At 43.5% G+C, this 60,948-nt stretch overlaps 2 protein-coding genes across 2 annotated transcripts; one reads left to right on the top strand and one right to left on the bottom strand.

Moving 5' to 3' along the window:
- Nucleotides 1-17,608: 17,608 nt before the first annotated feature.
- LOC138662113 (glutamine amidotransferase-like class 1 domain-containing protein 3, mitochondrial) lies at nucleotides 17,609-22,332 on the top strand. Its single transcript, XM_069747254.1, has 4 exons — nucleotides 17,609-17,861; nucleotides 20,827-20,998; nucleotides 21,091-21,292; nucleotides 22,074-22,332. The coding sequence occupies exons 1-4, from the start codon at nucleotides 17,754-17,756 to the stop codon at nucleotides 22,264-22,266; spliced, it is 675 nt and encodes a 224-aa protein (XP_069603355.1). The 5' UTR covers nucleotides 17,609-17,753; the 3' UTR covers nucleotides 22,267-22,332.
- A 13,810-nt stretch (nucleotides 22,333-36,142) lies between these two features.
- Nucleotides 36,143-44,293, bottom strand: LOC138667237 (L-threonyl-[L-threonyl-carrier protein] 4-chlorinase-like). The gene is made up of 6 exons (XM_069755503.1): nucleotides 44,107-44,293; nucleotides 43,786-44,002; nucleotides 43,612-43,703; nucleotides 43,354-43,493; nucleotides 42,608-42,712; nucleotides 36,143-36,600 (listed from the first exon to the last, which is right to left on the bottom strand). Exons 1-6 carry the CDS (start codon nucleotides 44,234-44,236, stop codon nucleotides 36,493-36,495), a joined length of 792 nt encoding a protein of 263 aa, XP_069611604.1. The 5' UTR covers nucleotides 44,237-44,293; the 3' UTR covers nucleotides 36,143-36,492.
- Nucleotides 44,294-60,948: the final 16,655 nt, after the last annotated feature.

Here is a 60,948-nt window from a genome sequence, read left to right as displayed (position 1 = left end):
ATATTAATTCCAAAATGAATCTAGCCGATTGGTAAACACCATAAATAGAAAAAAATTAAACTTGCCCAAATAGTTTTTTTATTTTTTTTGGTTTCAGCAACAAAATGCTGCTAGTGATCAAAATGTGATCATATGTATATACCAAACTGGTAAAAAAAAACACTCACCCTGCAAAAAATAAGGCCTCATACAACTCCATCAACTGAAAAATTAAAACACCACGGGTCTCGGGAAAAAGCAACACATTTAAAATATATACGGTATCTACTTTTTTTTTACAAATTTCAATTTTTTTTTATACCCTAAAATTATGAAAACTCTAGACAAGTTTGGTATCGATGTAACATGCTGGAAGAATCATATTGCCATGTCATTTTTACCACACAATGTACGCTGTATAATGCAATGCTCAAAAAATGCCTCAATTGCGGTTTTTGGTTTTTGCAATTTCACCGCACTTAGAATTTTTTTTCCTGTTTTTCATTATATTATGTAGTAAAGTGGTGTCATTCCACAGTACAACTTGTCCCGCAAAAAGAAACAAGCCCTCATACGGCTGTGTGGACAGATAAATAAAAAATTTATGGCACTTCAAGCTGAGGAAAGGTATAAATTAAATGCAAAAAATGGCATTTGGCCATGTTGGAGAGGGGTTAATAATGGAGCGAAGGGAGTGAGTTCTGTATCCAGCACTATAGAATGCTTTTCCGTGTAGCTGCAGCTTAAATATATAAGACTAGATGGAGACCCGATTCTAACGCATGGGGTATTCTAGAATATGTATGTATGTATATAGCAGCCACATAGTATATAGCAGAGGCCACGTAGTATATAGCAAATACTACGTGGCCTGTGCTATATACTATGTGGCTGCTATATACATACATATTGTAGAATTCCCGATGCGTTAATACAGGCCACGCAGAATATAACAGTGGCCACGCAGTATATAACACAGCCCAAACAGTATATAACACAGCCCACATACTATATAACACAACTCACGCAGTATATAGCAGAGACGTAGTATATAACACAGGCCACGCAGTATATAACACAGGGTACGTAGTATATAGCACAACCCACGCAGTATATCACACAGCCCACGGAGTATAGAACACAGCCCACGTACTATATAACAGAGGCCACGCAGTATATAACACAGGCGACGCAGTATATAACACAGCCCACGTAACATATAACACAGGGCACGTGGTATATAGCACAGCCCATGGAGTATATAACACTGCCCGTGTAGTATATAGCAGCCACACGGTATATAATACTGCCCACGCAGTATTTAGCAGTGTGGGCACCATATCCCTGTTTAAAAAATAATTAAAATAAAAAAGTTATATACTCACCCCCTGGGATCCAGTGAAACTCTGGCGATGCGCGCGCGGCTGCCGCCATCTTCCGTTCCCAGGATGCGTTGCGAAATTACCCAGATGACTTAGCGGTCTCGCGAGACCGCTAAGTCTTCTGGGTAATTTCGCAATGCATCTCTGGAAACGGAAGATGGCAGCCGGCGCAAGCGCATCCTCGTACGACGGAAGGTGAGAATAGCAGGTTTTGTTTTTTCATTATTTTTAACATTACATCTTTTCACTATTGATGCTGCATAGGCAGCATCAATAGTAAAAAAGTTGGGGACACACAGGGTTAAAAGCAGCGGTAACGGAGCGAGGTACCCGCGGCCCGTTACCGCTGGCACTAACCCTGTGTGAGCGGTGACTGGAGGGGATTACGGAGCGGGCGCCTGGCACTGATTGTAGGGGAGGGACTAATCGGACTGTGCCCGTCACTGATTGGTCGCGGCAGCCATGACAGGCAGCTGGCGAGACCAATCAGCGACGCGGGATTTCCGTTACGGAAGTTGCCGACAGAAAGACGGAAGTACCCCTCAGACAATTATATATATATATATATATATATATATATATATATATATATATATATATATATATATATATATATATATATATATATAGATAGATGTGGTTATCCTCGCCGACAGAAAGACGGAAGTACCCCTCAGACAATTATATATATATATATATATATATATGTGGTTATCCTCGCTATTTAGTGAGTTAATCCTATGATCCCTTAATGTTAAAAAGGGCCCATTCTGCTGTTTGCTGGATAGAGATATTAACCCCTTCATGACCGTGGGATTTCTCGTTTTTCCGTGTTCGTTTTTCACTCCCCTCCTTCCCAGAGCCATAACTTTTTTATTTTTCCGTCAATTTGGCCATTTGAGGGCTTATTTTTTGCGGGACGAGTTGTACTTTTGAATGACATCATTGGTTTTACCATGTCGTGTACTAGAAAACGGGAAAAAAATTCCAAGTGCGGTGAAATTGCAAAAAAAGTGCAATCCCACACTTGTTTGCTTGGCTTTTTTGCTAGGTTCACTAAATGCTAAAACTGACCTGCCATTATGATTCTACAGGTCATTACGAGTTGATAGACACCTAACATGACTAGGTTATTTTTTATCTAAGTGGTGAAAAAAAATTCCAAACTTTGCTATAAAAAAAAAAATTGCGCCATTTTCCGATACTCGTAGCGTCTCCATATTTCATGATCTGGGGTCGGTTGAGAGCTTATGCGTGCCGAGCTGGCGTTTTTAATGATTCCAATTTGGTGCAGATACGTGCTTTTGATCGCCCGTTATTGCATTTTAATGCAATGTCGCGGCGACCAAAAAAAGTAATTCTGGCGTTTCGATTTTTTTTCTCGTAACGCCGTTTAGCGATCATGTTAATGCTTTTTTTTATTGATAGATCGGGCGATTCTGAACGTGGCGATACCAAATATGTGTAGATTTGATTTTTTTTTTTATTGATTTATTTTGATTGGGGCGAAGGGGGGGTGATTTAAACTTTTATATTTTTTTCACATTTTTTTTTACTTTTTTTTTACTTTTGCCATGCTTCAATAGCCTCCATGGGAGGCTAGAAGCAGGCACAACACGATCGCCTCTGCTACATAGCAGCGATCTGCTGTTCGCTGCTATGTAGCAGAAAATCAGGTGTGCTGTGAGCGCCGACCACAGGGTGGCGCTCACAGCTACTGCCGATCAGTAACCATAGAGGTCTCAAGGACCTATGGTTACAATGGAGAAGCATCGCCGACCCCTGATCATGTGACGGGCGTCGGCGATGACGTCATTTCCGGCTGCCCGACCGGATGCGGTAGTTAAATGCCGCTGTCTGCGTTTGACAGCGGCATTTAACTAGTTAATAGCGGCGAGTGAATCGCGATTTCACCCGCCGCTATTGCGGGCACATGTCAGCTGTTCAAAACAGCTGACATGTCCCGGCTTTGATGCGGGCTCACCGCGGAGCCCTGCATCAAAGCAGGGGATCTGACATCGGACGTACTATACCGTCCGATGTCAGTAAGGGGTTAAAGTGTCTTTGAAAAATTGAGTGAATGATTTCCATAATTCTTGGACATAAGAACAGTCGCGTTGAATAAAGCTACTTTTTCATCTGAATATTCATTTGGACTTCTATCTTTCAAGCAGCGCGAAGTTAAACTTTTTTATCCCTTTTTTTTTTTTTTTACCATGTCTCTTTAGTGGCATTTTTATAACATGTTCAACTATTGGTAAATCAATTCTATCATAACTGCTGCACCAAGTAATCTATGTGATACATCGGTGGAATCGGGGTCTCTGTCCCTACATCATGCTGCTGTCAGATTACATAGCAAAGGCCTGCTGAACGATTCCTTTTAATTTGTACAGCCCACGCGAAACGCGCGTAGGGGCTGGGAGACTGGCGTCACACTGGGTCTGATATGGGTAAGGATCACTCATGAGATAGCCAATATACCCATGGCCTCTTAAAGGTGCAACAACACATTTTTTTTACTTGGCTCTATTTCTCAGGAGCATGATTCCTCCGGTCTTTTACTTCTTTATGGAGCGCCCCCAGACACAGGGCCACGAGTTCTCAGTACCGGGCCTCTCTGGTTCGGTTCTGAGGCTGTCATGGTGGCTAGACCCAGTCCGCGATCCTGCTAAGGGACGTCCAATAAAGGTGGTACAGTCTGTCAGGGATTCGTGGCGCCACCTGTGGTGTTCGGTCAGGGTGACCGACGCTGCTGGGGTGATGGAATGGCAGCTGGATGGTATACCTTCCCACAGGTGAAGTATGTCCCCAGGGCTTCCCAGTAAGGTGGATAGTGATGGTGTGAGGTGCAGTCAATAACGAGGACACAAGGTTGCAGTCTCTTTACCTCTTTACTGTAGACTTCAGGATCCTCAATCCAGAGCACGCTTAACAGGGCTATCTGAGACCGGCCGGTCCGATGGGCACATCCAGAGTTCCCTTTGCAGGTGGAAATCAGTGCCTACCACTAGCGCCTGTGTGTTGTAGTGCTTCCCTGCCGAGCATTCGGAATAGTCCTCACAACTGCTGTTCTCGTTCGTTCTTTCTAATTCTCTCTCGCTTGTTCCAGATGTTACTAGTTTCTCGTCCCCCAGGTATGTTATGGCTAGGACGCACCCGTATGACGGGAAGGCTTGGCGCTCTTCCGGGACCCTAGAGACGCCCCTCTCCACGCGTTGCCCCCTATGTCTTCGTAGGAAATTTAAGGTAGACAGCCAACCTATAATTAACTGTCCTGCGGAGTTCGAAGTAAGGCCTAGAGTCAGTTACTCCCTCGGTGTTCCGGCCACCGGCTACGCGCCTCAGTAGGATGTTGCCTCGGTCTCACGGCACGACTCCTACTGGTTCTCCTTTGTGCTTGATCTCGTTTCTCACTGTTCCACAATATCCTTCCCTTCGTGTCTCTCTCTTAGGATACCGCCGCGGGTAGTGCAGGCGCGGTTCCGTAACGTTCTATTCTGGTCGCTAGGTGCCTGCCAGGTTCCCACGCCTGACAGGGACCCCCTGTGTCTTCTCCCTGCAACTCCCCCTGCCACGGGATGTTGCCTGAATCCAACCCAGTCAGCTTCTGACTAACTTCCTATCCAACCCCTAGTTTTACCAGTGTGAGGAGTGGCCCAATAAATAAAGCCTTTTGCTCCCCCTAGTGGCCGGAGTGTGAAGTGTAATGTGTGCTGGTGATACCTGGTCAGTAGAACTCCTTCAGTGCCATCAGACGTACCATCACTCCCCTTAGTGGCAGAGTGTCATACTGCAACGACCAGATCTCTGGGGTGCTGCACTTATGTAGTGTTGACTTCCATTATACCGGAGTCCTTTTTCAAATCTACCTGTCATATATGTATTACTATCTCTACTGGGGAAAGACATTTTATTAAATGTTTATATCTATGTTTAATGTAAGAATAAAAATGATTTTGTATTCACTCTAAAGACAGACTTGCTGACTCCATTTTTTTCTATGAATATCCATCAGAGTTTTGTGGCAGTTTTGAGGTGGCCGCTTGGCCCTATGACATGTTACACACTTTGTATATTGCTCTGAATTATCTGTTTAGGTTAATTTATTTGTAGTGTCTGATATATCTGGTACTAGTAAAGTGGAATATTGAGTCCACCGTTTGTTCGGACCCTTGCGTGTATCTATCCAATCCATTTCTGGTTTAATGACTTCATAAATTAGACTTAAAGGGAACCTGTCGTCTGATACAATCTGCCCAATCCGTGTCTCCTGTCTTCCTGATTCTCCAGCCACTTTTAATGGCTCAAGAGTCACAAAGCTGCATTTGGGAGCAGAGTTGAGCTGAATTTTAGAAAGTCTTTTAATAACTCAGGAACCCCAAATAAGCCTGGATTGCTTCTTCAGTTGTCATTTTTCAAGAGCGTCTTAACGTTTCTCTTAATTGACGACGCTGCTCTTTAACCGCTATTTTACAGCTTGGTGTTAAAGAGTCCGCCATGTCTGATCCCTTCTGTTCCATCCTTGTGATTCGTTTGTTATGCTCCTTTACTGGTGACATCATGAGAACTAAGGAGGCCTGGATAGGCTGTGATCTAATGTCCATTGCTGGCATAAGGATGTCCGAGATTGCCTTAGCCATATTTAGAAGAGAATTGTCTAAGGGTGACAAATCTTCCCATATTGATGATGGTGGAAATTTAGCCCCCTTTGGTTTCCTTGTACTTTTCATTGCTATCTTTGATTGTGAAGTATGAATGAATATGTCCGCGTTAATACTAATTAACAAAGATCCAACCTTTAGGTTTGGCCTCTATGAGTTTTGAGGATGTCAGCACACTCGCTTTTGTTGGATTTACGTTATAGCTGTTCAACTATTGTGTCGTATCAGGTTAAACGCACAAGTTTATTGAAATCGGACCTTTTCAAATCGAAAGGCAGAACAGGAGATGAAATATACTATTTGGACACTAGATGGGCTATTGCCTTACAAATGGATATCTAAGGGCTGATATGTCAATAAGAGGATGGAATCAACCAATGACTTTTCCAAAAGTTGTACCTCCAGTAGGTAATTGGATATACGATGCTAAGAATGAGGGGGATTCAAGGTGCAGAACTGTGATGCCTCAGAAGTGGATATACTATTCCCAATGGACAACAAGAGAATCAGGACTGGCCCGATTAGGCTTTGCCTTATGAGTCTCGATCCAAGCAATACTGTTGCATAGCAGTTAAGATGATACCCAGGGAGGCAGAGGACTCTTAAATGGCCAATTTCCTGCCCTTTTAGAGAGTGTTCTATTCTTCACAACCCACATCTCCATTTATAGTGTTTTTGACACTGCGATTTTTGTCTCTTGTTGGTGTGTCACGTTTTAGCTAAAGATGCTTTGTATTTGACAAAACTTTATTGATACAATTGTGTGTTTTTTTTACCTACAGATATATACTTTCGATATGCCATATATGTCAAAAAGCAATGATAAACTTCTGGAGAGATTAGCGCAAATAGGGTCTTCTCCAATGGAGAATTAACAGTGATCCACCCGCGGCTATTAACCCATCAAATGCCGCTGTCAAACGCTGACACTGGCATTTAGCTTGCGCTTTCAGCAATTGCACCGGAAATCCGCCCATCGGTAACCCCCGTCACGTGATTGCGTGTCACCGATGGGTTGGCATGAACACCAGAGGTCTCCTGCAGACCTCTATGGTTGTCACTGCCGGATTGCTATGAGCGCCGCTCAGTGGTCAGCGCTCATAGCAAGTGAGGTATTCTACTACATACAGGCAATCTGATAATCGCCTGTATGTAGCAGAGCCGATCGAGTTGTGGCAGCTTCTAGTCTCCCATGGAGACTATTGAAGCATCGCAAGAGTAAAAAAAAGTTTTTAAAAATATAAAAAAAAAAGAAACATAAAAGTTCAAATCACCCCCCCCCCATTCAAAATAAGACAATATGAAATCAAACATACACACATTTGCTATTGCCGTGTTCAGAATCACCCGATCTATCAATTAAAAAAGGATTAACCTGATCGCTAAATGGTGTAGCAAGAAAAAAAGTAAAAACGCCAGAATTACGTTTTTTGGTCCCCGTGAAATTGCATTAAAATGCAATAATGGTTGATCAAAAGAACGTATCTGCACCACAATAGTATCATTAAAACGTCAGCTCGGCACGCAAAAAATAAGCCCTCACCCAACCCGAGGTCACGACAAATGGAGACTCTACGGGTATTGGAAAATGGCGCTTTTTTTTTTTTTTTTTCTTAAACAAAGTTTGAAATCTTTTTCCACCACTTAGACAAAAAAAGAACCTAGACATGTTTGGTATCTATGAACTCGTAATGACCTGGGGAATCATAATGACAGGTCACTTTTAGCATTTAGTGATCCCAGTAAAAAAAAAAGCCAAACAAAAAACTGTAGAGAGGCCATAATCAGAGCTGCTTAAGGCCTAATGTTAAGTTTCCACAATCACTGATGGTTTGGGGAGCCATGTCATCTGCTGGTGTAGGTCCACTGTGCTTTATCAAAACAAAAGTCAGCGCAGCCGTCTACCAGGAAATTTTAGAGCACTTCATGCTTCCCCTCTGCTGACAAGCTTTTTGGAGATAGAAATTTCATTCTCCAGCAGGACTTGGCACCTGTCCACACTGCCAAAAGTACCAATACCTGGTTTAAAAACAACAGTATCACTGTGCTTGATTGGCCAGCAAACTTGCCTGACCTTAACCCCAAAGAGAATCTATGGGGTATTGTCAAGAGGAAGATGAGACACCAGACTCAACAATGCAGACGAGCTGAAGGCTGCTATTAAAGCAACCTGGGCTTCCATAACACCTCAGCAGTGCCACAGGCTGATCGCCTCCATGCCACGCCGCATTGATGCAGTAATTGATGCAAAAGAAGCCCCGACCAAGTATTGAGTGCATTTACTGAACATACTGTACATTTCAGTAGGCCAACATTTTGGATTTTAAAATCATTTTTCAAGTTGGTATTATAAAGTATTCTAATTTACTGAAATAATGACTTTTGGGTTTTCATTGGCTGTAAGCCATAATCATCAACATTAACAGAAATAAACACTTGAAATAGATCACTCTGTTTGTAATGACTATATTAGTTTCACTGTTTGTATTGAAGAAGTGAAATACGATGGATGGAACCAAATACAGGGCAATCCTGGAGGAAAACGTGTTAGAGGCTGCAAAAGACTTGAGACTGTGGCGTAGGTTCACCTTTCAGCAGCACAACGACCCCAAACATACTGCAGAGCTACAATGAATGGTTTACATCAAAGCATAGTCATGTATTTGAATGGCGCAGGCCAGACTAAAATCCCATTGAGAAATTGTATGAAGCTGTTCGAGACAGATCCCAAAAGACTTGCAGCAATTATAGCAGCACACGGTGGTCCTACAAAGTATTGAATCAGGAGGTCACCCAAATGATCAGCCATATAATGTGTGCGGCGAGCTTTAGTGTCCAGTCTAATTACTCCTTACTTGATGATTGAAACCCTGATGTATGAAGCTTCTTTGAACTCTGAAGAATCTGTTGCTCAACAGGAGACAAAACAAGTTTTTTGGCTCATTTAAAGTCCATCTCATCTCCTAGATCAGTGTTCCCCAACTCCGGTCCTCAAGAGCCACCAACAGGTCATGTTTTGAGGATTTCCTTAGTATTGCACAGGTCATTGAACGCCTGCCTATCCAGGTGATGCAATTATCACCTGTGCAATTCTAAGGAAATCCTGAAAACATGACCTGTTGGTGGCTCTTGAGGACCGGACTTGGGGAACACTGTCCTAGATGATTCCGGCAGGGAATGACACAGCATGAACTCTTATTACATGCAGCACAATTATCAAATCACAATTAGGCCACATTCACACTATCAGTATTTAGTCAATATTTTACATTGGTATTTGTAAGCCAAAACCAAGAGTGGAACAAAGGAAAAGTATAATAGAAACACGTCACCACTTCGGCATTTTTCAACCAATCCTTTCACCAAATAAACATGTGAACGTGGCTTTAAGAATAGAAATCAAATATTATATCTGCGGAAATTATTGCCTTTAAGAAAATTGTCCATTTCTTTATGTATTTGGGAATTCTAAGTCATAGTAAGGTGCAAGATTTACATATTAATGATCCATTTGCTAAACATTAAAGGTAGAACACAGGGAGAAGACTGGTAAAATCCCTGAATGTGTCATGTCATTGACAATAATTACAGACTGTGAGGACTGGTTATACTTTAATGCTGCTAGAATTTATGAGAAAGTCCTGTATTGCATAATTGAATTAAAGATATTGGCCACTTGTTTTTTATTTTACCAAATGTGTTGAGGACATGATTTTGTGACTCTTTGGGCTTCTGCCGACAACCGTATTTTTGATCCGAGTGTGATCTAACAAAACATCGGATTGCACTTGCACTAATGTTATTCTGTGGTGCCGTGCACATGTCGATATTTTACCGCATGCCCGATTTGCATCCAATATTTGGATCTGACTCGGCCATGCAAGTCTGTGGGTCCGTGGAAAAGATCGGACCACACTCGGACACTTGGAAGACATCTCAGTGCAGCTCGATTTTCACAAACTGACAAAATGCAGAAGTAAAGATTTTTTTTTCCACTTTCAAAAGCATCAGAGAAAATCGGAGCACACTTAATTCACACTGATCAGAGTTTGATTAGCATAATCGGCCCGATTCTCTCAGATGAGAAAATATACCGTCATTTCACCGTAGCCTTACCTGTATATCAGTATGACAGGTTCTCCTCGTGTACTTGTAAGCTGCTTCTTCACAGACTGCACAGCACTCCTGTTCTCAAAATGGCATCTCATGGCTGCGGAAGCACACTAACAACGCATGTAATCCGCACATAACTGTGTCAATAAGGTTTTGTCAAAGCCAAATACCAGGAAGTATCAAAAACAAACCAGCTTTATTTAAAACATGACATACCAATAAGAGACAAAAAACGCAGCATCAAAAGCGCAAGATAAACATGTAAAAAAAAACGCACTCAAAAATGCAAAAAAAATAAACACAAGTAACGTAATCTACTCATTATGCTTCAGAAAATCTACAACATCAAAAGCTCATGGGAACGGAGCCTACGGCACTTAAAGGGTCATCTCCTGTCTCCTCCTGAGTGTCTGAGTGTTGTGCTTATCAGAACCATCTCTATAGAGTAAAGATACCTTCACACATAACGATTTCGTTAACGATATCGTTGCTTTTTGTGACGTAGCAACGATATCGTTAACGAAATCGTTATGCGTGACAGCGACCAACGATCAGGCCCCTGCTGGGAGATCGTTGGTCGCTGGGAATGATCAGGACCTTTTTTTTTGGTCGCTGGTCACCCGCTGTCATCGCTGAATTGGCGTGTGTGACGCTGATCCAGCGATGTGTTCACTGGTAACCAGGGTAAATATCGGGTTACTAAGCGCAGGGCCGCGCTTAGTAACCCGATATTTATCCTGGTTACCATTGTAAAAGTAAAAAAAACAAAGCAGTACATACTCACATTCCTGTCACGTCCCCCGGCGTCAGCTTCCCGCACTGACTGTGTCAGCGCTGGCCGGCCGTAAAGCAGAGCACAGCGGTGACGTCACCGCTCTGCTTTACGGCCGGCACTTACACAGTGCAGGGAAGCTGACGCCGGGGGACGTTACAGGAATGTATGTAGTGTTTTTTTTTTTTTTACTTTTACAATGGTAACCAGGGTAAACATTGGGTTACTAAGCGCGGCCCTGCGCTTAGTAACCCGATGTTTACCCTGGTTACCCGGGGACCTCGGCATCGTTGGTCGCTGGAGAGCTGTCTGTGTGACAGCTCTCCAGCGACCACACAACGACTTACCAACGATCACGGCCAGGTCGTATCGCTGGTCATGATCGTTGGTAAATCGTTTAGTGTAACGGTACCTTAACACCAGTCACTGTGCAATCCAATTTAGGCTGCCATCACACTAGCAGTATTTGGTCAGTATTTTACATCAGTATTTGTAAGCCAAAACCAGAGTGGAACAATTAGAGGAAAATTATAATAGAAACATATGCACCACTTCTGCATTTATCACCCACTCCTGGTTTTGGCTTACAAATACTGCTAGTATGACGGCAGCCTTACACCCAAACAACACACATCCATATAAAATGCTCGTCTGAGCTTCCCTGAGGCTAAGTTCCCACAATGAGAGTAAAAACTGCAGCGTATAAGGCTACGTTCCCACGATGAGATTTTGGAGAGTTTTTGAAGTTTCAGAATTCTGCACTTATTAGATACTTTATTGCGTTTTTGTGTGTGATTTTCGGAACCGCGGCGATTTTGTAGCTGCGTGTCCGCAGCAGTTTCCATAGCGTTTACAGTAACATGTAAACCCTATGGAAACCGCAAACCGCTGTGCACATGCTGCGGGAAAAACCGCGCGGGAACGCAGCGGTTTACAACCCGCAGCATGTCACTTCTTTGTGCAGAATCGCAGCGATTCTGCACCCATAGAAATGCATTGATCCGCTTACTTCCCGTGACGTCACGAAGGTCCTTCTCGCACAGCATCTTTGGAACCAGACCGCCGCCTGTAGCGCCGAGGAGATCAGGACGTCAGAGGGTGAGTATATCATGATTTTATTATTTTTAACATTACTATTGATGCTGCATATTGCTGCATATGCAGAATCAATAGTAGGGGTAAAATCCCGCAGCGGAACCCGCAGGACAAACCGCGATAAATCTACAGGGATAACCGCAGCGGGTTTGCCCTGCAGATTTATCAAATCCGCTGCGGGAGAACCCGCAGGGACAGGACGCTATGTGTGAACATAGCCTAAGATGCTGCGTTTGTGACACCGCAAAAATACGCAGCATCAAAAACTCACCAGAAACTCATCATGCGGATGTAGCTTTAAGCCAAGATTTTTTTTTACCTCAGTTTCTGTAAACCAGAACCAGGAGTGGGTGATAAATACAGAAGTGGTGACGTGTTTGTATTATACTTTTCCTCTGATTGTTCCACTCCTGGTTTTCGCTTACAGATTCTGAAGTAAAAAGCTGACCAAATACAGAGCGGGTGAACGTGGCCTTATTGCAGTTCCAGTAAAGTAGATGGGAGTTATAGACATCCCCAACAAGTCAATTTCTCTTGCAGTACATATGCTTTTTATTTGTGGATTTTCCCCATAGACTTGCATGAGATGAGGAAAATCCGCAGTTAAAAAAATAATTTGTGTTTTTAGCGCGTTTACGTATTGGAAGCGCACTAAAAAGTAATGTAATCCATATAAGACTTTATCAATAAAAGTTAAGTAATAAGAAGTATCCAAAACAGTTTTGTTTAAAATCCCAGCAGCTTTATTTAAAACACAACATACCAAAAAGACATAAAAACGACAGCAGAAAGAAAGCGATAAAACCGCATATAAAAAGCGCACTCAAAAACAACAAATCGTAAGTAGCCTAATAGAGTTTAAGTCCTCTTTTTCTCTGAAGAGGCAATTTGCATACTAATGCAGCTAATAATCTGCAACATCAAAAAATACACCAACACTCATTGTGAGAATTTAGGGTATGTTCACAAATTGCATTTGTGCAGTGTTTTTTTGTTCGGCTGGAGTCACACTACCGTACAATATGGTCAAGTGATATGCGATAAAACATCACCTAGCGCTCAGCGCAGTGTTACTCTGTGGGGCAGCTCAAATCTGCGATTATTTTCTCATGCCAAATCGGCATGCGAGCAAAATGGCATCATGCTGTGATTGGCACAGAGATTCGGCCGAGGCTCTGCTCACTCGCACCCATGAAAGGCCGGGGTCACACTTGCAAGTGCAATGCGAGAAACTCGCATCAATACCTGGCACTCAGGACCATAGTGTGTGGCTGCATGTATTTCTATGCCGCTGAACGCTCCGTGGCGGTGTGCCGGGTATTGATGCGCGAGTTTCTCGCATTGCACTTGCAAGTGTGACCCCGACCTAAGTCTGAACATAACCTTTACGGCCGGTTTCACACGTCAGTGGCTCCGGTACGTGAGGTGACAGTTTCCTCACGTACCGGAGCCACTGACACACGTATATATATGTGTATATATATATATATATATATAAATAAATAAAAATTTACTTACTCTTAAAGGATGTGTACCCACAACGAGTTTTTGACACTTGGTGTTTTTGGTGCATCAAAAACGCTGCGTCTCAGTTCCAGACAAGTGGATGGGATTTATAGAAATCTCCTGCCCACTGGGCTTCTTTTTAACGCAGCATAAACTGACCTGCGGTGCGGGTTTCAAATTTGCAGCATGTCAATCAGGGCCGGCGTCAGCACCCGGCACAGCGGGCAAATGCCGGGGCCTTGGGAAGAAAGGGGGGCCCACTAGCAGCTGGGAGAGCAGAGCAGGAGATAACATGCTCTCTCCGCCCACAAAGTCACTGCTGGCTGCGTTCTCTTAACCCCTATGTGCCAGCTCTGACACAAGCATCTTCTCACTCAGTCAGTGCAGCCAGGCAGGCACACATAGGGGTTAAGAGAAGGCAGCCAGCGACTGTTTGTGGGCGGAGAGAGCAGTTCTCTGCTCTGGCCCCTGGCTGGCTGCAGACAGTGCTGCTGAGCTGAACTTATCAGGAAGATTCCGGAGGAGCTCGTCCTACCAGAGTGCAAAGGTATCCAGCAATAATTGCAGTTGGTCCTGTGGCTCAGTCTGCTGCTGTCTGTCTCTGCTGCCTAAAAATGTGGGTGATGTCTGGAGGAGCAGCTGGTGGGGTGCAGCCTGCAGCCACCCAGCTCTCCCAGCTCACCCAGAATACATGCATGCTGCACCAAACCTGCAACAGTGGGGTAGGAAGAAGCTTAACCCCTTCCCATCTGTATGAAGGTTATTGCTAAACCTTAAATATAACAATCTGACCCGCATAAATGGGGTTAACCAGATGCCAGGAGGAAGGGGAGCTGCTGCCATGTGGGCTGTAGGTTGGGGCCCCGTGGCCCCATGCTGGTGACTGGAGGGACTCTGCCTAGTGCTGGCATGTGGGTGATTTCTGCTCCGGAGTCTCAGCTTCTCTCCTCCAGGTCACACTGTGCAGTCACAGCAACATTGTTTGTGTCTGTCCAGGTCCCAGCAGCTGCCACTGCTCCCACCAAGGACATGGCATCACTTAACCCTTCCCCTGCAGCCACCGGCAACAAATCCACATTATTCCTTGATTAAATCAGGTTCCAACCCAATAGAGGAGCAGACATTTCCTGCTGCCATTAGGGTCCGGGAGGGGGTGACATTGGCTGCCCTGCTACTCTGTAGTGGGGTAACGATGAAGGAGAAATGCACAGGATAATAGTGAGAGCGACAGAGGGCAGTGTATGGTATGGAGCAGTCACGGGTGGGCTGCAGGATCCCCCCATACTGTACATGATTGCTCGGGACAGGGAGGCGTTTAATGAGCTTCTAATGACGGGGCACTAATTGGGTCATTAGGGTTTGTGGAAAGGATTCAGCATCAGGTCCCTCATTAATGCCCGAGCGATGTTACTTTGTAGCACAGATCTGTTAGGGCCGCAAAACCAAACAACGTTGTTTATGTAGAAAAGTCTTTGTTTCATAGAAAAACTCAAAACAGAAAAGATTTTCTGATACAACAACGCCCTGCACACGACACTGCACAGCACCTCTCCTGTATATATACACTGCACAGCACCTTTCCCCCTGTATATATACACTGCACAGCACCTTTCCTCCTGTATGTATACATTGCACAGCACCTCTCCTGTATATATACACTGCACAGCACCTTTCCTCCTGTATATATACACTGCACAGTACCACTCCTCCTGTCCTGTATATATACACTGCAGAATTTACAATAGCTGTCACTCATGTAAGAAGTGAAATCTGGCATTGTACTATACATTTCTCTGCCATATCTGTGCATCATAAATCGGGTATGTGTTAAAGGGGGGGGGCCCACTGAGACTCTTTCGCCCGGGGCCCTCAAAAACCTGGAGCCGGCCCTGATGTCAATTTATCTTGCGAGTACACTGAGTTTTCTGTGTGGATTTTCCCCATAGACTTGCATTAAATGCGGAAAATCCACAGGTAAAAAACACATATGTACTTTCAGTGCATGTCTGCAGTGGAAAAGCATAAAAAATACACGTAATCCAGACATGAGTGAATCAATAAAGTGTTGTCAAAGCCAAATACTAGGACGTATCAAGAAAAGCAAAGCAATGTTAATTATAACATGACACACCAAGAAGAGACAGAGAGCGCAGTGTCAAAAATGCAACAAAAAATGCTCTCAAAACGCAATTAAAAAATACAAGTAGTTTATTTTTCTTAAGGAGTAACTGTCGTTTTGATTTTTGTCATAAATCTTATCAGAGAAATCTCTGCCAAAGTCGATCGGTCATTAACAAAATTCTCAATTTGGAGATAAAAGCTTTTGTCTCTTGTACTCTGCTATTGTATTCGATGCGCTGCTTTCAGTAATATTTTATAATCTTAAGTTTTTCTTCTGTGAACTGACAACTGACGAGAGCGGTGCCGAATACCACACACTTGTAAGTTTATCATCATGATTAAGGGTGCGTAGCCACCTCAAACACGTCAATGTTGCATATCATGTTACTAACAACTTGCTGTTTTACCCTCTGCTCAGCACTTTTGGTGAATAAAGAAAGAAGTTTGTTCACAAGTTTGTTGAGCTGGATTTTCTTGTTTTGTGATTGCTTTGCGCATTGACGCAGCGGCTCCTGTGCTACAAACACCGGCTAGGTTCACATTGCGTTAGCGCAATCCGCTAGCGCTATGCGCTTAACGGATTGCCCTAACACAATGTTTGTTTAGGGCCGGTGTTCGGCGTTGGTGTTGTGAATTCTGTGGCAGAGCTCCCTCCTGTGGTCACAAGTGGTACTTCGGCTGATTCTCTTTGTGAGCTTCCGTTGGTGGAGGAGAGTGGTACTGCGGCTTCTGAGTTTCCTTCCTCAGGTGATGTGGTGAAGTCATTAGGTGCTGCTCTATTTAACTCCACCTAGTGCTTTGATCCTGGCCTCCAGTCAATGTTCTAGTATTGGACCTGTTTCCTCCTGGATCGTTCCTGTGGCCTGCTGCTCTGCATAGCTAAGTTCCGCTTTTGCTATTTGTTTGCTGTTTTTTTCTGTCCAGCTTGCTTATTTGTTTTTTCTTGCTTGCTGGAAGCTCTGGGACGCAGAGGGTGTACCTCCGTGCCGTTAGTTCGGTACGGAGGGTCTTTTTGCCCCCTTTGCGTGGTTGTTTGTAGGGTTTTGTGTTGACCGCAAAGTTATCTTTCCTATCCTCGCTCTGTTCAGTAAGTCGGGCCTCACTTTGCTAAATCTATTTCATCTCTACGTTTGTCTTTTCATCTTAACTCACAGTCATTATATGTGGGGGCTGCCTTTTCCTTTGGGGTATTTCTCTGAGGCAAGGTAGGCTTATTTTCTATCTTCAGGCTAGCTAGTTTCTCAGGCTGTGCCGAGTTGCATAGGGAGCGTTAGGCGCAATCCACGGCTGCCTCTAGTGTGGTTGGAGAGGATTAGGGATTGCGGTCAGCAGAGTTCCCACGTCTCAGAGCTCGTTCTATGTTTTTGCGTTATTGTCAGGTCACTGTATGTGCTCTGACTTCTATGTCTATTGTGGTACTGAATTACCAGATCATAACAGGACGGACCTCGGACGCTGCAAGCAGCGTCCGAGGTCCGTCACAAAAGAATGGCACATCGCTAGCGCGTGCCTAAAAATGGCATGCGCTAGAGATGCGCTACAGACAGAAATCACATTGCTGTCAATGGGTGCGCTAACGGACCCGTTGCACGGCGTTAATTGCGACATTTTCGCCGTGCAACGCAGTCCGTTAGTGTTAACCCATTAACGCAATGTGAACCTAGCTTAAGGATGTCTATTACGGTGAGCTGGACATATCTCTAGTTCAATATTTTTTAACCTCGTCTGCAGATTTTCCTTATATTTATAAAGGTACCGGTGCTTTTTTTACTGGAGAAACAAAATCAGAAACAAGTTTTTGACTTTACATTAATGTGGTGGGGTGTACATATAATGCTTACAGCAGAGCAGAGAGATCAGTGTACATTGCCCGTACTACTGTGCTTATGAGACTGGAGCAACCTGTGTGTCCAGTCCTCCTCCCCTGGATCTTCCTCCTCCTCCCCCAGGTCTTACTCATCCTGGGAACTTCCTCCACCTTCCCTTATGTAAATCACACAGTGGCAGGTCCCATTTCCTCCTCTGACACCTTCTCTGCGCCTATAAAAGCCCAGGAGCAGCAGTTCTCCCTTATTATCTGGACTCTTCTGCTCCTGAGGTCTCCATTCCCCTGTATTCACCATGAGCAGGCAGGTGGCCGTGATCCTCTGTGGCTGTGGGGTGTATGATGGCAGTGAGATCCACGAGTCCTCTGCAGTGTTTGTCCACCTGAGCAGAGATGGGGCACAGGTAAGGTGGAGGAGGGGTGAAGCCTTATGTGGGGGTCACATGCAAAACGCAGATTCTTAGCAAATACTGAGCTTTGTTACAGTTTTTTTTCTGGTGATGTAACTTTACACAACAGTCACAGGAAAGTCTCTGTAGTTACATTTCCGAACTTCTCCAAATCTTACAGGAGAAGCCATGTGCCAACACTCAGTGAGGGCAGGAAGAGGCTTACATTGTATCTAATGGTCAATGAATGGATTATTCTAGATGGAAAGCAGTAAATGTGATATATCCAGAATAGCTACACTGAATCTAACTTTATAGTACTGTTCCAGCATGTTCTTTCACCATCTGTTAGCTATTAGTAATATACAGTGGGGCAAAAAAGTATTTAGTCAGTCAGCAATAGTGCAAGTTCCACCACTTAAAAAGATGAGAGGCGTCTGTAATTTACATCATAGGTAGACCTCAACTATGGGAGACAAACTGAGAAAAAAAAATCCAGAAAATCACATTGACTGTTTTTTTAACATTTTATTTGCATATTATGGTGGAAAATAAGTATTTGGTCAGAAACAAAATTTCATCTCAATACTTTGTAATATATCCTTTGTTGGCAATGACAGAGGTCAAACGTTTTCTGTAAGTCTTCACAAGGTTGCCACACACTGTTGTTGGTATGTTGGCCCATTCCTCCATGCAGATCTCCTCTAGAGCAGTGATGTTTTTGGCTTTTCGCTTGGCAACACGGACTTTCAACTCCCTCCAAAGGTTTTCTATAGGGTTGAGATCTGGAGACTGGCTAGGCCACTCCAGGACCTTGAAATGCTTCTTACGAAGCCACTCCTTCGTTGCCCTGGCGGTGTGCTTTGGATCATTGTCATGTTGAAAGACCCAGCCACGTTTCATCTTCAATGCCCTTGCTGATGGAAGGAGGTTTGCACTCAAAATCTCACTATACATGGCCCCATTCATTCTTTCATGTACCCGGATCAGTCGTCCAGGCCCCTTTGCAGAGAAACAGCCCCAAAACATGATGTTTCCACCACCATGCTTTACAGTAGGTATGGTGTTTGATGGATGCAACTCAGTATTCTTTTTCCTCCAAACACGACAAGTTGTGTTTCTACCAAACAGTTCCAGTTTGGTTTCATCAGACCATAGGACATTCTCCCAAAACTCCTCTGGATCATCCAAATGCTCTCTAGCAAACTTCAGACGGGCCCGGACATGTACTGGCTTAAGCAGTGGGACACGTCTGGCACTGCAGGATCTGAGTCCATGGTGGCGTAGTGTGTTACTTATGGTAGGCCTTGTTACATTGGTCCCAACTCTCTGCAGTTCATTCACTAGGTCCCCCCGCGTGGTTCTGGGATTTTTGCTCACCGTTCTTGTGATCATTCTGACCCCACGGGGTGGGATTTTGCGTGGAGCCCCAGATCGAGGGAGATTATCAGTGGTCTTGTATGTCTTCCATTTTCTAATTATTGCTCCCATTGTTGATTTCTTCACTCCAAGCTGGTTGGCTATTTCAGATTCAGTCTTCCCAGCCTGGTGCAGGGCTACAATTTTGTTTCTGGTGTCCTTTGACAGCTCTTTGGTCTTCACCATAGTGGAGTTTGGAGTCAGACTGTTTGAGGGTGTGCACAGGTGTCTTTTTATACTGATAACAAGTTTAAACAGGTGCCATTACTACAGGTAATGAGTGGAGGAAAGAGGAGACTCTTAAAGAAGAAGTTACAGGTCTGTGAGAGCCAGAAATCTTGATTGTTTGTTTCTGACCAAATACTTATTTTCCACCATAATATGCAAATAAAATGTTAAAAAAACAGACAATGTGATTTTCTGGATTTTTTTTTCTCAGTTTGTCTCCCATAGTTGAGGTCTACCTATGATGTAAATTACAGACGCCTCTCATCTTTTTAAGTGGTGGAACTTGCACTATTGCTGACTGACTAAATACTTTTTTGCCCCACTGTATGTACAGTGCATTCATAAGATAAAATACCATTTGCCGTCTTCTGCCGTTTCCAGCGCTGGTTCGTTCCTCTCCTGGATCAAATGCCCACAGCTGTGACTATCCGCCTCACACCACATCTTCTGTGTGGACCAGAAGCCACTTTCTCGGTGTACATTTATGAGGCTCTCAGAGATTTGCATTAACAGATGAACTAACGGTCTGGTGTGTGAGAGAGCCGGCGAGGAAGAGCTGCGGTCACATGATGCAGGAGAGGGACCGGAGCAGCGCTGGGAACGGCAGAAGACGCAGACCAGTAATGTCACTGTATGTGCTGTACATATGGTAGTGATGGCTGACGCATAGTGAAGTAAAAAAAAAAAAAAGGTAGACCAGGACTTTATATATTTTATTCATTCGTAGCGCCATTAATTCCACTGCATGTTACAAACATCGTCATAATCCCCATTGGGGCTCAGTCTTCATTCCCTATCAGTTTGCCTTTGCCATGTGGAAGAAGATTTGAGGAAACCCACCCAAACACATGGAGAACATACAAACTCCTTGCAGATGTCCTTTTACCATCACTTTAATATTAGTAGTACTATTTACCCTCAGATAAATATTACAACTTGATAACGCCTTTTAATAGATCTGTTCTTTAAACGGACACTAGACTTAGAAGTATATCTAACAGAATTGCACAAATGTCATTGCTCCTCGTCTAAGACTTATTCCTTCTTCAAACAATATAACTGTAGGAAAGGTTTTCCTCTAAATGTCATGTTAAAGAATACCTTATCAATATAATAATGTGCCATCACTGAGGAAGAAACCTAAGCGTTCTTGAAAACTGGCATCGGCGAGCCACTCTGCTAGTCAATAAATGGTCATACGAGTACAATTTTTGTCTAATAGGGTTCTACATGATTTCCTAAAATGCAATATATTCCTTAAATATGTTGCTTTCTATAACCAATGGAAGCTTTGTTTGGCTCACTTGAGGTTCCGTTCTCCTATTTCCCACAGTACGTTGCATTTGCACCTAACATAGACCAGATGCACGTGGTGGACCATGTGAAAGGCCAACCCTCCGAGGAGAAACGGAACGTGCTAACAGAGAGTGCTCGCATTGCAAGAGGAAACGTGAAAGATCTTAAGGATCTAAAAGTCAGTGAATTTGACGCAATCATCATACCAGGTACTGTATGGCATTATCCTAACCATGGTAAGAAGAATACGTTGTGTACTTCAGAGACTTCTTACACTTTTTTTTTTTTTCCTCTTTACCAGGAGGTTTTGGAGTTGCTAAAAATCTTTCTACTTGGGCGACTCAAGGGAAGGACTGCTCCGTAATAAAACCCATTGAAGACGCTATAAGAGGATTTCATGATGCCAAGAAGCCCATTGGCTTGTGTTGTATCTCACCCGTATTAGCTGCCAAAATTCTACCAGGATGTGAAGTGACGGTTGGGTCGGATAAAGAGTGTGACAAGTCAGTGACTCTAACAAATGTTTATCTATCCTTCTACCTACTGAATATTTATCCATGATTTTTCCCATGTTAAAACCCTGATAACTAGCTTCAACAGCCCCTTTAAGCTAGGGGGGAATTATACGCAGGAAATGTCATTGGGGAAAATCACAAACTAACATTAATCACCTGTTAGATTCCCTGGCTACATGGATCTACAGCATCTCACTCCAGGAAAAATAAATCAAGATCAGTGGGAAAGCCTGAGCATCAGTGCTAGGGTAGGGAGGGATTAAAGTTGGGGTGTGTATTTATATTTTATTTTTTTTCTAAGAGATATTTTCATTATTCTTTTATTATACATTTACAGATTTTGTCTGATTTATCCACAGCAAGGAATAGTTGTGATTTGTGCTCATCCTTTTGGAGAGACTTAAGGCTTCTTCACAATATACATAAGACTGATGCTGGCCGCACTTATCAATATTGACTGATTCAGTGGACACTAATGTGTATGCCGGCAGCAGTCCAATTGATTGTGCTGAAGATGTCGATCGGGCATGTTTTGAAGAAAAACTTTTTTTTTTTGGACTGCCAATTAACTTCTCCTTGAGATCAGCCACTGCCAGACATTTTACTCAGCGGCTTTTCTCATGGAGGACACAACCGAGTGTCTGTCCTGTAAACAATAGGCTGAAGCATGATACGCCCATCTACTATGCATGGTCAGCTTTAGTTACATGAATTGTTGTCGCCTTGGTTTTGTCACTGATGTAATTGCTGACCTCTGTCTATTCTGCAGGTGGCCATATGCAGGAACGGCAGGAGCCATTGAACAGCTGGGCTGTAAACATGTCAACAAACAGGTCCACGAAGTCCACATAGATGCGAAGAATAAGCTGGTCACGACGTGCGCCTTCATGAGTAACAGCCCGCTACACGAGATATTTGATGGCATTGGGGAAATGGTTAAAGCCGTGCTCAAGTTGAGTTAAATGAGAAAATTAAACATTGAACCCGATATTTATTTGTATACAGAAATAAAGAATCTTTGAAATAGACCTGACTGGTGATTACAATATTTTTCATTTCAAATTGTAAATTATGGATTAAACAGATTATTACAGAAAATAATATCATGATATTAACCCCTTCATGACCCAGCCTATTTTGACCTTAAAGACCTTGCCGTTTTTTGCAATTCTGACCAGTGTCCCTTTATGAGGTAATAACTCAGGAACGCTTCAACGGATCCTAGCGGTTCTGAGATTGTTTTTTCGTGACATATTGGGCTTCAAGTTAGTGGTAAATGTAGGTAAATAAATTCTGCGTTTATTTGTGATAAAAACGGAAATTTGGCGAAAATATCGCAATTTTCACATTTTGAATTTTTATTCTGTTAAACCAGAGAGTTATGTGACACAAAATAGTTAATAAATAACATTTCCCACATGTATACTTTACATCAGCACAATTTTGGAACCAAAATTTTTTTTTGCTAGGAAGTTATAAGAGTTAAAATTTGACCAGCAATTTCTCATTTTTACAACGAAATTTACAAAACCATTTTTTTTAGGGACCACCTCACATTTGAAGTCAGTTTGAGGGGTCTATATGGCTGAAAATACCCAAAAGTGACACCATTCTAAAAAATGCACCCCTCAAGGTACTCAAAACCACATTCAAGAAGTTTATTAACCCTTCAGGTACTTCACAGCAGCAGAAGTAACATGGAAGGAGAAAATGAACATTTAACTTTTTAGTCACAAAAATTTTCTTTTAGCAACAATTTTTTTTATTTTCCCAATGGTAAAAGGAGAAACTGAACCACGAAAGTTGTTGTCCAATTTGTCCTGAGTACACTGATACCTCATATGTTGGGGTAAACCACTGTTTGGGCGCACGGCAGGGCTTGGAAGGGAAGGAGCGCCATTTGACTTTTTGAATGAAAAATTGGCTCCACTCTTTAGCGGACACCATGTCACGTTTGGAGAGCCCCCGTGTGCCTAAAAATTGGAGCTCCCCCACAAGTGACCCCATTTTGGAAACTAGACGCCCCAAGGAACTTATCTAGATGCATAGTGAGCACTTTGAACCCCCAGGTGCTTCACAAATTGATCCGTAAAAATGAAAAAGTACTTTTTTTTTCACAAAAAAATTCTTTTAGCCTCAATTTTTTCATTTTCACATGGGCAATAGGATAAAATGGATAATAAAATGTGTTGGGCAATTTCTCCCGAGTACGCTGATACCTCATATGTGGGGGTAAACCACTGTTTGGGCACACGGCAGGGCTCGGAAGGGAAGGCGCGCCATTTGACTTTTTGAATGGAAAATTAGCTCCAATTGTTAGCGGACACCATGTCGCGTTTGGAGAGCCCCTGTGTGCCTAAACATTGGAGCTCCGCCACAAGTGACCCCATTTTGGAAACTAGACCCCCCAAGGAACTTATCTAGATGCATATTGAGCACTTTAAACCCGCAGGTGCTTCACAGAAGTTTATAACGCAGAGCCATGAAAATAAAAAATAATTTTTCTTTCCTCAAAAATGATTTAGCCTGGAATTTCCTATTTTGCCAAGGGTAATAGGAGAAATTGGACCCCAAATGTTCTTGTCCAGTTTGTCCTGAGTACGCTGATACCCCATATGTGGGGGTAAACCACTGTTTGGGCGCACGGCAGGGCTCGGAAGGGAAGGCACGCCATTTGGCTTTTTAAATGGAAAATTAGCTCCAATCATTAGCGGACACCATGTCACGTTTGGAGAGCCCCTGTATGCCTAAACATTGGAGATCCCCCACAAATGACCCCATTTTGGAAACTAGACCCCCAAAGGAACTAATCTAGATGTGTGGTGAGGACTTTGAACCCCCAAGTGCTTCACAGAAGTTTATAACGCAGAGCCATGAAAATAAAAAATAAAAATTATTTTCTCAAAAATGATCTTTTAGCCTGCAATTTTTATTTTCCCAAGGGTAACAGGAGAAATTTGACCCCAAAAGTTGTTGTCCAGTTTCTCCTGAGTACGCTGATACCCCATATGTGGGGGTAAACCACTGTTTGGGCACATGCCGGGGCTCGGAAGTGAAGTAGTAATGTTTTGAAATGCAGACTTTGATGGAATGCTCTGTGGGCGTCACGTTGCGTTTGCAGAGCCCCTGATGTGGCTAAACAGTAGAAACCCCCCACAAGTGACCCCATTTTGGCAACTAGACCCCGAAAGGAACTTATCTAGATGTGTGGTGAGGACTTTGAACCCCCAAGTGCTTCACAGAAGTTTATAATGCAGAGCCGTGAAAATAATAAATACGTTTTCTTTCCTCAAAAATAATTATTTAGCCCAGAATTTTTTATTTTCCCAAGGGTTACAGGAGAAATTGGACCCCAAATGTTGTTGTCCAGTTTCTCCTGAGTACGCTGATACCCCATGTGTGGGGGTAAACCACTGTTTGGGCACACGTCGGGGCTCAGAAGGGAAGTAGTGACTTTTGAAATGCAGACTTTGATGGAATGGTCTGCGGGCGTCACGTTGCGTTTGCAGAGCCCCTGGTGTGCCTAAACAGTAGAAACCCCCCACAAGTGACCCCATTTTAGAAACTAGACCCCCCAAGGAACTTATCTAGATATGTGGTGAGCACTTTGAACCCCCAAGTGCTTCACAGACGTTTACAACGCAGAGCCGTGAAAATAAAAAAATCATTTTTCTTTCCTCAAAAATGATGTTTTAGCAAGCATTTTTTAATTTTCCCAAGGGTAACAGGAGAAATTGGACCCCAATAATTGTTGCGCAGTTTATCCTGAGTATGCTGGTACCCCATATGTGGGGGTAAACCACTGTTTGGGCACACGTCGGGGCTCGGAAGTGAGGGAGCACCATTTGACTTTTTGAATACAAGATTGGCTGGAATCAATGGTGGCGCCATGTTGCGTTTGGAGACACCTGATGTGCCTAAACAGTGGAAACCCCTCAATTCTACCTCCAACACTAACCCCCCCACACCCCTAACCCTAATCCCAACTGTAGCCATAACCCTAATCACAACCCTAACCACAACCCTAATTCCAACCCTAAACCTAAGGCTATGTGCCCACGTTGCGGATTCGTGTGAGATTTTTTAGCATCATTTTTGAAAAATCCACGGGTAAAAGGCACTGCGTTTTACCTGTGGATTTTCCGCGGATTTCCAGTGTTTTTTTGTGCGGATTTCATCTGCGGATTCCTATTGAGGAACAGGTGTAAAACGCTGCGGAATCCGCACAAAGAATTGACATGCTGCGGAAAATACAACGCAGCGTTTCCGCGCGGTATTTTCCGCACCATGGGCACAGCGGATTTGGTTTTCCATATGTTTACATGGTACTGTAAACCTGATGGAACACTGCTGCGAATCCGCAGCGGCCAATCCGCACCGTGTGCACATAGCCTAATTCTAAAGGTATGTGCACACGCTGCGGAAAACGCTGCGGATCCGCAGCAGTTTCCCATGAGTTTACAGTTCAATGTAAACCTATGGGAAACAAAAATCGCTGTACACATGCTGCAGAAAAACTGCACAGAAACGCAGCGGTTTACATTCCGCAGCATGTCGCTGCTTTCTGCAGATTCCGCAGCGGTTTTACAACTGCTCCAATAGAAAATCGCAGTTGTAAAACCGCAGTGAAAGGCGCAGAAAAAACGCGGTAAATCCGCAATAAATCCGCAGCGGTTTAGCACTGCGGATTTATCAAATCCGCAGTGGAAAAATCCGCAGAGGACCAGAATACGTGTGCACATACCGAAACCCTAGCCCTAACCCTAGCCCTAACCCTAGCCCTAACCCTAGCCCTAACCCTACCCCTAGCCCTAACCCTACCCCTAACCCTACCCCTAACCCTACCCCTAACCCTAGCCCTATTCTAACATTAGTGGAAAAAAAAAATTCTTAATTTTTTTATTGTCCCTACCTATGGGGGTGACAAAGGGGGGGGGGGGTCATTTATTATTTTTTTATTTTGATCACTGGGATAGATTATATCTCAGTGATCAAAATGCACTTTGAACGAATCTGCCGGCCGGCAGATTCGGCGGTCGCACTGCGCATGCGCCCGCCATTTTGGAAGATGGCGGCGCCCAGGGAGAAGACGGACGGACCCCGGCAGGATCGGTAAGTATGATGGGGTGGGGTGGGAGCACGGGGGGGTGAATTGGAGCGCGGGAGGGGTGGAACGGAGCACGGGGGGGTGGAACGGAGCACGGGGGGGTGGAACGGAGCACGGGGGGTGGAACGGAGCACGGGGGGAGGGTGGATCGGAGCGCAGGGGGGGTGATTGGAGCACGGGGGTGAGCGGACAAGAGCACGGGGGGAGCGGAGCACAGGACGGAGGGGAGCGGGGCAGTGTACCGGGCAGATCGGTGGCTTGGGGGGGCGATCGGTGGGGTGGGGGCACATTAGTATTTCCAGCCATGGCCGATGATATTGCAGCATCGGCCATGGCTGGATTGTAATATTTCACCCATTATAATAGGTGAAATATTACAAATCGCTCTGATTGGCAGTTTCACTTTCAACAGCCAATCAGAGCGATCGTAGCCACGGGGGGGTGAAGCCACCCCCCCTGGGCTAAGCTACCACTCCCCCTGTCCCTGCAGATCGGCTGAAATGGGAGTTAACCCTTTCACCCGATCTGCAGGGACGCGATCTTTCCATGATGCCACATAGGCGTCATGGGTCGGATTGGCACCGACTTTCATGACGCCTACATGTGGCCTGGGCCTGGGCATGGGCCTTTACCCCCCTTCAGTACAACAACCCCCCTAGTCATTGGCCTAACTGGCATTTGTCCAGCAGTTATCTAACCTGTAGGGTCAGTATTTTTGGCCCGAAACACTAATACAAGGTGTAAGGGATTCAAGCTTGAAGAGGCTAATTTGCATATTCCAGGTGCCTTCTGGGAAGAGCGAAGAGTCTCCCTAAGCTAGAAGATCGTTGGGTACAGCCGGGACCAGCTGCTTGGAAAGCATCACCAAACCGCGCGCCGTAAGAATTTTTGCCTGTAGGACATTATTGCAAGAGAGCTTGGCTGAGTAGATTACACAAGAAGGATAACACACAGCAACTCAGCAGGATCTAGGAGCAACATGGCAGATGTGACAACCTACATGGTGACCTGCAGCATGTGCTACATGTTCACAGATCAAATCGACCAGAAGAAGAATCAAATTTCACCTGTCAGAAGTGTAGACTAATGGCCCTTTTAGAAGAAAAGGTGCGGGGTCTGGAAGAAAGAATAGCAACTTTGAAACTCATCAAAGAGAATGAAGACTTTCTAGACAGAACAGAAGCATCTCTACTGGTCACAGAAGGTGAAAAAAGTGTCAGAGAACCTCCAAAAGCAGATGAGTGGAAGCATGTGACCAAAAGAAGCAAGAAGACCATGGAGAAATCACCAACCACACAACTGAAGAACCGATATCAAATCTTTGTAGAGGATGAAGATGGCGCACCTAAGGATGAAGCAATACCAGCAAGCAAAAAAGAAAAGGGCACACAGCAACAAGTGACAGCAAAAAGTACAGCCAAGAAGCAACGAAGAGTGGTGGTGGTGGGAGACTCACTACTGAGAGGCACAGAAGCAGCCATCTGCAGACCGGACATAACTGCAAGAGAAGTATGCTGCCTTCCAGGTGCGATGATGAAGGATGTGACCGATAGGATACCAAAGCTCTTCAGCTCCAAGGACGTCCACCCATTTCTTCTGATACATATTGGCACCAATGACACGGCAAGGAAGGACCTACCGACAATCTGCAAAGACTTTGAAGAGTTGGGGAAGAAAGTAAAGGAACTGGATGCACAGGTAGTTTTTTCTTCTATCCTTCCAGTAGACGGGCATGGCACCAGGAGATGGAACAGGATCCTTGATGCAAACAACTGGCTAAGACGATGGTGCAGACAACAAGGATTCGGATTCCTGGACCACGGTGTGAATTATTTGTACGATGGACTCCTCGCCAGAGACGGACTACACCTCAACAAACCTGGGAAACACACATTCGCCAGAAGACTCGCTACACTCATCAGGAGGGCGTTAAACTAGAAGAAGAGGGGACGGGAAGAAAAGCATTAGACGCGAACAAAGAAGACCCAGGAAAACATACTCAGAAGGGAGGTAAGAACATTTCTAAAACAATCCACAGCGAGGAGATTGGAACAAAACAAAATCCTCTAAACTGCATGCTCGCAAACGCCAGAAGCCTGACAAACAAGATGGAAGAACTAGAAGCAGAAATATCTACAGGTAACTTTGACATAGTGGGAATAACCGAGACATGGTTAGATGAAAGCTATGACTGGGCAGTTAACTTACAGGGTTACAGTCTGTTTAGAAAGGATCGTAAAAATCGGAGAGGAGGAGGGGTTTGTCTCTATGTAAAGTCTTGTCTAAAGTCCACTTTAAGGGAGGATATTAGCGAAGGAAATGAGGATGTCGAGTCCATATGGGTCAAAATTCATGGAGGGAAAAATGGTAACAAAATTCTCATTGGGGTCTGTTACAAACCCCCAAATATAACAGAAACCATGGAAAGTCTACTTCTAAAGTAGATAGATGAAGCTGCAACCCATAATGAGGTCCTGGTTATGGGGGACTTTAACTACCCGGATATTAACTGGGAAACAGAAACCTGTGAAACCCATAAAGGCAACAGGTTTCTGCTAATAACCAAGAAAAATTATCTTTCACAATTGGTGCAGAATCCAACCAGAGGAGCAGCACTTTTAGACCTATTACTATCTAATAGACCTGACAGAATAACAAATCTGCAGGTGGTCGGACATCTAGGAAATAGCGACCACAATATTGTACAGTTTCACCTGTCTTTCACTAGGGGGACTTGTCAGGGAGTCACAAAAACACTGAACTTTAGGAAGGCAAAGTTTGACCAGCTTAGAGATGCCCTTAATCTGGTAGACTGGGACAATATCCTCAGAAATAAGAATACAGATAATAAATGGGAAATGTTTAAGAACATCCTAAATAGGCAGTGTAAGCGGTTTATACCTTGTGGGAATAAAAGGACTAGAAATAGGAAAAACCCAATGTGGCTAAACAAAGAAGTAAGACAGGCAATTAACAGTAAAAAGAAAGCATTTGCACTACTAAAGCAGGATGGCACCATTGAAGCTCTAAAAAACTATAGGGAGAAAAATACTTTATCTAAAAAACTAATTAAAGCTGCCAAAAAGGAAACAGAGAAGCACATTGCTAAGGAGAGTAAAACTAATCCCAAACTGTTCTTCAACTATATCAATAGTAAAAGAATAAAAACTGAAAATGTAGGCCCCTTAAAAAATAGTGAGGAAAGAATGGTTGTAGATGACGAGGAAAAAGCTAACATATTAAACACCTTCTTCTCCACGGTATTCACGGTGGAAAATGAAATGCTAGGTGAAATCCCAAGAAACAATGAAAACCCTATATTAAGGGTCACCAATCTAACCCAAGAAGAGGTGGGAAACCGGCTAAATAAGATTAAAATAGATAAATCTCCGGGTCCGGATGGCATACACCCACGAGTACTAAGAGAACTAAGTAATGTAATAGATAAACCATTATTTCTTATTTTTAGGGACTCTATAGCGACAGGGTCTGTTCCGCAGGATTGGCGCATAGCAAATGTGGTGCCAATATTCAAAAAGGGCTCTAAAAGTGAACCTGGAAATGATAGGCCAGTAAGTCTAACCTCTATTGTTGGTAAAATATTTGAAGGGTTTCTGAGGGATGTTATTCTGGATTATCTCAATGAGAATAACTGTTTAACTCCATATCAGCATGGGTTTATGAGAAATCGCTCCTGTCAAACCAATCTAATCAGTTTTTATGAAGAGGTAAGCTATAGGCTGGACCACTGTGAGTCATTGGACGTGGTATATCTCGATTTTTCCAAAGCGTTTGATACCGTGCCGCACAAGAGGTTGGTACACAAAATGAGAATGCTTGGTCTGGGGGAAAATGTGTGTAAATGGGTTAGTAACTGGCTTAGTGATAGAAAGCAGAGGGTGGTTATAAATGGTATAGTCTCTAACTGGGTTGCTGTGACCAGTGGGGTACCGCAGGGGTCAGTATTGGAACCTGTTCTCTTCAACATATTCATTAATGATCTGGTAGAAGGTTTACACAGTAAAATATCGATATTTGCAGATGATACAAAACTATGTAAAGCAGTTAATACAAGAGAAGATAGTATTCTGCTACAGATGGATCTGGATAAGTTGGAAACTTGGGCTGAAAGGTGGCAGATGAGGTTTAACAATGATAAATGTAAGGTTATACACATGGGAAGAAGGAATCGATATTACCATTACACACTGAATGGGAAACCACTGGGTAAATCTGACAGGGAGAAGGACTTGGGGATCCTAGTTAATGATAAACTTACCTGGAGCAGCCAGTGCCAGGCAGCAGCTGCCAAGGCAAACAGGATCATGGGGTGCATTAAAAGAGGTCTGGATACACATGATGAGAGCATTATACTGCCTCTGTACAAATCCCTAGTTAGACCGCACATGGAGTACTGTGTCCAGTTTTGGGCACCGGTGCTCAGGAAGGATATAATGGAACTAGAGAGAGTACAAAGGAGGGCAACAAAATTAATAAAGGGGATGGGAGAACTACAATACCCAGATAGATTAGCGAAATTACGATTATTTAGTCTAGAAAAAAGACGACTGAGGGGCGATCTAATAACCATGTATAAGTATATAAGGGGACAATACAAATATCTCGCTGAGGATCTGTTTATACCAAGGAAGGTGACGGGCACAAGGGGGCATTCTTTGCGTCTGGAGGAGGGAAGGTTTTTCCACCAACATAGAAGAGGATTCTTTACTGTTAGGGCAGTGAGAATCTGGAATTGCTTGCCTGAGGAGGTTGTGATGGCGAACTCAGTCGAGGGGTTCAAGAGAGGCCTGGATGTCTTCCTGGAGCAGAACAATATTGTAACATACAATTATTAGGTTCTGTAGAAGGACGTAGATCTGGGGATTTATTATGATGGAATATAGGCTGAACTGGATGGACAAATGTCTTTTTTCGGCCTTACTAACTATGTTACTATGTTACTATGTTAAAAAATGTCCCAGGGGTTAAAATTACACATTTTCCTTGTTTTTTTTCTGCAAAAAAAGTATATATTTTTTTCATCTTTTGTAATTAAAAAGTTATGAAAAGGAAAATGGGCCGATGCAAACATTTAGAAATTTGTGTGCTCAGATAGCTTTATTTTGACATAAACCAACATATTTAGGACATCAACTATTGCCCAATTCGGGAAGGATGTCCGAAAAATTTCTGGACAACTCCCATTATAAATTAAATCTAGAGACCACCGGAGTATAACGCCCCAAAAATATCTTTCAATGTACACATAATAGTGAAAAAATACCGTATATAACTTTATTGGAAAATACAAAACATCGTAAAAAGTCAGTAGAATGATAGATAGTTGATGATGACACAATAAACAAACACAGCGGTATCATAAAAATCAATATTATCACTTAGTAGCAAGAGAGGCTTTGATTCATGAAATGCATGACTAAAATGTCTAAATTGCATATCATACAGAAAGTCTCACAGACAATCATAGGTCCCCAGCGTTACCCCAGTTAAGTACAAAGTATCAAATTGCCCGGTGACTCCATGTGTTGCCGCTGGAATAAAGTGCCAAGTGCGCAGAGCATATGCTACATAAGGTGCTTACCCATGTGGGAATGATGCCTGCTGAGTCCGTGACCCCGACGCACGTTTCGCAATATTTGCTTCCTCGGGAGGCTTGTGTGGGATGCTGAGTCGGGGGGCTCTTTTATCAGGCTCCAACAGATGATGGTAATTGCCGTTGCTCCATGGAGCGCCTTAGGGGCGGATCATGGACCGCATCATGTCACTTCTGGCATTCCCAGCGCTGAGGGGAATAAGGAGAAAATCTCTCCGTCATGTCAGTGATCCCATCAGTGCTGATTGGATGTCATCAGGGGGCGTGTACATAAGCCAAGTCCACCGCGCTTGCGCGCACCGCGACCGCAATCTTACTTACTGGCTGCAGACTGGGCAAAGATACCGTAAGTATCCAGCCAAAAAACGGGGCAGATCTACCCTCCAATCGCCCTGCACCAAGCGGACAGACCATTTCAAAGTCTAAACAAACAGAATTTATACAAATACAGGGACAGCTTAATAAATTATAATATAAAGATTCTTCAAAATGTTAATCTGCAATCCCGCACTTGTATTGGTGGCTGTGGAGACGCCCAGATGCAGTCCTGAGTACATTGTGTTAGATTAGCTAGAGAGTCCCTCCAAACGAAGATACATCAGCAAAAGTCCAATACATATCTACTGAAGATAAAAAATGGTTAAAATAAATAAACAGCAACCAATATTAGAAGCAAGGGAGACAATAAAAAGGAAAAGGGCAAAATGAAAAACACACAACACTTAATTAGCAAAGAATGAAGGAACCAGAGAAAGGCAAATGCTTCAAAAAAGGTTACCAGCAGTTGTCATTAGGCCGGCGTCACACTCAGCGTATGAAAATACGGTCCGTTTTTTTACGGCCGTAACATGCAAAAATGTTCCCAAAATAGTGATCCGTATGTCATCCGTAGGCAGGGTGTGTCAGCGTATTTTGCGCATGTCATCCTCCGTATGTAATTCGTATGGCATCCGTACTGCGAGATTTTCTTGCAGGTTTGCAAAACGGACATACAATGGATCCATGGTCTCAAATATTCATTAAAACATATATATATATGTATATATATATATGTCAGTGAGACACATATATATATATTAATATTTCATACAGAGCTAGATAGCAGAAAAGCCGGTAATTCAATTGCCGGCTTTTCCTAACTCCTTCTCAAACCCGACATGATATGAGACATGGTTTACATACAGTAAACCTTCTCATATCCCTTCTTTTATTACATATTCATCTTTAGTAATGTAAGAAGTGTCTTGGTGTATAATTTGGGGGCTCTAGCTATTAAAGGGTTAAATCGCGGAAAAAATTGGCGTGGGCTCCCGCGCAATTTTCTCCGCCAGAGTAGTAAAGCCAGTGACTGAGGGCAGAAATTAATAGCTTGGAGAGGGTCCATGGTTATTGCCCACCCCCGGCTAAAAACATCTGCCCCCAGCCACCCTAGAAAAGGCACATCTGGAAGATGCGCCTATTCTGGCACTTGGCCACTCTTTTCCCATTCCCGTGTAGCGGTGGGATGTGGGGTAATGAAGGGTTAATGTCACCTTGCTATTGTAAGGTGACATTAAGCCAGATTAATAATGAAGAGGCGTCAATTATGACACCTATCCATTATTAATCCAATAGTACGAAATGGTTAATAAAACACACACACATTATTACAAAGTATTTTAATGAAATAAAGACACATGGTGTTTTAAAGTTTTATTATACTCTTAATCCACCTGAAGACCCTTGTCACCTGGAACAAAGTAAAAAAAAAAAAACAATATTCCATACCTTCCGTTGTTCAGTCTTGTCCCACGCTGTAAATCCATCTGAAGGGGTTAAATCATTTTATACCCAGGAGCTCTGCTAATGCAGCTGTGCTCGTGGCTGTAAAAACCCAGGGAATGAATGGAATGCAGGGGAATGACCTGTAGTTACCTCGAGTCGCGGTGATGCGCCCTCTGCTGGATGTCCTCATTTTGAACTCGAGCGTGGGAAAATATTCTGAAAAGTTCCCAGGCTTAAGTTCATATGAGGACATCCAGCAGAGGGCGCATCACCGCATCTCGAGGTAACTACAGGTCATTCACCTACATTCCATTCATTCGCCGGGTTTTTACAGGCAGGAGTGGCTACATTAGCAGGCTTCTGCTTGTAAAATTAGTTAACCCTTTCAGATGGATTTACAGCGTGGGACGAGACTGATCGTCGGAAGGTATGGAATATTGTTGTTTGCATTTTTTTTACATTTGTTTCAGGTGACAAGGGTCTTCAGGTGGAATACCAGTATAATAAAATATTACAACAACCTGTGAATTTATTTCATTAAAATACTTTGTAATAATGTATTATTCCAGCGTCTCTGGAAATACATGTGGATGATTCTTTGTCTATACTATCTATGTCATTCTATTGTTATGGACATTATTCAATACTTATAAAAGGGCATTTAAATACAATTTTTTCAATTGCACTAGTTATTTATAAGAAGTTGTATGGTTCAGGCTGCCGTCAAACTAGCAGTATTTGGTCAGTATTTTACATCAGTATTTGTAAGCCAAAACCAGGAGTGGAACAATTAGAGGAAAAGTATAATAGAAACATATGCACCACTTCTGCATTTATCACCCACTCCTGGTTTTGGCTTACAAATACTGACCAAATACTGCTAGTGTGATGGCAGCCTTAGGCTGATGGAGAGAGTCTGGTGGGAGCACCTTTAATAAGAAAAAACTTTGTTAGGCCGGTTTCACACGTCAGTGGCTCCGGTACGTGTGGTGACAGTTTCCTCACATACCGGAGACACTGACTCACGTAGGCACATTAAAATCAATGTGTCTCTGCACATGTCAGTGTGTTTTCATGGACCGTGTGTCCGTCTGAAAAACACGGAGACATGTCAGTGTTCGTGGGAGCGCACGGATCACATGGACCCATTAAAATCAATGGGTCCGTGTAAAACACGTACCGCACACGGATGCTGTCCGTGTGCAGTCTGTGTGCCGTGCAGGAGACAGCGCTACAGTAAGCGCTGTCCCCCCAGCTTGTGGTGCTGAAGCCCCATTCATTTCTTCTCTCCAGCAGCGTTGGCTGGAGCGAAGGAATGAAAAATCATTTTTTTTTGTTGTTAAAATAAAGTTCCTGGGTAATCTCCCCCCTCCCTCCCCCTGTGCGCCCGCCCGCTGGCATAAAAATACTTACCCAGCTCCCTCGATGCTTCCTCTCAGCGTCGCAGCTCTTCCTGTATGAGCGCTCACATGGTGCCGCACATTACAGTGATGAATATGCAGCTCCACCTCCCATAGGGGTGGAGCCGCATATTCATCACTGTAATAAGCGGCACCACGTGACCGCTCATACAGGAAGAGCTGCGACGCTGAGAGGAAGCATCGAGGGAGCTGGGTAAGTATTTTAATGCCAGCGAGCGGGCGGGAGCACAGGGGGTGGGAGGGGGTAGATTACCGGGAACTTTACTTTAACAAAAAAAAAACAGAGAACCCTGATTTTTCATTCCTTCTCTCCAGCGATCGCTTCTGGGAAGAAGGATTGAATTCTGGATTCAGCACCCAAAGCAGGGGACAGCGCTTACTGTAGCGCTGTCTCCTGAACGGTGCGTGTGGTACCCAGTCGGCACACGGAGGGCACACGGCTGCCGCACGTGTGCCACACTGATGTGCCTCGTGAGCACACGGACATGGATAACTCCGGTACCGATTTTTCCGGTACTGGAATTATCTGGACGTGTGGGACAGGCCTTAAGTGTATTTCATAGAAGTACCATTTTGACAGGCGGAGTGGTTCAACTCCCTCCTTCCCCCCAAGTGTGGCTTATAGACCATATAAAACAGGCTTTTCTACATGGGAAAACCTTTTTAATTGCTTAGTAGTTCTCTGAACTTCAATTAATTTTATACAAGGAATTCTCTTTATTTTATGTCAAGCGTATGTAACCAAGTATACTTCCTAATGTTCACATTGTGAAAGTAAAAGTGGAGCCGGCGATTATTCCTGTTTGCCAGCAATTAGTCAGCCTCGCAGTGTAGTCACCGCACCAGCCAGTGTGCTGCAATGGAGTCTCACAATCTATTTCTCTCCCATTTGCATGAATTGTTCTAGAAAGTAAATACCACAATTGTCTCCATTTACTTCACACACAGTTTATTTTACAGCAGGTTATAAAAAGTAACAGGACAATAAAGTTTAATAAGTTAACATTTTACATCACAATGTCACATTCACATATTCCGGCTCAGTCTGGAAATATTACAGATTAGAACAATGTTTATCTTCATAAGTGCGAATAAGAGCATAAAGTGACGTGCAGAATGTCCGAGAGGAGTCACAGAATATACATGAGGAACATAAGACACTTCTGTAATGACTGATACAACGGATTCTATGTATTATTCCGCAGATTGATGTGAATTACGACCGTATGAATAAATGGTTGTGGACCTCACAGACATAATACAGCACAGTGTTACTAAGCTCTTAAAACGTTTTGGTGAAGAAATTCGGAGCGTTGTCTTTAAAGTGATTATATTCATCTGTTCCAGCCACCAATACAGTTGCAGGAAAAGTCCTGGGACGTTCTGGGTCCTGGAAAAGAAGCACAAATGGTGTAAGAGAAGAGTGATCATTTCTCTTCAGCAGGATCACAGGCTGCCACCCATCAGCAGCAGCAATATTACCAGGATCACAGGCTGCCACCCATCATCAGCAGCAATATTACCAGGATCACAGGCTGCCACCCATCAGCAGCAGCAATATTATCAGGATCACAGGCTGCCACCCATCATCAGCAGCAATATTACCAGGATCACAGGCTGCCACCCATCAGCAGCAGCAATATTACCAGGATCACAAGCTGCCACCCATCATCAGCAGCAATATTATCAGGATCACAGGCTGCCACCCATCAGCAGCAATATTATCAGGATCACAGGCTGCCACCCATCAACAGCAGCAATATTATCAGGATCACAGGCTGCCACCCATCAGCAGAAATATTATCAGGATCACAGGCTGCCACCCATCAGAAGCAATATTACCAGAATCACAGGCTACCATCCATCAGCAGCAACATAATCAGGATCACAGGCTGCCACCCATCAGCAGCAATATTATCAGGATCACAGGCTGCCACCCATCAGCAGCAATATTTTCAGGATCACAGACTGCCACCCATCAGCAGCAATATTATCAGGATCACAGGCTGCCACCCATCATCAGCAGCAATATTATCAGGATCACAGGCTGCCACCCATCAGCAGCAATATTATCAGGATCACAGGCTGCCACCCATCAGCAGCAATATTATCAGGATCACAGGCTGCCACCCATCAGCAGCAATATTTTCAGGATCACAGGCTGCCACCCATCAGCAGCAATATTATCAGGATCACAGGCTGCCACCCATCAGCAGCAATATTACCAGGATCACAGGCTGCCACCCATCAGCAGCAATATTTTCAGGATCACAGACTGCCACCCATCAGCAGCTTCATTATCGGTATCACAGGCTGCCACCCATCATCAACAGCAATATTACCAGGATCACAGGCTGCCACCCATCAGCAGCAGCAATATTATCAGGATCACAGGCTGCCACCCATCAGCAGCAGCAATATTATCAGGATCACAGGCTGCCACCCATCAGCAGCAGCAATATTACCAGGATCACAGGCTGCCACCCATCAGCAGCAATATTATCAGGATCACAGGCTGCCACCCATCAGCAGCAGCAATATTATCAGGATCACAGACTGCCACCCATCAGCAGCAATATTACCAGGATCACAGGCTGCCACCCATCTGCAGCAATATTTTCAGGATCACAGACTGCCACCCATCAGCAGCTTCATTATCAGTATCACAGGCTGCCACCCATCATCATCAGCAATATTACCAGGATCACAGGCTGCCACCCATCAGCAGCAGCAATACTATCAGGATCACAGGCTGCCACCCATCAGCATCAACAATATTATCAGGATCACAGGCTGCCACCCATCAACAGCAGCAATATTATCAGGATCACAGGCTGCCACCCATCAGCAGCAATATTATCAGGATCACAGGCTGCCACCCATCAGCAGCAATATTTTCAGGATCACAGACTGCCACCCATCAGCAGCTTCATTATCAGTATCACAGGCTGCCACCCATCATCAGCAGCAATATTACCAGGATCACAGGCTGCCACCCATCAGCAGCAGCAATATTATCAGGATCACAGGCTGCCACCCATCAGCAGCAGCAATATTATCAGAATCACAGGCTGCCACCCATCAGCAGCAGCAATATTACCAGGATCACAGGCTGCCACCCATCAGCAGCAATATTATCAGGATTACAGGCTGCCACCCATCAGCAGCAGCAATATTATCAGGATCACAGGCTGCCACCCATCAGCAGCAGCAATATTATCAGGATCACAGACTGCCACCCATCAGCAGCAATATTACCACGTCACATGCTGCCACCCATCATCAGCAGCAATATTATCAGGATCACAGGCTGCCACCCATCATCAGCAGCAATATTACCAGAATCACAGGCTGCCACCCATCAGCAGCAATATAATCAGAATCACAGGCTGCCACCCATCAGCAGCAATATTATCAGGATCACAGGCTGCCACCCATCAGCAGCAATATTATCAGGATCACAGGCTGCCACCCATCAGCAGCAATATTTTCAGGATCACAGACTGCCACCCATCAGCAGCAATATTATCAGGATCACAGGCTGCCACCCATCAGCAGCAGCAATATTATCAGGATCACAGACTGCCACCCATCAGCAGCAGCAATATTATCAGGATTACAGGCTGCCACCCATCATCAGCAGCAATATTATCAGGATCACAGGCTGCCACCCATCAGCAGCAATATTATCAGGATCACAGGCTGCCACCCATCAGCAGCAATATTTTCAGGATCACAGGCTGCCACCCATCAGCAGCAATATTTTCAGGATCACAGACTGCCACCCATCAGCAGCTTCATTATCGGTATCACCGGCTGCCACCCATCATCAACAGCAATATTACCAGGATCACAGGCTGCCACCCATCAGCAGCAGCAATATTATCAGGATCACAGGCTGCCACCCATCAGCAGCAGCAATATTATCAGGATCACAGACTGCCACCCATCAGCAGCAATATTACCAGGTCACATGCTGCCACCCATCATCAGCAGCAATATTATCAGGATCACAGGCTGCCACCCATCATCAGCAGCAATATTACCAGAATCACAGGCTGCCACCCATCAGCAGCAATATTATCAGGATCACAGGCTGCCACCCATCAGCAGCAATATTTTCAGGATCACAGACTGCCACCCATCAGCAGCAATATTATCAGGATCACAGGCTGCCACCCATCAGCAGCAGCAATATTATCAGGATCACAGACTGCCACCCATCAGCAGCAGCAATATTATCAGGATCACAGGCTGCCACCCATCATCAGCAGCAATATTATCAGGATCACAGGCTGCCACCCATCAGCAGCAATATTATCAGGATCACAGGCTGCCACCCATCAGCAGCAATATTTTCAGGATCACAGGCTGCCACCCATCAGCAGCAATATTTTCAGGATCACAGACTGCCACCCATCAGCAGCTTCATTATCGGTATCACCGGCTGCCACCCATCATCAACAGCAATATTACCAGGATCACAGGCTGCCACCCATCAGCAGCAGCAATATTATCAGGATCACAGGCTGCCACCCATCAGCAGCAGCAATATTATCAGGATCACAGGCTGCCACCCATCAGCAGCAATATTATCAGAATCACAGGCTGCCACCCATCAGCAGCAATATAATCAGGATCACAGGCTGCCACCCATCAGCAGCAATATTATCAGGATCACAGTCTGCCACCCATCATCAGCAATATTATCAGGATCACAGGCTGCCACCCATCAGCAGCAATATTTCCAGGATCACAGGCTGCCACCCATCAGCAGCAGCAATATTATCAGGATCACAGGCTGCCACCCATCAGCAGCAATATTATCAGGATCACAGGCTGCCACCCATCAGCAGCAATATTATCAGGATCACAGGCTGCCACCCATCAGCAGCAATATTATCAGGATCACAGGCTGCCACCCATCAGCAGCAATATTATCAGGATTACAGGCTGCCACCCATCAGCAGCAATATTTTCAGGATCACAGGCTGCCACCCATCAGCAGCAATATTATCAGAATCACAGGCTGCCACCCATCAGCAGCAATATTATCAGAATCACAGGCTGCCACCCATCAGCAGCAATATTATCAGGATCACAGGCTGCCACCCATCAGCAGCAATATTATCAGGATCACAGGCTGCCACCCATCAGCAGCAATATTATCAGGATTACAGGCTGCCACCCATCAGCAGCAATATTATCAGGATCACAGGCTGCCACCCACCAGCACCAATATTATCAGGATCACAGGCTGCCACCCATCAGCAGCAATATTACCAGGATCACAGGCTGCCACCCATCAGCAGCAGCAATATTATCAGGATCACAGGCTGCCACCCATCAGCAGCAATATTATCAGGATCACAGGCTGCCACCCATCAGCAGCAATATTTCCAGGATCACAGGCTGCCACCCATCAGCAGCAGCAATATTATCAGGATCACAGGCTGCCACCCATCAGCAGCAGCAATATTATCAGGATCACAGGCTGCCACCCATCAGCAGCAATATTATCAGAATCACAGGCTGCCACCCATCAGCAGCAATATAATCAGGATCACAGGCTGCCACCCATCAGCAGCAATATTATCAGGATCACAGTCTGCCACCCATCATCAGCAATATTATCAGGATCACAGGCTGCCACCCATCAGCAGCAATATTTCCAGGATCACAGGCTGCCACCCATCAGCAGCAGCAATATTATCAGGATCACAGGCTGCCACCCATCAGCAGCAATATTATCAGGATCACAGGCTGCCACCCATCAGCAGCAATATTATCAGGATCACAGGCTGCCACCCATCAGCAGCAATATTATCAGGATCACAGGCTGCCACCCATCAGCAGCAATATTATCAGGATTACAGGCTGCCACCCATCAGCAGCAATATTTTCAGGATCACAGGCTGCCACCCATCAGCAGCAATATTATCAGAATCACAGGCTGCCACCCATCAGCAGCAATATTATCAGAATCACAGGCTGCCACCCATCAGCAGCAATATTATCAGGATCACAGGCTGCCACCCATCAGCAGCAATATTATCAGGATCACAGGCTGCCACCCATCAGCAGCAATATTATCAGGATTACAGGCTGCCACCCATCAGCAGCAATATTATCAGGATCACAGGCTGCCACCCACCAGCACCAATATTATCAGGATCACAGGCTGCCACCCATCAGCAGCAATATTACCAGGATCACAGGCTGCCACCCATCAGCAGCAGCAATATTATCAGGATCACAGGCTGCCACCCATCATCAGCAATATTATCAGGATCACAGGCTGCCACCCATCAGCAGCAATATTATCAGGATCACAGGCTGCCACCCATCAGCAGCAATATTATCAGGATCACAGGCTGCCACCCATCAGCAGCAATATTACCAGGATCACAGGCTGCCACCCATCAGCAGCAGCAATATTATCAGGATCACAGGCTGCCACCCATCATCAGCAGCAATATTATCAGGATCACAGGCTGCCACCCATCAGCAGCAATATTATCAGGATCACAGGCTGCCACCCATCAGCAGCAATATTATCAGGATCACAGGCTGCCACCCATCAGCAGCAATATTATCAGGATCTTCATAGTTACATTGCAGCAAATGCCATAAACATTATAAAGATTGGTCATGCATCTATACTGGGTTGTAAGAACCCCTTAAGAAACTTTAGAGGAACATGTGGTGGGGCATTGGCCACAAATTCAAATCCGCCAGAGCCTGGCATCATCACTGGCATCATCACTGGGGGAAGAATTTTTTTGTTTCTGACCATATTCACACCAGTGACTGCAGCAGCTACATCTGGGGAATACGCTGCAGTTTATGGTGTGTTATCTGCAGACTAAATTATTTAGCTGAGTTAATAAATTACTGCACATTTTATATGCAAATTGCCTCTTCTGAGAAAAAGAGGACTTAAAGTCTATAGCGCCACCTGTTGGAAGTAGCGATCCTACAAGTCACAATCAACTCTTTAACGAGTCGTGCAATATGACTTAGGATTAAAGCCAAATCAGTATCTCAATTCGCAGACACGGTGTTTCGGGCTGTTGGCCCTCGTCAGTGCGAAGCATGAGAACTGATTTGGCTAGGTGAGAGGCTCTGGACTGGGGTCTAAGGGGTATCGTTTCTCCTTATGGAGAGTGACATACCATCTCTGGCTTGTCAAGGTAAGGAGGCTTATTCGCCGTGCAATGCTCTCCTCTGCACATTTTATACATTTTTCCTTATTTCCTTACATTTATTCTATTTTCAGTGACCCATACAGTCATTTTATATTATTTCTGGTATTTCTCATGTTGGGTGAGATAACAACCTCTTTCTTTGAAAAATGGGATGTGTTCATAATTAATTTTCTGGGTTTGATTGCTTACCTCAACAGGATAAGCTGTCGTAGGAACATAACGGATGACAAATCCACATCTTCTCCTGTCAGACATGTTGGGTTCACTGGCATGTACAGTCAGACCATCATGGACCTGTCAGTATGGATGATGGAGAGGTTGTTCAATACACAAGTCTTACACATTACACTTGGCTCATTACAAGGAAACTGCTGACTAGTCATAGATTCTAATATTTGTCCATCCATACATTCTTCTCTGAGATTAGGATTTATCCATCGAGATGACTTATCTATATAGCAGGCAGCATCATGGACATGACGTACATCTCATCCACATCCAGTGCTGGTATCCTCCAATACGGCACATTCCCATTCATGTTTATTAACTGATTGATTTTCTCATTACATATATCCAAAAACGACATTTTTGTTGTTTCAGTACATAGAATGAGCCGTTGTGCTACTTGTGCAGATAGCTACACAAAATTAATTTCACTTAAATTTGGAGGGACACATATGGCACAGGGGCGGACATGTCATTGGTGCAATCTATGCAGCCGCACAGGGGCCTAAGAGATAAAGGGACCCTCATCCACATTAGTAGCAGGTGGAATTGTGCATTATGATGTTATGTTGGACTGAAAACGGGACACGTATCGTTATTGTACAGGGGCCTCTTCTGCCTGTGTCCACAAGTGAGCGACAATAATTCCATTCTGCATCATTTAATAAGCACAACCCTGTAACGTCCCTGTAGGATTATTTTGCACTTACAGACATTTGACCACCTTTAAGTGGACACTCAACCAGATCTTCTACATTCACCAGGTGTTCTGGGATCTCCTGATTTGCGGTCAGCATGTTCCCGGGGATCTCAGCGATCCTGTGCTCCAGAATACCTTGTTTATGACTCTCTGGGGTGTTACACATGACAAATAATGCATATAAGTTTTAATGTAAATTCATATAAAGAAGATTATTTTTAATGTTTCACATTTAGCAATAACAGAAAAGGCTAAAGCAAGAGCATACCTGGAATGATTTGTAGGACTCCATTTTCTGCATCAACATCATCAAATGCCAGCCATACGGAAGCCACTGGTCCTCCTTCAAACCCCCAGTATCTGTAACAATGTAAGGAAATACTGTTTAAGTTTTATATTTATAAGAAGATCCTAATTATTATCTACCAGCTTCCATACTCACTTGATATCCTGATGCCAAGCGACGTAGGGGGGAGTGTTATCTTTGTGTGGAACCTCAGAGGAGGGATATTTACAGATAAATCTTGAGTCTAAAAGGATGACGTTAGGGCCCAATACTGCGGTGATAGCTTTCAGTAGATTGGGATGGGCGGCGAGATTCATCACCCACTCATACTGCATGTGGATGTTTTGTAGATTGTACTGAGTGTACTCTTTACCTGAAAGATAAGATATATGCATTTTTTTTTTAAATATTCTGATAATGGATAAATGTGCAATGAAGCCAACAAATCCCTCACTGCAATGTAAACTGGAAACTTACCAAACTTCTCTTCCAGCTTCATATGTTCCTTCTGAGCAAGGTACAATTCCTTCTCATCTAATACATCAACTGCAGTCAGGAAACCATTGGCGTCATAGACATCCTTCATCAGGTTAGTGTCAGTCTTCATAGTGTATTTAGTGGGATGCTTTCAGCTGTAGCGAGAATGCCTACACCCTGAGCGGATAACTGTGAGCGTATCACACTGACTTATATACTACTTCACATCTGATAGCTGCCCAACCCAAGACACGATTTCTAAGAACTGGTTATTTTACTTTTTATGTTTTCGTTTCCTGCATGGCATAGTAAATATCATAGCCCTGAGTTATACATTCTGAAGTCTCATGAATACATCACATTCTGAAACTCAGAGACCAGAATTTCCTTGTTCTGTCCTCCTTGCATCATCACAGCATGATTGTGACTTCATTGTGGTGAGATCCGGTCCTGGAAATTCCACATCAGGAATCAAGTGTGAGATATGTTAGAAGGTTTAGCAAAAGCAAGGAACTTATTTATTTACATGTAATATATACATACTGGATGTACAGGCATGGCCGAAAGTGTTGGCACCCTTGAAATTGTTCCAGAAAATGTAAGCGCATGTTTTTATTTCCTTTAAGTGTTTTCGAACAGCACAAAAAAATCTGAGAAAATAAGTCAAATTGGATATAATTTCACACAAAACCCCCAAAATAGGCAGGACAAAATAGTTGGCACCTTTACAAAATTGTGAGTACACAACTTTTTGTCAAGCATGTAATGATTGTTCAAACCCACCTGTGGCAAGTAACAGGTGTGGGAAATATGAAAATCACAAATGATAAATAGGGGAGAAGTTGACTCAATCTTTGCATTGTGTGTCTGTGTGTGCCACACTAAGCATGGAGAACAGAAAGAGGAGAAGAGAATTGTTTGAGGACTTTAGAACCAAAATTGTTGAAAAATATCAATGATCTCAAGGTTACAAGGTTACAAGGCCATCTTCAGAGTTCTTGATGTTCTTTTGTCCATGGTGGGCAACATAATCAAGAAGTTTACAACCCATGGCACTGTAATTAATCTCCCTGGATGTGACATGCAAAGAAAAATTGATGAAAGGTGGTAACACAGGATAGTCCAGATGGTGAATAAGCAGCACCAATCAAGTTCCCAAATAATTCATGCTGTCCTGCAAGCCTAGGGTGCATCAGTGTCAGCGCAAACTACATTTGAATTAAATGAAACCCTATGGCAGGAGACCCAGGGGGACTTCACTGCTGACAGTGACATAAAAAAGCTAAGCTGCAGTTTGCCAAAATGTATGTAAGCAAGCCAAAAACCTTCTGGGAAAGCATCTTGCGGACAGATGACACCAAGATTGAGCTTTTTGGTAAAACACATCATTCTACTGTTTACCGAAAACGGAATAAGGCCTACAAATAAATGAACACAGTACCTACAATCAAGAATGGTGGAGGTTCAAAGATGTTTTGTGGTTGTTTTGCTGCCTCTGGCCATGGGTGCCTTGACTGTTTGCAAGGCAACATGAAATCTGAAGATTAACAAACGATTTTGGGTAGCAATGTGTCCAGTGTCAGAAAGCTTGGTTTGCTTCCTAGGTCTTCCCACAGGACAATGACCCCAAAAATACTTCAAGAAGCACCCAGAAATGGATGTAAACAAAGCATTGGAGAGTTATGAAGAGGTCAACAATCAGTCCAGATCTAAATCCCATTGAACACCTGTGTAGAGATCTTAAAAGTGCTGTTGGGAGAAGGCGCCCTTCAAGTGTGGGAGACCTTGAGCAGTTTGCCAAAGAAGAGTGGTTCAGAATTCCAGTTCAGAGGTATAAGAATTTATTACTATTTATTATGCTTTGCTTATATAGCACTATCATATTCCACAGCGATTTACACACATTATCATCACTGTCCCCATTGGGGCTCACAATCTACTTCTTTGGAATGTGGAAGGAAACTGGAGAACCCAGAGGAAACCCACGCAAACATGTGATAACATACAAACTCCTTGGTGGGATTTGAACCCAGGACTCCAGCGGTGCAAGAATTTGAAAGCTGTGTAACACTGACACACTGTGCACGGGATATTTATATACATGTAAACTCAAATCTATGCAGGTAAAAAAATAAGTAAGTGAAAAAAATAAAAAAATCTATATGTCATAGATTTTACTGGTTTTAACATGTTCTACCTAGAAAAATGTGAGGCCAATAACTGAATGAGTCAATTCACAAATAATGGTGTTTAAAACTCAGAAGTGCCAATATCGCTAAGTAAAAGAAAAGTGCAAAGCTTTATCTGTGGCTATAACTTCTGAGTTCGGAATATGGCAGCTTTGATTCAGTATTTGTACTTCCATATTGATACTTCACATTGCCATAGTTCATGGGGTTAGTGCTATTGACTGACTTGGTGAAGGTGTTTGTTTTTGCCTTTTGTTTATGTTTTTTATCAAATGTTACAATTTTATTTTCATTGAAGTCTTGTATTTTTAGGGCAGCAACGGCACAACAGTTTTCATATTTTGATCTTAAATTCCTTTTAATGATGTCATTACTTCTATCTTTAGAAATGTGAATCATTAAACGGCTAATTTTATTCAGCAAACATTTTTAAAGTTAATTATTTCTTGTCTACAAGGAAAGCACCATAAACTGTATCAGTAGATGAAACCTTGTGCACTAAGAACAGCTCGGTGATCTCACCTTATCACATTGTGCGGATATTAAGGAAACCACAGTTTATTTCTCCAAAAATAGAAAACGGGAAACTGCTGACAAATATCTGTAAAGTGCAGCCTTGTCCTCACCTGGGCGTTGTGTCAGGTGAAGGTGGAATTTCCGTGTAGCTGAGATGAATACTTAATAGCACTAGTACAATATCTCCTCCACTATTATTACATGCTGCACTTCTGCCTTTAGCAAACGTCTGAGGCCGGTTTCACACGTCAGTGGCTCCGGTACGTGTGGTGACAGCTTCCTCACGTACCAAAGACACTGACTCACGTAGACACATTAAAATAAATGTGTTTCTGCACATGTCAGCGTGTTTTCACGGACCGTGTGTCCGTTTGCAAAACACGGAGACATGTCAGTGTTCGTGGGAGCGCACGGATCACACGGACCCATTAAAGTCAATGGGTCCGTGTAAACACGTACCACAAACGGATAATGTCTGTGTGCCATCCATGTGCCGCCTGAGGACCAAACGGAACAGCGCTACAGTAAGTGCTGTCCCCTGTGTGTGGTGCTGAAGCCGCCATTCATCCCTTCTGTCCTGCTTGGCTGAAAGCAGCGCTCGCAGGAGAGAAGGGATGAAAATTCAAGCTTTTTTTTGTTAAAAATAAAGTTTGGGGGTCATCTAATGCCTCCCACCCCTCCCCACCTCCCCACCACTCATTACAGTGATGAATATGCGGCTCCACCCCTATGGGAGGTGGAGCCGCATATTCATCATTGTAATGAGCAGTACCATGTGACCGCTCACACAGGACAAGCTGCCGGCGCTAAGAGGAGGCATCGCGGGAGCTGGGTGAGTATTTCTCTGCAAGTGAGCGGGCGCAAGGGGGGTGGGGAGGGGTGGGAGGCATTAGATGACACCCAAACTTTATTTTTTACAAAAAAACTTGATTTTTCATCCCTTCTCTCCTGCAAGCGCTGCTTTCAGCCAAGCAGGACAGAAGGGATGAATGCCGGCTTCAGCACCACACGCAGGCGGCACACGGCTGCCGCACGTGTGCCACACTGATGTGCCACGTGAGCACACAGACACACGGATACGGATAACTCCGGCACCAATTTCTCCGGTACCGGAATTATCTGAACGTGTGAGACTGGTTTTAGAGATATATTAGGTAAATAATGAATATATTGTTAATGGCAACAAAGTAGATTGATGCCAGTAGAAGACCAAACTTACGGTATATTTTTTTCCTTTATCTTAGAATACATACATATTTATTCTGGTCATGTTGAAATGTATTTATTGTTGATTTCCCATCCACATTTGCTGGAAATTTGTTCCAAGCACATACTGCTCTCTCAGTAAAATAATTATATTTAAATTGCTTCTGTTCTCTGAATTAATTTCAGATTTTTTCCCCATTTATATTTATTTTTTTCTTCCTAAATACAAAGTTAAGAAACTTTTTCAAATGCCTTTATTAACAATTTTCTACAATTTGCTCTGCTGGTGCAGAGTGTCATTTATTGAGTTCTATTCTTGTAAAAGTATTAACCCCTTTACCCCCAAGGGTGGTTTGCACGTTAATGACCGGGCCAATTTTTACAATTCTGACCATTGTCCCTTTATGAGGTTATAACTCTGGAACACTTCAACGGATCCCAGGGATTTTGACATTGTTTTCTCATGACATATTTTACTTCATGTTAGTGGAAACATTTCTTTGATATTACTTGTGTTTATTTGTGAAAAAATGGAAATTTGGTGAAAATTTTGAAAATATCGCAATTTTCCAAATATGAATTTTTATGCCCTTAAATCACAGAGATATGTCACACAAAATACTTAATAAGTAACATTTCCCACATGTCTACTTTACATCAGCACAATTTTGGAACCAAAATTTTTTTTTGTTAGGGAGGTATAAGGGTTAAAATTTGATCAGCAATTTATCATTTTTACAACACCATTTTATTTTTTAGGACTACATTACATTTGAAGTCACTTTGAGGGGTCTATATGATAGAAAATACCCAAATGTGCCACCATTCTAAAAACTGCACCCCTCAAGGTGCTCAAAACCACATTGAAGAAGTTTATTAACCCTACAGGTGTTTCACAGGAATTTTTGAAATGTTTAAAAAAAATGAACATCTAACTTTTTTTCACAAAAAAATTATTTTAGCTCCAATTTGTTTTATTTTACCAAGGGTAACAGGAGAAATTGGACCCGAAAAGTTGTTGTGCAATTTGTCCTGAGTACGCTGATACCCCATATGTGGGGGTAAACCACTGTTTGGGTGCATGGCAGAGCTGGGAAGCGCCATTTGACTTTTCAATGCAAAATTGACTGGAATTGAGATAGGACACCATGTCGTATTTGGAGAGCCCCTGATGTGCCTAAACATTGAAACCCACCACAAGTGACACCATTTTGAAAACTAGACCCCCTAAGTAACTTATCTAGATGTGTGGTGAGCACTTTGAACCCCCAAGTGTTTCACTACAGTTTATAACGCAGAGCCGGGAAAATAAAAATTCTTTTTTTTTTCCACAAAAATTATTTTTTAGCCCCCAGTTTTGTATTTTCCCAAGAGTATCCAGAGAAACTGGACCCAAAAGTCATTGTCCAATTTGTCCTGAGTACGCTGATACCCATATGTTGGAGAGGAACCACCATTTGGGCGCATGGCAGAGCTCAGAAGGGAAGGACCGCAGTTTGGAATGAAGACTTAGATGGAATGGTCTGCATTCATCACATTGCGTTTGCAGAGCCCCTGATGTACCTAAACAGTAGAAACCCCCCACAAGTGACCCATATTGGAAACTAGACCCCCCAAGGAACTTATCTAGATGTGTTGTGAGAACTTTGAACCCTCAAGTGTTTCACTACAGTTTATAATGCAGAGCCGTGAAAATAAAAAATCATTTTTTCCCACAAAAATGATTTTTTAGCCCCCAAAATTTTTGTTTTCCCAAGGGTAACCAGAGAAATTGGACCCCAAAAGTTGTTGCTCAATTTGTCCTGAGTATGCTGATACCCCATATGTTGGGGTAAACCCCTGTTTTGGCGCTCGGGAGAGCTCAGAAGGGAAGGACCACTGTTTTACTTTTTCAACGCAGAATTGGCTGGAATTGAGATCGTATGCCATGTAGCATTTTGAGAGCCCCTGAGGTGCCTAAACAGTGGAAACCCCCCAATTCTAACTGAAACCCTAACCCAAACACACCCCTAACCTTAATCCCAAACTTAACCATAACCCTAACCACACCCCTAACCCGAACATGCCCCTAACCCTAATCCCAACCACATTCCTAACCCCAACACACCCCTAACCCTAATCCCAACTCTAACCACACTCCTAGCTCCAACACACCCCTAACCCTAATCCCAACCATAACCCTAACCACACCCCTAACCCTGATACACCCCTAATCCTAATCCCAACCATAAATGTAATCCAAACCCTAACTTTAGCCCCAACCATAACTTTAGCCCCAACCCTAACTGTAGCCCCAACCCTAACTTTAGCCCCAACCCTAACCCTAACTGTAGCCCCAACCCTAATCCTAACACTAACCCTAATCCCAAACCTAACCTTAACTTTAGCCCCAACCCTAACTCTAACTGTTGCCCCAACCCTAACCCTAACTGCTGCCCCAACGCTAACCCTAACTGTTGCCCCAACCCTAACCCGAACTGTAGCCCCAACCCTAACTGTAGCCCCAACCCTAACTGTAGCCCCAACTCTAACCCTAACTTTAGCCCCAACCCTAACCCTAACGGGAAAATGGAAATAAATACATTTTTTAAATTTTATTATTTTTCCCTTACTAAGGGGGTGATGAAGAGGGGTTTGATTTACTTTTATAGCGGGTTTTTTAGCGGATTTTTATGATTGGCAGCTGTCACACACTAAAAGACACTTTATTGCACAATATAGTTTAGCTCTCCACATTTTGAGAGCTATAATTTTTCCATATTTTGGTCCACAGAGTCATGTGAGGTCTTGTTTTTTGTGGGACGAGTTGATGTTTTTATTGGTCCCATTTTCGGGCACGTGACATTTTTTGATCGCTTTTTATTCCGATTTTTGTGAGGCAGAATGAACAAAAAACAGCAATTCGTGAATTTCTTTTGGGAGAGGCGTTTATACCTTTCCACGTTTGATAAAATTGATAAATCAGTTTTATTCTTCTGGTCAGTTTGATTACAGCGATACCTCATTTATATCATGTTTTTATGTTTTGGCGCTTTTATACGATAAAATAGATTTTATATAAAAAATTATTATTTTTGCATCGCTTTATTCTGAGGACTATAACTTTTTTATTTTTTTGCTGATGATGCTGAATGGCAGCTCGTTTTTTGCAGGACAAGATGACGTTTTCAGCGGTACCATGGTTATTTATATCCGTCTTGATCGCGTGTTATTCCACTTTTTGTTCGGCGGTATGATAATAAAGCATTGTTTTTTGCCTCATTTTTTTTAATGGTGATCACTGAAGGGGTTAACTAGTGGGACAGTTTTATAGGTTGGGTCGTTACGGATGTGGCGATACTAAATATTTGTACTTTTATTGTTTTTTTATTATTTAGACAAAAAAATGTATTTATTGGAACAATTTTTTTTTCTTTATTTAGGATTTTTTATTTTTTTTTACACTTGTAAATATTTTTTTTTACTTGTTTACATTGCTGTTGTGAATTCTGCTCTTGGGTTCCCTCCAGTGGTTGTAGGTGGGAATGCAGTTGTCTCTGAGTCACAGACCTGGCCAGGTGTATCGGATGATTACAATACTGACTGGGATATTTAAGTGGGCAGGATCCTTTAGCCCTTGCCATTAGTCAATGTTCCTTGTGAAGTGTTGGATCACTTTCTGGCTTCTCCTGCTCGCTGCCAATTTCAGCAAAGATAAGTGTATGGTTTTTGTTTCTGTGGCACACTGCCGGTGTGCTTGTTTCAGTTTTATTCCTGCTCTGATTGTAGGATTCACTGGAGTTGCAGATTTACGCTCCTACATCTTTCAGTAAGATGTAGGAAGTTTTTGTATATTCTGCTGTGGATGTTTTGAAGGGTTTTTATACTGACCGCACAGAACTCTGTCCTATCCTGTCCTATCTAGCTAGAGTGGCCTCCTGTGCTAATCCTGTTTTTCTGCCTGTGTATGTTTTTTCCTCTCCGACTCACCGCGAATATTTGTGGGGGGCTGTCCTTTGGGGATTTTCTCTGAGGCAAGATAGTATTCCTATTTCCATCTTTAGGGGTATTTAGTTCTCCGGCTGTGACGAGGTGTCTAGGTGTGTTAGGTACACTCCACGTAGGAGACCCTCGGAGCAACGCGATTACATCGCGTTGGTCCGAGGGTCTCAGTGAAGCTCGCAGGGAGCACCTCCCTGCGCGATGCTTCCCTATGCCACTGGAACGCTGCATTCATGTTTGATCGCAGTGTTCCGGGGGTTAATGTGCCAGGCACATAGTGTCAGATCTCAGCTGTGATAATCAGCTGACACCCGGCGGCGATCGGCCCCTGTGAGTGCGGCTGATCGCATATGACATACTATCCCGTCGAGGGTCAGATAGGCCCAGGTCACCTTGACGAGATAGTATGTCTGAGGTCAGAGAGGGGTTAAAAATGCATCAGAGTTTCTGCTTTAGGCCGGGGTCACACTTGTGAGTGTGATGCAAGAAACTTGTGCGAGTCTTTCACATCAATACCCGGCACTGCCACCAGCACTCGGGACCGGAGCATGCGGCTGCATGTATTTCTATGCAGCCGCATACTCCGGTCCCGAGTGCCGGCAGCAGTGTTGGGAATTGATGCGAGAGACTCGTGCGAGTATCTCGCATTGCACTTGCAAGTGTGACCTCGGCCTAATTCTTATGTCTGTCTCTTTTCTCTCCCCCTCTCTACCTTTACTGTTATAGGTGGCAGCAAAGAGAGGAAGGGCATTCTGCACAGATCTCGATTACTGACAGGGGAGAAAGCATGTGCGATCTCGGGGAGGGCAGAGAAAGCAGGTTATAGATAAAGAAAAAAGCACATGTAGAGAAAATAAGAGTTAAAGATCAGCTATGCCGATTCATATGCAAATGAAGGCAGCAGCACCCTGAACATCAAAAGCTGACCTTCCAGTCTATATTGCAAGTAGAAACATTCCTATAAGGCCTCCTTCACACGTCCTGGTGATTCGTGTACAGGAAAAAAACAGTACCGGGGAGATCCATGGTCGTGTCCATGTGCCATCCATATGTATGTAGGTGACATCCGTGTGACCTCCATGTATTTATATGCTGTCCTTGTGTCCATGTTTCACATCCGTGTGCTGTGCGTGTGCCCATGTGACACGTACTGGCACCTGAGAAAAGCAGTACCGTTCATGCTGATCCCAAGCGCCGTTTGCTGAAGGCAGCTCTCATCATAGTCACCTGGTGCCCCTGAAATCAGCGAAACCAGGTGACAATAATGGGAGTTGTGCTCAGCTCCCGCTGTGTACATCCTTAAGAATTAAATTTTTAAAATGGCTCCAGCGTAATTTTCATAACCAACAGAGGGAAAGCCCACGGCTGAGGGCTGATGTTAATAATCTGGGAAAAGGGACAATATCTCAAAAGGTTTCCAGGCTATTAATAACAACTCACAGCTGGCTGCTTAGCCTTTACTGCTGAATTTACGGGGGACCCCAGAAAAAATATGACATAGGGCCCCCCTATAAATTAAAGCCAGCAAAGGCTAAGCAGAAAGCTGTGGGTTGATATTAATAGCCAGAGATATTGCACCCCCCTCCCAGGCTAACAACATCAGCCCTTAGCTGCGCCACATCTGGTGCTTAGCCTCACTCTTTTCATCTTCCCTGAGGTGGTGGAAAGTGGGGTAATAGGGTTGGGTTGATGTCACCTTTGTATTTTCAGGTGACATCAGACATGGTGTGCTGAGTCATCAGTGTCTTGAGTGACAGTTTAGCCATCTAGTCAGGACCATGGTGTGTCGGGGCTTCATCTTTGTGTCTCTCCTGCAGAGTAATTACCTGGCTATTTAACCAGCTCACTGCCTTTCATATCTGCCAATTGTAGCTTTGCTCATCAGGCGTGTGCTTGCTCTGTGCTCCTTGTCTGGTATTCGGATCTTTGCTGTTTGACCTTGGATTTTTCTTGACCATCCGTTTGCCTAGCCTTTTTGTCATGATCCGCTACCCTCTTGAAATTCTGACCTCGGCTGTTTCCTGATTATGCCCTCATCTCTCCCCTTTGTCTATGACATAATCTCTTGGCTTTTGACCTCGGACCTCTTGACTACCCAGCCTCAAGGCTTATCCGTGAGTAGTGACTAGCGTCACAGGTATCTAAGACATTACACATATGAAACAATAAATAAATATGTAATTACAAAATATAATTTTATTGATGCATGAAGATTAAAATGTATATGTTAAATTAAAATGCACAACAGAAAGCTCACAAAAAATATATTAGAAAAATGGGATTATATGAATAGTGCTGTATATAAATACACACGATGTGGGTCTGTATATATATACGTATATATATATATATATATATATATACATATCTATATATATGATATAGTAAGGAAGTATATAAAAGAGATAAATGAAAATACAAAATAGTATTAAATGGACATAAATACATAACAGTGTTATATGAATATACTGCATATATCGACTATGAGACATACAATACAACAGATAACAACACAGAAGTGAGGACCCAGAACTACAAATTTCATTATATAGTTTTAAATCTTCATGCATCAATAAAATTTCATATATATATTTTTTATTTGTTTCTTCTCATGGCAGTTCACATTTTCTTGTATGTGTAATGTGAACCAGGTTGCAGAATTGATTCAGGGTTGACATCTGTACCAGGAAAACCTTGAGAGATGATCGGATCCTCTGGGTGGGGGACCCTTAGCGATCTTTGTAAACATACTCTATGAATGATTGTATTGTAAGAATGCTTGAAATAATGGCTTCTTGCCACTAAAAACTCACTTTCACCAATAAGTTTCATTAACTGTTCATTTACTGCCTAATGACTAAATTTAGCTGACATTTTACCTTTCATTTCTTCGTCATACAAAGTAAAGCGCAGTTTTATCATGAAGAGGCACACAATGAATGTCATTGTATGTGTGCGGAAAAGCACAATTCTTTCCTCTAACTCTGAGATAAGTTATTCTCAAAAACAATGTAAGTCATGCAAGTCTTTAGGACATGGCTATTAATACGTTCCATAAAAACAATGATAGTATTTTCTCCAGACAAACTTCCTCATATGAGGCTATTTTGTTGGGTGCCAGGGTTTGGAGATCAATCACCGAGGCGCTGTCCATGTATATTGTAATTTATTTGGAAGAACTAATGTGTAAACAGGTATTTTAATGAGAACCTAGAGGGATTTGTAGCACATGGAGGACACATAACACATTTGAATGAAAACTCTTCATTACTGATCAGAGGTTTGTTGATGAAAATGAGATTACATATACTGCTCAAAAAATGCACAATAAAGGCTCCTGTGTTGTATAGAGGAATCTTCACACCTGGGGAGAAGTAGGGATAAATATACTAAGGGTACCGTCACACAGTGGCATTTTGATCGCTACGACGGCACGATCCGTGACACTCCAGCATCGTAACAATATCACTCCAGCGTCGTAGACTGCTGTCACACTTTGCAATGTACGACGCTGGAGCGATAATTTCATGACGTATGTGCGATGTAGAAGCCGTTGGTTACTATGCGCACATCGTATACAATATTACAATATCGTGCACACCTTTGTTACACCATGCGATCATGCCGCCACAGCGGGACACTAGACGACGAAAGAAAGTTTCAAACGATCTGCTACGACGTACGATTCTCAGCGGGGTCCCTGATCGCAGGAGCGTGTCAGACACAGCGAGATCGCTGGAACGTCACGGATATATCGCTGGAACGTCACAAATCGTGCCGTCGTAGCGATCAAAATGCCACTGTGTGACGGTACCCTAAGAGATGAATATCTGCAATCAGGAGACCACAATTCACAAGGAACTTGTACAAACTAAAATAGCACCAAAACTTACCCATTGTAAAATAGGAGGAAATACAAATAACATAAAACTGACCTATAAATTGTCACATGGGTCATTGGCCTCCTCTTCCGTGATCCCTGCTACGGTCCTAACTCCTTTAATTTTAAGTAGCATATCACTATTAAGAAAATACCATACCAGTCCAAGGGCGAGGATGCAAACATTTCAGCTGTAGACCTAGGGTCAAAGTGTAACGTACCTATAAAGGGATAAAATCAACCCGAAAGTCCATGACTCATGCAAATAAATAAAGATAAATAATTTTAGAGACCAAGGTATTGGGTGGTGGAAGTACAAACGGCAATAGCTGAAACGCGCGTTGGGGTCGACACCACTCTCCTGGGGAACTCCTATGCATTGTATGTATCCGTTTCTTTGAGCTTGGCATTATATTCATGTGCTTTTCCATGGCTGCGTGTCTACTAGCCAGGTTCAGTACTTCTAAGCCCATATCCACATGCATGTCACTTGACAAACAGTTTCTATCTTGGGCTTTATTGTATGTATCCTGCAGCTGTCTACCAATTTTATTGACTTTCACATGTGCAGCATACTCTTATGTGCATCAGTCATGGCTGTGTCTTCCTCATCTCCCACATGCATGTTTTTTTACTTAGCCTTTCTTGAGTCTGTACAATCATGAGGTTGCTCTAAATCTGCATGTTTGATAACATATACCAGTCCTAACTGCATGTCTTTCCTTATCTACTCATTGCACGTGTTTATCTGCAGGCATCTTTGTCCCTCGCTTTTATTTAATTTCTGAATTTTTGATTATATGATTTGTGTGATTTGATGACGTGTGCGCTCTTTCTTCTTTTTGTACATCCACCACCAATTACCTTCGTCCCTAATACAATATACCTTTTGCAATGTGACACGGGGTGGTAGCCAAGAGCGAGATACTCGTCTCTTGTGCCCTAGCATGTTTCATGAAGGTGGGGGTCCTGGCTGAGTGTGCTGTGGGGTCACTAAGCCCTTGCAGGCTGAATAGTACAGGATGGCTTGAGTTGGCCAGGACTAGGTGTTGGACAGTTGAAGGAGGGAGACCACCAGTCAAAAATAAACTTTTTATTCAACAATAACTGGGGATGGATTATATACAGAAGATAGCGAGTACATATCTTGATGAATGTGTATTTCCAATATGTAGCATTTTCTACAAACAGATTTATTCAACTTCTCTCTCTTGTCTTCTGCCTTCGCCTTTCCTTTTTTCTTCACCACAGCCCAGCTCAGTACTACAGTCCAGTTTGTTAGAGTCCTATGCTCAACTTGTGGTTCCTCATCCTTTTCCCCTTAGGGGAGCTTCTTTGCCATTATGGCTTACTTATTTCTTCTGTCTCTGATGCTCTGAACTCCCGCCCGGGACACCCTCTTTGTCTTACAGATTATGTCCAAGTTACCTCAGTGATTATAAATTCTAGGCTGTACTGCTAGGCATCCTGACCCAGGACCGTCTCCAATTGGTCACTCTGTTCCTTCAGTCACTTATCTCCCACTTCTTTTCTCAGGATCTCCCTATCCTCTGTCTCTGTCTCCTGTCTTCGTGGGGACACCCACATCATGCGGCACTGCTGACATTTGATCTTAGGTCTTTATTCTACGTCAGGCCCTTTCTAACTTCCTGACAGAAACTGTCTCTTGTCCCTTCATCTTAGACCCTCCCACTCTAAGCTAGTCCCAACCATTAACTCTATCTGTCCCTGTTAACTATCTGTTGATGGGCAGAATACAATACCAGCACCATAACGCATTTCACTGAGTCATCTGCGTCAAATTCACCACTTGGTCACAGAGCGTGTGAACAGGCTCTATACTGGTGAAAAAGAAAAACAAACGCATTGGCCAGGCATAATGTGACGCTGAGTCACTTCTCACTGCCAAGCCGTGACACGGGATAGTCAAGAAGTTCGAGGTCAAAAGCCAGTAAGGTACGACATAAACAGAAAGAAGAGACAAAGACATTGTCAGGTAACGTTCTGAGGGCAGAATACCAGGAGGATAGCGGATCAGAGCAGAAGGGGTTAAACAGAGGGATGGTCAGAATAGGATCGAAGGTCATGCAATTAAAGTTCTACAAACAGAATGCAAGGCACAGAGTAGTTGAATGTATGTCTGCCCGAGGTCTGGAAATAACAGCCCAGTTAAGTAGCCTGGCAATCACTTAGGACAATGAACACCTGGAGACAGCCAGCACCTACAGTCTCAGATTGGACGGTTGAGCAGCCTGTGAACACAATGACAGCTCAGCACGCCCCTGTACCAGAATGGACAGCTGAGCTGTCAGTAACTGCCTCCAAGACACACTGAGTGGCAGAACCGTGACAAAACATCTCTGTAATCAGGGTCTCTGCTCTTACATTATGGTGTTTTCATGTTACATAACAAAAACCAGCTGACAGATTTCCTTTAAGTGCAAAGGCACCTTACAGATCAGATACAAAGAGAGCCTAATTATACAATAGCATGGTTCTCAGCATGTAATTTCCAGAATAATTGATGCCATGTATATTTACTGGACTATAAGACAAATGCTAATTTATTAATGCAGTTATTTGATGCTAAAGCTGGTATTCCTGACACACAGTGAACTCTGGTGAATGCCCTCTCAACCATCAGGACACTGAGTAGATTAGCTTGCGATGACTGAGGAATAATTACAAAATGGGTCTATGTGTACATTTCATAGAATGTACACATTTATAATTAGAAGATGTGATGCCAGTGATCCAAACGAGCCCAGCCCTGCTTCTGCTGTTATTCATCCTGCAAAATCCTCATAAATAATCATCAGAACAAGGAAAAAGAGACTCTTCTACACGTGGGGGAACCACCTACACAAGACATGGAGACACTATGTATAAACTTGTTGACTGCTGACATAAACTGAAATCCATGGAGTCCCAATAACTTTAACAAAATAATTATAATAAGTCCAATTTATTCACTCATATTCATTTCATCATGATCCCTGCAATCAGTTTGTATCATAGGTGGCCTGAAATCTGAGATTGCTTGGTCTAGGAAAACACCAGGAAAACAAATGAAAAATCTTAGATCTATCTGCTAATTCTGTCAGTAGCTTTTCTAGCAGTACGGGATATACAAGCATTACACGTCTGCTATTCTACAATATTAATCAACCAATCAACTTAAACTCAAAGTATACTACTATTAGCAAACTGCTGACGTTGGATGTTAGGGTTTAATATTTGGATTCATATTTATTTACATATTCTATACATTAACAAAGGGGTCCCATAGGAGACGTCCTAATTGGAATCCTCTATCCCCAAATAAATATTTGGTGGCGCAGAAGGGGTCATGATGCATAGACGTAGTAACAGAAGGGCAAGCCTCGCAACTCTTATAGTGAGGGACAAGTATTACGGCATTTATATAATAATTTTTGCCCCTATTTAAGCCCCTTAGTGCTCCCACCCCTTATGATACACCTTTCATGGCCCCCATCGAGAATGATTCCCCCAAAATGCATTCAACACACTGTATAATATCTCCACAATTTCCCCCATATGCACCGTATGATGCCTGTTATGAACAGGTGATTCAGAACCACAATGGACCTAGTGGTTAAGAGCACACAAAGTGACCTGATAGTTACTAACATAGGACGAGCTCTGAGACGTGGAAACTCTGCTGACCGCAATCCCTAATCCTATCATACCACACTAGAGGTAGCCGTGGATTGCGCCTAACGCTCCCTATGCAACTCGGCACAGCCTGAGAAACTAACTAGCCCTGAAGATAGAAAAATAAGCCTACCTTGCCTCAGAGAAATTCCCCAAAGGAAAAGGCAGCCCCCCACATATAATGACTGTGAGTTAAGATGAAAATACAAACACAGAGATGAAATAGATTTAGCAAAGTGAGGCCCGACTTACTGAATAGACCGAGGATAGGAAAGATAGCTTTGCGGTCAACACAAAAACCTACAAACAACCACGCAGAGGGGCAAAAAGACCCCCCGCACCGACTAACGGTACGGAGGTGCTCCCTCTGCGTCTCAGAGCTTCCAGCAAGCAAGAAAAACCAATATAGCAAGCTGGACAGAAAATATAGCAAACAAAAGTAACAGAAGCAGAACTTAGCTTATGCAGGGCAGACAGGCTACAAGAACGATCCAGGAGAGAGCAAGACCAATACTGGAACATTGACTGGAGGCCAGGAACAAAGAACTAGGTGGAGTTAAATAGAGCAGCACCTAACGACTTAACCTCGACACCTGAGGAAGGAAACTCAGAAGCCGCAGCCCCACTCACATCCACCAGAGGAAGCTCATAGACAGAACCCGCCGAAGTACCACTCATGACCACAGGAGGGAGCTTGACCACAGAATTCACAACAGTACCCCCCCTTGAGGAGGGGTCACCGAACCCTCACCAGAGCCCCCAGGCTGACCAGGATGAGCCAAATGAAAGGCACGAACCAGATCGGCAGCATGAACATCAGAGGCAAAGACCCAGGAATTATCTTCCTGACCATAACCCTTCCACTTAACCAGGTACTGAAGTTTCCGTCTCGAAATACGAGAATCCAAAATCTTCTCCACTATATACTCCAACTCCCCCTCAACAAAACCGGGGCAGGAGGATCAACGGATGGAACCACAGGTGCCACGTATCTCCGCAACAATGACCTATGGAATACGTTATGGATGGAAAAAGAAGCTGGAAGGGTCAAACGAAAAGACACAGGATTAAGAACTTCACAAATCCTATACAGACCAATGAAATGAGGCTTAAACTTAGGAGAGGAAACTTTCATAGGAATATAACGAGATGACAACCAAACCAAATCCCCAACACGAAGTCGGGGACCCACACAGCGCCTGCGGTTAGCGAAACGTTGAGCCTTCTCCTGAGACAATGTCAAATTGTCCACCACATGAGTCCAAATCTGCTGCAACCTATCCACCACAGTATCCACACCAGGACAGTCAGAAGACTCAACCTGCCCTGAAGAGAAACGAGGATGGAAAGCAGAATTGCAGAAAAACGGCGAAACCAAAGTAGCCGAGCTGGCCC

Source organism: Ranitomeya imitator, chromosome 2 (assembly GCF_032444005.1).
Source record: "Ranitomeya imitator isolate aRanImi1 chromosome 2, aRanImi1.pri, whole genome shotgun sequence".
In the NCBI taxonomy this organism is placed as follows: Eukaryota; Metazoa; Chordata; class Amphibia; order Anura; family Dendrobatidae; genus Ranitomeya; species Ranitomeya imitator.
The sequence above is the reverse complement of the archived record's forward strand: the minus strand, read 5'-3'. Positions and strand labels throughout refer to the sequence as shown.

Bases quoted from the DNA above. Each gene is read 5' to 3' on its own strand.
- LOC138662113 (XM_069747254.1), top strand. From the start codon at position 17,754: ATGAGCAGGCAGGTGGCCGTGATCCTCTGTGGCTGTGGGGTGTATGAT. The intron at 17,862-20,826 runs GTAAGGTGGAGG...TATTTCCCACAG, and splicing joins TGAGCAGAGATGGGGCACAG to TACGTTGCATTTGCACCTAA. The intron at 21,293-22,073 runs GTCAGTGACTCT...TCTATTCTGCAG, and splicing joins TCGGATAAAGAGTGTGACAA to GTGGCCATATGCAGGAACGG.
- LOC138667237 (XM_069755503.1), bottom strand. From the start codon at position 44,236: ATGAAGACTGACACTAACCTGATGAAGGATGTCTATGACGCCAATGGT. The intron at 43,704-43,785 runs GTGAGTATGGAA...ACATTGTTACAG, and splicing joins GCTTGGCATCAGGATATCAA to ATACTGGGGGTTTGAAGGAG. The intron at 42,713-43,353 runs GTAAGTGCAAAA...CCATACTGACAG, and splicing joins TTAAAGGTGGTCAAATGTCT to GTCCATGATGGTCTGACTGT.